Genomic DNA, 60533 nt, shown 5'->3' on the forward strand with positions numbered 1-60533 from the left:
ATTTATGTGGGCAATAACACTCACAGTCCTGGGATCACTTTTTTAAGCAAGGCTAATGGGGTGAAACCATCATACTGTGACAGTAGAGATCAAGCTGAGAAAATGATACTGGAGAGAAAAATAAACTATTGCCTAGATTATCCAGGCACTACTCTGGGCTGGGAGTTGGTGTGAGCTCCCTGCTCTTCCAGCATTTATTAAGGCTTTTACTGGGTTTTTTTTTCGTGTTCTTTGTGAACAGAATTTACTGGGCATGGAAGGATATAAACATTTGATTCTAACAGACAGGACACTGAAAGCTCTGGTCTGGCATTCAGGTGAAGTTCTGTCTGTAGTGTGGCCATGTGTAGCTGTTCTGCCATGCAAGGCCCTAGGGGAGACAGCCTCCCCATCCCTGTCTCCAGGGGTTCACATGCTGACTCAGACCCATTCCTGAGGGACTGATCCCTCTGAGGAAAGGGGTTTCTGCTTTTTTCTGCCCATTGCATTGTTTTTTGCCTGCACAGCTGTGGTGTTGAGGCACCTCTGGTCCCAGCTCTGTGCCTGGAAGGGTAGAGGCGAAGTGTTCAGGGCTGTGGCAGGGAGGGGGAGAAGGGGCCACTCTGTCCTGAAGGAGTGTTTCCATGCAGATTCTCTTATGGGACTGTTTGCTGTGGCAGCATCAGCGAGGACTGCTTGGTGGGCCTTTGAGTGCTGGGCCAGCACTAACCTGGGTGATGGATTTGGCACAAACTTGCAGTGTTTATCTCCTCCAGCAGCAGGGAGGTTGAGTTGTGAGTGCAAGAAGCATTTGGGGTGGGAGGAATGCAAGAGAGCTGTGCTAGTTTCTTCTGAATCTAACAAGTGAGCCCTTGGGGAACAATGGTTTCACCAGCTCCCCCTGGGATGTGGCAGCCTGCAGGAGTTCTCAGCCTTGGCATCCAGACTATGCATGGCTTTGTGGTATCTGCAAGTTAATGAGCAACTTTTGACAAAAATTGCCTGCTTTTCCTGAGGAAGTGAAATAGCACTTCCAGTGCTGAGCTGTGGTTCTGGAAGTTGTGGTTTGTGTTGCTTTGCACTGGGTCTGACTCCTGGAACACGACTGCAGTGCTGTGCATCACTAGAAGCTAGTAGTGTTGATGTGATTAACAGAGTGAAGCAAATTATTCCAAATAAATAATGCATCTGTCACTAATGATTGAGTGCAAAAAATATGGCCTATTGCTGTTGTCTGCAGGTTGCCTACAAGAGGTCATAATCTTTTAGTCTGTTATAGGCTGGAGAAAGCCTTTATCTGAACGGTGTGCTATGAGGATTGCTTGCTTAGAGGCCTAGCCCATCTATTCCAGCATGCAGGTCCCTGGCCCAGCAAGAGGGTCAAATTTCTCCTGGCTGTGCTTTGTAAGGGAGAAGTAGGCTTTGCTTTGAATGAGTCTCTACCAGGGTGACCATCCAGAGACCCTCTTTGGGTCTGTGAAGCTCTGGCACTGTTTTTCAAGAACACTTGCTCATTACTGGCCTGTTTCTGCTCGAAGTGGAGCCTTAGGGACCCAAGAAGGGACCAGGCCAGGCCTGAGGCAGCCCTGAAGGGTGTGAGGTGGCTCTGTTTTTGCTGTGTCCCTCTTAGAGACACAGACTTTCAAATAGACTTGACCAAAATATGCAACCTGTGTAGGAGACTCAGCTACCAGGGATTGCTGCCAACTGCGGTTGATTTTTCTGAGCAATGCTGTGTCTTGGCAAAACATGTTTGCCTCCTGTTTGAGACATGAGGCTGTGCAACATTCAGCTTCAGGTTCCTGAATTTCTGTGGTACAACAACTGCTTCCTATCTCCCCAATGTGTTTGCTCAGGAATTTCTGGAGCGTGGGAAGGTTTGAAACCTCTACTTCCACATGCCAAAAAAGCCTGTCTAGGCAAAATGGCATTGCTCAATTGGTGATAGTTGATGGTAGTGTCAGTGCACTTGTGAGTGATGTGTGCTGGCATGATGCTCTGGCTGCCACACAGATGCTACAGGGTCAAGTCTGGTAGCCTGGTGGCTGGGGAGTGCAGATGCAGAGCATCTTTGGATGGACTTTGGCAGGATATTGTTGCTGAAATAATTTTCTTTTCCATTATCCTATCTTGTTTCTGATTCTTATTTAATGAGCTCCTCTGAAAATAAGAAAATCGTTGTAGCAGTTTTCTTAAGTGTGAAAGATCAGACTGAAATTGGCATTAAAGACTAATTACTCTCATTCTTCCTGACAGCTGTTTATTGCTGCAGACTTTGTCCTGAGATGCTGAGGAAGCCACTTGCCTCTTCAGGCTGCTTTCAGCCTAAGGTACTTGCAACAGAAAGTTGGTGCCTAATTTTAATGAGCTGTACACAGCTTGATTGCCCTGTTAAACTGTAAGGAAGTACTCCTGAAGCTGCAGATGTGAGATTGTGGTGCAGCTCCCCCAGGCCTTTTAGGGATTTTCACTGCTCCCTTGTCCTCTCTTATGACCTCTCCACAATGGGAGTGATCATGTGCTGACTTGGTTTTAGTCTTAAAATGACAGCGTGCTGCCACAGGAAGAGACTTACTTGGTCTTATGTATTCTGTAAAGAGGGGTCACGTCTCCTTTTGTGAGACCTGGGAGGTTTCCAGAGACAAAATTGCCGAGAGGATTAAAATGCATAGGGAAGAAGAGTGAGCAGCAGTGAGACCTTCCTGAAAGTGACATGTGCCATAGTATTTATTTAACCAGATGACTGAATCTGTGTCTAACCTGTAACCCTGAGTAGCAAATTCAAAGAAGTTTCTTTGAACTCTTCTGACTCACTGTGATACCCACTTGTTATTCTCTCTAGGAATTTGGGGAGACTTTCATGAGAAGTGGAAATTTGCAGACAAGAAAATAGTGAACAGCTTCAGTTTCCATTAATCACACAATATTGAAGGATAAATAATTTGTGTGCCAGACTTTTGCTTAAAAGCACCCAATTCCCTCCACATTTGTGAAAGTGTAAGAGTTTTATTTTGTGGGTTTTGTTTGGTTGGTTGGTTTTTTTTTTTAGTTTTATTCTGTCCTTTAACTGCTATTCAGATGCCCACTTGTCTGGACTGTCAGCTTTGATTCCACTTGCCCGGGTTTGGACAGTCCGGTGCTCATGCCTTTCCTTTCCTGTCACTTCTGCAAGCCTCTGGGGTTCAAAGAAGTGGCAGCAGGAGGCAAGAAGGGAAGTGATGGTGGTTCCTGTGTGCCCGTGGACTGTGGCATGGGGATCTGCTTTGGTGATGGAGGCTTGTGGGGGTTCTCTGCCCTCAGGAGATCTCAGGAGCATTTCTGGCTTCACATGAAGTAGTGGGGCATAAAAGATGTGGGGCAGTTGGGAATGCAACTTCTGAGATTGTACAGGATGTTTGTAAGGGGAGGACTTTAGATATGGGTATCTATCCAGATCCTAAAATTAAAGACTCTGAGCTCTGGAGCTCTCTCCCCACAGCAGGAGGAACTCTGTCCACCCCATCAGTTGTCACAGATGCTCTGATGGCTACAGACATCTTCCCTCTAACCAACACCACTCAGCCTTGGCCTGTGGCAGCAAAAGATCTCTGATGCTCTCTCTGCTGATGGTGCAAAGCCTCTGGCAAGGATGTGAAGCAGGATGGTGGCTGTCCTGTCCTGCAGACAGTGGTCAGGCAGGCACTGGAGGAGCAGCAAAGTCTCCTTGTCTTCCTGCCAAGCTAGAGATAGGGTCTCCTTTATGATCTCTCTTTCAGCTTCACCTGGGTGTTAATGCTAATTAGGCACTGACTTTCAGTTCCTGTTTGGCCAGTCCTGTCTCAATCCAGTTCTTCCTATGTTTCTTGCAACAGCCTTAAGGTAATCTCCTCACTTACAGATTTTGTTTCCTATGTCATTTTCTGCCACGTTGTAACAGAACTCATGGCTTAGTTTTGTCCCTCTCAGATTTTATATCAGATCTGGGCTTGTGACAATGGGGCTTCTCTTTTTTGTTTGGTTGAGGGTTTTTTGTCTCCTCTCAGCTGTTGAGAACTCTGATTCTCCTGCCTTTGTTAATGATTCTATTCACAAGCCTTTGAGAAGCCAGACTGATATGTCACGTTTCCTTTCTCTGCTGAAGCAATTGGTGAGTCCTAACAGCACACAGCTTTCCTATGCAAAGGAAGACTGCCCATGCCCTGTCAGATCTGAGTGCTCAGGTGCTTTGTTTGGACTGGGTCTTTGTGAGGGTAGGGAGACCTCCCCTCTGGGAAGCAGAAGGTAAACACCTTCTGCCACTGCTTCTTTGAGGCAGTGCTGAGTGTTGCATACAAAACTGCAGCAAGCAGAATCTCGAGGGTAGCAACAAGAATGTCCAAGGAGCAGAAGGGACCAGCGTGAGGCTAGCAGAGCTGATGTGCAATGAGTGAGCCATGCAGTCCAGATGCTGAATGACAGCAAGGGACCTGGAGTGGTCAAGGGCTTGGAGGGCAAAATTCAGAAAGGGGAAACCACAAATAGCGTAGCAGAGCAGCGGTTGCTGTCTCTGGGGTCAAGCAGTTCCTGGGCTCTGGACGTGGACAGCAATCCTCCCTGGGGCTGTGGTTTCTCCCAGCTTTCTATTTGCCTCCTTGTCACTCAGAGCTTTTGCATGCTCAGCTAGGAAAGCCGTCTGTTCTGGAGGCCGATTGCTCTGCCTGGCTAGTCAGAGCCTCCTGAGACCTGTGGTCACCTGGCTCCTCGTCTGGGGATCTTTGCAGATGTGCTGGCTTTGCTGGTGCAGCTTCTCTGTCTGATGAGGCTGCTGTGCTCCTGCCTGCAGATGTGGTGGGCACAGAGCAACTCCAAGCTTTCTTGTCCTTGTGGTCTTGGAGGTGCTTTCCCCAGGCCTGGGCAAAGGGAATCATGTATGTATTCAGTGCCATAGGAAGATGCCTTTGCTTCCACCTCCTCTCTGAGATTGTTTTTAAAGGCAAATTAAAAGTATTATATTCACATAGACAAGGCATGAAAATTCCATATTTGGAGAAGAATTACTGCAGAGCGAGACCGTTATGGCTGTAAAACCCTCTTCCCTAAGGCAGACTTTGAGATCTTCTTTGCAATTAAAATTTCTTTGAAACTTGGACCAAAGAAGATTTGGAGGAAAAAAATCTTCTGAACTTTGAAAATACTTTTTTCCCCAAACAATGCTTGTGTGAGAGCTTTAACAAATACTGTTCCTCCCAGTGTGTCTGATAGCAGAAAGTGACTGAACATAACAAGTCAAAAGGTTATGAATAGCTCCTGCTCTGACAGTTGCTGCACTCTTCTATTAAAATTTCTCAAGGCAGCATCAAAGGGGACAGTAATTAAACTGAAAACAACTTAAAAAGAGAGGAGAAAATGGATGTTTAGTCATACAGTCCTGAGCATTGTGTAGGTAGAAATTCCTCTGGAAAAACAAAATTACCTGGGCTGTGTGCAAGTTTATCTGAGAAGAAAAGCAGAGGAAGAAGTTCCCTGCTGGGATAGTAATTCCAAGGAAACAGAAAGAGGAAACACAGAGATTTACTTCAACTTTTACCAAGTAACGGACTTTCTGCCCTCTTGTCAAAGCTGAGGGTAGAGTGACATTAGTGAGAAAACTTGATTTTATCATTATCTGTCTGACTTCTGTGCTCTGTATCAGAACTGAAGACTTGCTGAAAGGCAGATTGCTATAAAACATTGCTTTGCACAGTCTGGACCTGCACTTGTGATATGTTCATCCAGTAACTGTGGTTACACGAGCCTTTCACTGCATAAGTAAAAATAAAAGTAATTAAAATATCCTCTTTCAAAAGCCTGTACAGCTGTGTATCCCTTGGCCACTTATCTCCAGCATTTGTACACGCTGGGGTGCTATGATGTGCCATCCAGATCACTGTCTCCAGCCATCTCTCACTTGATTGACAAAGTGTGTTGAGATTCTAGAAGGGGCATGGAATTGAGTATGCCTTCAGCTGAGGGATGCTGAAATTTGGTTTCCAGACCTAGCAGTGGCAAAGACTTGTATAGCTTGCAGGGGCTCTGATGGGATTTGCAATGGAATGGTAGCTTGCAGTGCTGTGGCTGTGATCAAAAACTGGTTTCCTATGAGTGGCCATCTCACCAGTGGTGATGTCCTTTGCAGAGTTAACCGTGTTCCATGGAAAAACAAGTGTTTATGGTGGCCGTGGGTACTGCAATGATGCAGAGGGAATGGGAGGAGGAGACAGATCGTGGTGTTGGTCCCTAGTATTTTAAATCTGCAGAGCACTCCCTGTATGGCTGAGGACTGGATGTCCTGACTATCCTGTTGTCCAGCCCAAAGGGGTAATTACACAATGCCTCTCGGATGCTTGGAAGGAGCTGTGGGAATTTACAGGGATATAAGTAGGTGCTTGGCTGTGGTGCAGGGGTTCAGGGATGATGTGGTGCTGAGGTGCACTGTCAGTCAGCCTGTGGGATGTTGGATGCCTGCATGTGGTACTGTGATACACTTGCCATGTGGCCTAGTCTGGAATTGATGGTACCTTATGTCTGGTGCGATTGTAACTTCCCTTGTCTCTAGATTTTGAGGAGAAGTTCATAATTTTTTTTTTTTTTAAAGTAAAAAAGTAGCTTTTCCTCCTCTTGTCTGACAATATCCATCAGAGAAAGTGAGCTCCAGAGAGCCTGAATTCATGTCTTAGCCCTAGGCCTGGAGATTATGAACCATCTTAAAGCTTTGCAGCAGCCTTGCCGTGCTTGTATTACCTCCATACAGCAGATATTGGAAGCACGCTCTAGCCAGCCCCCTCCTTTTCCCAGGAAGGGGAGCATTAAGTGTATTTGAGTTCTGTTTAACAGGAGGAGATGTGGTTACATGCCGTGTGCTACACTGTAGGCAGTACTAGAAAAGAATTGCTGTTGAAGTAATTGCTGGCTTTTTGCTGCCCTGTCTCCCAGCAAGGTCTGTCTGAGGCTGGACTGTCATGTTGCCCACACTCCTGGGTGTGAGGCAGGTGGGCTGCATGTGGATGCGGACTCTGAGCTGCTGCTAGTGTGGTCCTCAGAGCTGCTGCTGTGCTTGCATGTGGCTTCAGCTGTTGCCTTATGGCTGACACAGCTGGCACGTGTGGATGGTGCTGGACACAGTGCTCACCCTTTGAGCTTTTGGGTAAAGGCAGAAGGTAGGGTAGGGTTCTGTGTGGTGCTGGAAGTCTACTGTGATATTTGTGGAGGGTATCCAGATAAACTTCTGAAGGCATGTCTGGGGAATGAGCTGGTGTGAAGCTGTGCTCTTCTTGCTGCTCTAACAGCAAGGTACGTCTGTCTGCTTGATAGGGAGCCTAGCAGGAGCTTTTGTCATGTGACTGCTGTCCTTGGTCATCTCCAAATGTGCAGTGCTCCTGCCTGTTGGAAGCAGCACTGCAAACCACTGACAGTCCTGATGTTCATGCTGGCAGTTCATGCAACTCTGCTGTAAGGTGATAAGAAGCCAAGGCAGTGCATCCAGGCCTGCATTAGGTCAGGCACCAAGCTGGGGTCAAGGAGGGACGACTCTCCTTCCGCTCTCTTGCAACTTTTGTAGCTGATGGGGAGCTCTGCATTTTCTGCTGATTATAAGGGCTCACTTCAGAGGAACAGTACTGGTGTGTCAGTCCTTGCAATAGAGCTACAGGCAGAGGAAGCACTGCATGAGCTCCCAGGATTTCCACCAGGCTCTGACTGGGATCACACCTCTCTGAGCTCCTGAGGCATTAACTGCCCTGACTAGGGGACTGCAGCCATGATGAGCATCAGTGCAGTTTGGAGGTGCAGGACTGTGGTGCCTTGGGCAGTGCTGTGTTACTGTGCTGTTGCCTGCCTGTGTCTTCCCCCTCCCCCTGCCTGCTTTCCCCTGCATCAGCCTGCATTTGTAAAATGAAATAAATATTGACACGGACGGGATGCTATTCAATTTGTCCTGATCACTGGACTGTGGTGAGTTCTGACAGAGCACAGTGTAAAACATAAGCTCGGGATGTAATTTCTACTGTCAACATGATGTACAGTGTGTCTGTGCCAAATACATACCGACAAACTGCACAAGCTCTTGTGGGGAGGGGGGCAGAATTATGCTGATAACTAGGAAGTGGAGGATGACAGAACAGCAGGAGAGAGGGCATCAGCCTGGCCCAGGGCAGTGTGAGAGTCTGGTGCTTCATGGTATGCATGAAAGCCTGCCTGGCACAGAGTGCCTGGGCACACTTCTTTGTGAGTGTATGTGAGTGTATGCTGTGCACCTGCATGCTGCTGCCTTCTTTGGGATGCTGTGAGCAGGCTGGTTCTGGTTGCAACAGCAGCAGCTTCCACTGGTTATTTATGGCTCCAATGCTCAGATGTAGCAGGGAGAAGTGGCACTTCCAGCTGTTAGTGAAAGGTCTTCAATAACACTGAGAAATAAATGTGCTAGTCTTGGTTCCTGTGCACAGGACCTTCTGTGGTGCTTCACATCCCTCGCTACTTCAAATCCTGCTCCAGTATGTGCAGGCTGCTGCAAGGGCACAAGCAGGACTTGGGATTCTTGGGTCCACTGCCTCTGGAAGAGGTCTATGACATGACAGTCCGAAAGAAAGGTCTGGATGCTGAGAAGAGACATGACACTGACCCTGGCTGTGGCCTGGAGCTGTGACAGAAGAGAAACAGGCAGAGAATTTGTGGGTGCAGTTTGGCAATGAGCCTTGATGCAGATGTGGCTCTGGGTCAGTGTTTCTAGGTGGCTTTGCGTATTAAGGGCTGCAGCTTGTAATAAGTTGCGTGGATGGGCTTTCCAGTCTGGGACCTGAGTGTCTTAGAGGTGCATGAAGGCAAATTGGATGACACCACCTCCGTTGCTGCCTGTAGGAAAAGCATGTAAACAACTTAGCAGAGTGTGGCTGAACTTTGGACGTGTGAGACAGCCACAAGCAAACCACATTAGTTTAGCGGTAGCAGTAAGATGAGCTCTGTTAAATGTAAAAAGCAACGTAATGGCAGAGACTTCAAACACAAGGTTGTGGTTCCCACAGCAACGGCAGCCCAGCCCAAGCGTGCTCAGCGGGACTCTCCTCTCAGTGCTGGCAGCAGCTCTCTGGAGTGCTCCGATGCAACAGGGCTGAGCAAGTTGCCGTGGGAACTGCGGGCCGGCGGGTCCGCAGCCGGGAGCGGCTCTGCTGGAGCTGTGCTCGCCCGCTGCGGCATCTTTTGCCCTCGTTTCGTCTTCCCCTTCTTGCTTTAGTGTGTGCATTTAAATAGTTTTTACTGGTTTATTGATACTGTGTAGGATTTAGCTGCTTCCATTCTTATTCTGTAGCTCTGGCAAAGCTGAAAGAGAAGGCACTGTGCCTGTTTTGGAATGAGCAGCAGTGCCATCCTCTGTGTGTGCAGGGATGGCTCCCACATGCAGGTCCTTGTAGTCAGGTCATGGAGGAAATGGGCAGCTTGCAGCTGCCACTCAGGTGTGAAACAATGCGATGTGGGAAAGGGGGATGGCTCCTCCTGCCCTCATGGAGCCAGTTCTGATGCTGTCTGCCAGCCCTGTGCCATGCTGGAGCAGCCTGGGCAATGTGCTGCAATGTCCTGCCAGCTGGGTCAGCACCCTTGGATGCTGCTGTTACTTGTAATGCCTGGATTTGCACCATTGAGCTGGCTTTTCATTCCGCCTCTGTGCGTGTTCAGGAGCTCTTCTGTGGTTGCAGAACTGCTCTATGGCAGTGGCATTGCTGCTTTGTCAGGCTTCTGGCAGGGCTTTGTAAACCAGTGTGGAGTAGCCTGGATGGCAAGGAGAGGGTGTCAGGGCAGGCGGTGGAAGACTTCAGCAGCTGTTGAGTGCCTCTCCTCAAGGCTCTGCTTATGCGGTAGGCCTTGAGAACATGTGCAATTGGACCATTTGTTCTCTTTCTGGCAGTTGCTTTTACCAGGCACAACCCATTTGTACTTGGACTTTGGACACATCTGGAGACATTGCCTGTAAAAGTTGCTGTTTGTGTCAGTGGTGCACTGTATCTTGTTATTTGTATCTTCTATATATCCATGTAAGCCTGAGAAAACAGGTTTGTACGTGTCCTGTTATTGGCATTGTGTCTTGCTCTGAAGTCTGCTGTAGGTGAGGCAGCCTCAGCTCCATTGCTCCATAGCAGGGACCTTTATCTGTGTTTGATGGTCAAAGGCTGCCATTGCTCTGCCCTGTGAGACTGTGAAGGCAGCAGCAGCTGCAGTGCCGTACCAGGGGTGCCGTGTACATGTCTCCCACTGGTGTGGGCAGCAATGACCACCTCTGGCAGCAGACCTCAGCCCCTTCAGCAACCAGGGCAGCCTGGCAAGGAGAGACCCTCAGCAGTGACACTCCTTAGTCCCCATAGCTCTGCAGCTTGCTGCTCTGCCGTCTGGAGTACCTGCTGTCACAGGACCTCTGGATCTGGGCCCTGCTGTGGGACACCTGGGGCAGGGCAGGGTGGGAGATACTGGCAGAGGCTGTAGGGGTAGCACTGGGGGGCGGTCATGGAGCACTCACATCAGCACTGACACCTTGGCCTTTTGCAGGCTCCTGGGGATGCTGCCAGCTGCCCTGCACCTCCCTGTGTGAGCCAGCAGAGGATGGAAGTGACCGGCATCAGCTGGGAAAAGGACTATTTGCCAGGTACTGGGGTGTCATCCCCCTGAAGATGGGAGTTACAAATAGACTTGTGAACTGCACAAGTGGCACAGGCGCCTGTGCTGACAGACCTCTTGCACAGTAGTCTAGGATCACAACACGACAGGCAGGTGTTGGCTGCAGCAGCTCATCCTGTTGACTCCTGTGGATAAGCTTCCCTTCGCTTCCTGTGGATGAGGGTTGCAGGTCCTTGTGCCCTGCGCACAGCTGTGGAGCTCCCCTCCTGCTCTCAAGGCACACAGCAGGCTGAGCGTGACCCTGCTCCTCAGCAAGATCAGCAGCAGCCAGGCATGGAGCCGTGCAGCTCTGTCACCAGGGACAAATGCCAACTGCCAGACTCTTCTCTGGAGATCCAAGAGCCACCTGCGATGCACCAGCACTGACTGCTCCCACCAGTGGCCCGAAACGCTTGTTGTCACAGGGGTGACTGCAGCCTGCTGGGGCACGAGTTCTCCATCTCCAGGACATGGCATGCAGCAAGAAGAGGGATGCTCTGTGTTGACCACTGAGCCCCATGCTGCTAGTGGGGACTCTCCTCCTCTTCTTCAATAAAGGATCCTAGTTGCCTGTCTAAAAGTTACTTCTCATGCAGCCTCCTAGAGTGCAATGGGGAAGGGTCTGCAGGTCTTCTTGTGGAGCATGCTGCTGCTGCTCTGCATCATCCAGGAGCTGGGGGCCTGGGCCATGCACACTGCAGTGGAGGACCCTGGCCTAGGTCAGCCAGGGGATCCTGCATTGCTGGCCAGCGGGCGAGTGAAGCGTGGCTGGGTCTGGAATCAGTTCTTTGTGGTGGAGGAGTACACAGGCACGGAGCCGCTGTATGTGGGGAAGGTAAGGAAACCCTACACCTCCATGGGGCTTACCAAGCCAGTGGCAGAGCAGGGCATGCCAGCAGCATGGTCAAGCAGGACTGGGGGTGGTAAGGTTAATGTGCTCTGAGACTGTAGGGCAGAAGGCACCAAAGTTCACATCTTTGTTCTTCCAGTCATGAGGTGCGTTCCCATGGTGTTCGGGGTGAGTGAAAGAAGAGTTGCAGCTCTAGGTGTTGTGGGGGCAGTGAGGAGGGCTCAGCCCCATCTGTGGGAGCTATGGAGAAGCTGGCCTCTGGCTCTCACGTGTCTGCAGGGTGTATTATTTGTATACTGATGAAGGCAGTGCTAGCTGTTGGGACCAGTCAGAGGAGTGTACTGCAAGCCAGGTAGAGCTGCCCCTGTGGGGACATGGGCTCTCCTCAAAGGAGAATGCCCAAGAGCTCATGCAGCAGGGCTGTCTGATGGCCTCAGCAGCCTGGCCATGAGTCTGGAGGAGGCTTGAAAATGGGCTTCTTGGCTAGAGGCCAGCTGGGATTTCAGTGGTGATTTGTGTCCATTTCAGCAGACACTCAAGAGCCGCACTCCTCCGCCACCACGCTCAGTGCAGTTACAGCTAATTCACAGCTCCCCTGGGAAGCGACTCGAAGCATCAGGCCCTGTCAAACTCCAGAGGTAGCCTAGCAACCGCCTCATCTCCAAAACGAACCCGGGAACCTACAACTAACCCATTTTACAGCCCCTTTCCACATCATTCACTGCATCACCCACCCTGGTCAGAATAAACAGCCTGCACTGAAATCTATTCCCTGTGGATATTGTTCCTGAGGGCTGAAAGCAACCTAGGACTGGGCTTTTCCCTGGGGCTGGGAGAAGATGGGGAGCCTGCCCAGTGTGGCCAGGGCTGGGGCAGCCCGTGGTGTCCCAGGGGAGCCTGCCAGCACTCCTCACAGGGCCCGTGGGTCTGGGAGCCTTCCTGCATGGGAGACCTGCGAGTCCCTGCACTGCAGCCGGGGCTTGCCCTCCGTGGATGCCTCTTGCACACCTATGTGTGCTTCTTGAAGGGCCGATACCATTTCCATAAAATCTGGGTTTTCTAGCTAATCCTCCTTCTGCACTGTAATTTCCCCTGAGGCTGCTGTCAGTTTGATGTGGATTTCTTTGGGTTTTTTTAAATAGAATTATGGGGTCAGCACTTGTTACAAACTTCTGCATGTGGACAGATCTATTTTAGATAGAGGAGAGGATTAAAGGGAAAAAGCAGATTTAATTAAGTTGCTAATATTTAAAGAAAATTGATGAACTTGGGCTTTATGAGTTGGAGCAAACAGAGTGAGCCTTTATTATGGGATAGTTTTTATTTGATTTTCTTTCTTTTCCAGCCCCAGAGTCATTTTTATTTGTGTATTTGTGCTTTCTGTTGAATCACTTTTAATAAGGAATGTGCACCTCTGTCCACATTTAATTTTGATTTAACTATTAGTAAGTAATTAATAGTTTCGTAAAACTCCTGCTTGTAGCGTTTTAGGACAAGGAAATTATCTTCCTGATTAACAAACTGAGCAGACCAGATCAAGCTTTTGTGCAGTGCCTGGACAGCCCTGGCTGCTGCAGGCACTGCTGTCCATGGCTGGAGGAGCTGGGCCCCAGGCCGGGGTGTTCGCCCTGCTCCAAGGGACAGAGAGGGCTGTGAGTAAGGGGCTGCGTGGCCCTGGGCCTGGCACGGGTCTGCACTTTGCCAGGGCTGCCCAGCTTTGCTTGCCTGTCATGCTCAGTGGCCATGGAGTTCCCCAAGCCGCTGTGACAGCGAGGTAGGGCGGGAGAGAGCATCTCTGGGATGTGGTCTGTGCCTGTGGCATCTCCCCTTGGAGGTCTGCAGTCTGTTATCCAGCCCTCCCCCATTAGTTGTTGTTTAGCCAAGCAGCACAGATTTAGCTCTTTTAATCTTCCCTTGTAAATCAATCTCTACAGCCCCTAGAGCCCAGGCTCCATTTTTCTTCCTAGCGTTCCAGTTTGCAGGGATGCTGGTGGCTGCTCCAAGTAGTCAGAAATGAGCAAATATGTAAAGAGGATGTGCTGAGAGCTCAGTGTGGTTCTGGGAAGAGATGCTGGGTGGTTTGTCTCTGGTCTAATTATTAATTGTGAGCCTAGTGTTCAGCAGAAGAATGGAGGTTTGTTACCTGCGCTGTACAGACCAGGTGCACCTTTTCTGTTCTGAAAAGCTTGATCTCTAGCAGAGTACTAGTGAATGATAGGGAGGGGATTATAAAGTGGAGAGGGCAGCAGACCCTCCATCAGCCAGCAGGAAGGGCTGGGGCAGGATCGCCAGGAGAGGATGCTCCTGCAGACCAGGGCAGGCCAGCCCTGCAGGCACTTTCCAAGAGGCCGCAGCAGGTCAGTGGCCAAGCCCCTACAGTGGTTGCAGAGCACTGCTGGGCTCACAGCCCTGTGTGCTAGCTGAGGGAAGGTCTCCTGCCTAGGCAGGCCTCGGGAGATGTTGCAACATGGGTGGTAATATGTGAATGTGGTGTAAAATGCACAGAGTTGTCTAATGCGTGGGCCCCTCACTCATGAAATAAATATATAAACTGTATCTAACAAGACAAATATAATGAAGGCATCATAAAAAAGAGGCAGCTCTGGTATAAATTCTGCTGGTAGAGCTGTGTGTCTGAAAGGTGGATTATAGAACTGCAGTTTGGAAGATTGAATGGCCCATAAACATTTTCATATTTCATTAGCCGATTAATGGACAATTTTTTCCTGTTTTTTTGGGGAGGGGGACACGACTTTGCTGATTCTAAGCAGAAATCGTAGGAAGCAAATGAAAGCAGCTGTTTAAACCTTTCCGGGGGCCTGTCCCATTATAGATTGTCTCAATTAATGCCCATGCTGTTCTCTGTCAAGACGTATTCTGCCTGTCCAGTTACTGTTAATAGATTTCTCATAAGTGGCTGGATTGTAAAAATCTCATAACTCAGTTTAATGCCACCAATAAAATTATCTCTGGACGTCTGGCCTGGATTCCAGTCAGCTTCTGGTCCATGGAGATCTGCTGTTTACCCTTTCTTTTCCTAATTTCAAACATCATCTTAGAAAATGAAGTGGAGATTGGCTACAAAAGCATCTTCCCCGGGGTCTGTTTTTCATCCTAAACGTGGGGCTGTTTTGTCACATTATTCTGCAGGCTTTGCTCAGGCAGGGGCTCTGGGTGGTGTTTGTCATGGGCTGACCCCCTGTTGCCTTGCCACATAAACCCAATACAGATGTGCAGCAAGTGCTTGAGCTCTCAGGCAGGGAGACTTGTCAGCACCGACTGCCCAGAAAGCACAGGGTGGCTGTGGTTGGGGCAGAGCAGGCAGATGAGGATGGGCTTTGGGAAACTGGCTGGGTAGATGGGGACAGATGCTGGTGGTGAGCTGCCTTTACACCCTACACAGTCTTCTGTGTAGCTTGGGAGAAGTGATCCCACACTGCCAGAGTCCTGGGTCTTTGCCCACAGGGGTACTGGCAGAATTTGTGATCTGCCAAGTGTATGGTGGCATAGGCAGGACTGAAGTTCCAGTTTATTAGGCCTTCCTCCATGCAGAGGCATCATTTGATGGGGCTCTGTGCTGCCCTCCAGCCCAGCAGTACCAGGGGAGTAACTGGGCATCACCCAGGGACCACGGGCACCTTGTGCAGGGGCTCTGCACCCGTGCAGTCTCAACTGCAGGGCACAAGCATGGCCACAGCCTGCTCCCACCCTCTCCCTCTTTCCCTGGCAGATCCACTCGGACTCGGATGAGGGGGACGGCTCCATCAAGTACACCATCTCCGGGGAGGGTGCAGGGACTATCTTCCTCATCGATGAGATCACAGGTGACATCCACGCCACCGAGCGCCTGGACCGGGAGCAGAAAACCTTCTACACTCTGCGGGCCCAGGCCCGTGACCGGCAGACGGACCAGCTGCTGGAGCCCGAGTCAGAGTTCATCATCAAGGTGCAGGACATCAATGACAGCGAGCCGCGCTTCTTGGAGGGGCCTTACATCGGCAGTGTGGCTGAGCTGTCCCCCATCGGTAGGTCTCCTGGGTGGGAGGCCGTGGGTAGGGAAACCTGGGCCTCTCTCCTGTGAAACTTTGAGCCTGCTGTACCTCACAAAGCCACCTGCAAATCCCATGGATTCGAGCTGAGACCAGAGCTACAGAGTCAAAAGGGAAAAATAAATAAGGTGGCTTAAGGAAAACAAGTGAATAAATCCTCTGAGCTGATTGCCAGCCTGTGGCTGAGCACTCAGTCTCAGCCCTAAGCTGTGCCCTGGAGACGGGTTGTGGCAGTGCCAGCTGCCTGCTGTGCATTCACCCTGGGTTTGCACAGCCCCTTCTCCTGAAGGCTACAGGGAGAGATACTGAGTCCTGGCATGCTATGGGGCTCATAGCTGCCTGTGGTTCAGATTAGCCAGAGTGGTGTTTCTCCCTCTCTGCCTGTGCCCCCACCCCTCCTCAGGCTTCTGTGTGCTGCTTTACTGCTCTTCAGAGCCCCGTGGCTGCCCAGCCATCCTCTTGTGCATCCCCATGCAGCACTGCTAAGCTCCTCTCACCTGGCTTATGGCCCTTCTCTGAGAGGCCAGGCATTGCTGGCTGAGCTTGGCAAATTCACATTCCCTGTGGCAGAAGTGTAGTTCCCCTGTGTTACCATTTGCCTGCCCATCCCCTTGCCACTATGATCAGCCTCACTGAAATGACAGGACCCAAATGGGCATGTGCTGTGCAGCTGTGTGCGTGTCCTGGGATGGCAGAGTGGGGCAGTGAGCTTTGTGCTCCCTGAGTGTCAGGAGGAGGGCAGGGAGGGGACGCCTGAGGTACAGAGCTATCCTGCTCCCTGTGCTCGCCAGATGGTGGGTTCCCCTGCTGCATAAGCACAGCTTGAGCCCAGGGAGCATGTCTAGTTTGCTGCACTGCCCAGAATGTCATGCCATTCCCCATCCGTGCTGGGGTATCTGTTATTCCCCTATGGATTAGCCAGAGCATGTAGCAGACTGCATGTGACAGTATGGGCTTCAGGCAGGAGCTATAAATCAGCTGTTCTCCAAAGGCTTTATTGAGATAGAAGGCAGAAAGACTGCAAAAGACTGACTGGCATCAAAGATAAGGCAGGTTCCCAACACTGTCAGCAAGGGGGAAAGTGACAGTGCCAGGAAGGCAGCAAGTTCTGTGAGAGCGAGAGCACCTGGAGAGGCCAGGGAAGGGAGGAGCAGGACTGAGCTGCATGAGGAGCTTGGCAGGCCAGGCCAAGCACTGGGTCCTGCTGTGCTTATGCAGGAAGATCTGGCTGAGGAGACATCCTGGAAGCAGAGTGCAGGGGATGATGCTCAGGTCTGTGTTGCCTCAGGACAGAGCTCTGGCTCCCTAGAGTTAATGTGCAGCACATGGAGAGACTGATGCGTAACCTCCAGCAGGTAGAGCTGTGCAGGAATTGCCCACACCAGAGTTGCTGCTGACTGAATTTCTTTTAATGGAACAAGCTCCTTTGAGGCATCCCAAGATCTTCTTTAACTTCCATTTACCTGCACAAATCCTTTCCTGAGTCAGAGTGACCCCATGAACTACAGCCATGTGCTCCTGGAGAAATGAAAGACAGCATGTGGGCAACAAAGCAGGAGGCATCCCGTTCCCAAAGGGAAGAAGGAAATTAAAATAATCTATTTTGCTTGAACAGCATTTAAAAAGGGAGGAATTCTCAACTCTGAATATTAGACAAGGATCCCAGTTCTTTGAAAATCACTGACAATTATGGAGCTGCCTGATCAGACTGATGTGAACAAGACATATCAAAGGAGACAGTTTCTATGCGAAATTGGAGATCAGAGGGAGAAAGAAACAGTTTCACAACATGAAAGGAGGCAATTCCTGCAAATTAAAATACTCAGAAGTTAAAAGTAAAGAGAAGTGCTATGAACGGCGTGGACTGTGCTTCCAAGCTGCATGCTCAGAGAGGAAAGCTGGAGCCAAGAACCTGTTCTACTTACCATGCTGATGTCTGTCTGCCTGTGACAATCTTGGAGCTTTCTGTAGCCTGGCCATCCCACAGAGCATAAGGGCTCCTCTGTAGCAACCTATCCCTGGAGATGGCCCAGCTAACAGAGCAGGGAGAGTTTCACACAGCGTCTTCAAGTAGTGCTGCTGCATGGTCACCTGCAATGTGAATGCAGAGCTGGAAGAGTACCCACATGCTGCTGCTGCAAGTCCTCAACTCCCTCATGGTTCTTCCTTATCTTGTCATTGCTTTGCCCAGGAACAGGTAGCACAAAGGAGAGATAGAACACATCCTGTGAAAGCATAAATAACATGAGAAGCAGCTTTCTCTTCAAGCCCCTGGGGTTCAGCAGCTGCCCTGCTCCTCTACGCTGGCCCTGGTATGGACATAGGAGATGAGGCTGGTCATTGACCTTGTGTATGAAGTTCATCTCTCTGCAGGAAGGACTGAGGATGCAGGACATAGGAGGTGCTGCTTGGAATAGGGAGGTGAAGTTCAGGACTTTCTTACGGGAAACAGCCTGCTAGGCCCTGTTTGTGTGGGAGCATCCTTTTGTGCTATCAGGGCCAGGTGCAGCTGGGATCATGGCTTTTTTTGTGGTTGGTATTGGTAGTGATGTTTGGTGTCTGATAATCTCCCCTAGACCTGAGGGGTGTTTTCTTAAGAGTGAATGGAGAAAATGCTGTCTGCTGGGAAAGGGGCTGGGATGGGCCACCCCAGGGAGCTGGGCCACTCTCCAGCTTGGAGCTTGTTTGCAGGGAGCTGCTCATTCCCTGTCGTCACTGCTTTCAGAGGTGGATACCTTCCTAGGCCATAAAGAGGATAAACCAAATACGGTCATATCCACTCTGTGATAGCAGAAACAGATCAAAGGACATTATTTGCATAATGAATGAGTACTAACTGGGAGGCCAAATAATTTGATTTCCTACTGTCTAAGAGGAAATAACAAATGTGAGAATGGCACAAGCTCTCAGAGTAGCTGGAGGTGCTTTGCAACACACCTGCCCCTTGTTCTGTGCTGGAGTCAAGGCAGCACATTTTAGTAGTGACTGCATACATGCTGCTTGAAAGTATAAGTAAGTTGGAATAAAGGCCTTTTTGTTCCAGGATCTTGCCTAGAGCACAGGGCTGAGGCTGGCATTGAGCTCCTGCACTTGGAGGAAGCACATCTGAAATGGAACCCAACAGTTTGGCCTGGGCTGCCTTGGCATGGCAGGACCAGCTGCAAAAGTAGGCTTCAAATGACTTATCTCTTAAAACCTCATCTGTTCTGGGACTGCTGGGGCAACAGGAGAATTGGTGTGGCTACTGGGGAGCATTCTGGAGCCAGGAGGGCACAGAGCCATCGAGTGCTGCTGTCAGGGTGCAGAGGCAGCAGGACTGGCCCAGTGCTGTGACAGGCTGGCAGGGAGGCAGCGGAGCTGAAACAGGGCAGAGGGCTCCAGCAGGGCCTTGTCCTGCCTCAGGGCTGCCAGCAGCTGCTGGAGATGGTGTGCAAGGTCCCCCTGGGCTGTGGAGGGCAGGGACTGGTGGCACTGCCTGGAGCATTTTTGCTCACTCCCCCCCACCCCATGCTTGCTGCCAGGTGGGGATAGCCAGCTGTCGTGCATGTGCATGGGCTAGCCCCAGAGCAGTCTGTCTGCAGGGTGGGGACTGAGCTGTAAAGTCTGTCGCAGCCTCACTGCTGTCCTGTTACCTCAAGAAGAAGCTGTGAGCCATGAGCATGCAGGCTGCTCTGTGCTGGCACCTGAGGCTCAGCCTCTACGTGGATACCCCAGTGCAGATCACTCTTAAATGCCTGAGTTGATCAGAGTCTAGTACCAAAGGAAGAGACTGCAACTGCAGATGGTAGGATGGCACCCAGCCATCTGCCTGGGAACTGCAGGAGCTTCACCTTGTCACAGGAGATGCTAAAATTAGCTGTATTTTGGGCTCCCTTCCTGAGCTCCCTGAGGTCTACTTCACAGCTGTCTGCTGCCCACAGGCATGAGCCAAAATGCAGCACACGGTGCTTCCTGCAAGATAGCTCTGTTGGTTGCACACAGAGGGTGTTGTAGCCCAGAGCTCACTTCTAGGCTGTTTGGGCAGGATACAGACCCTGGAGTAAGAGACATGCTAGGAAATGTGCATCCTTTTATCAGAACATCACTCCTCCCTTGGTGCTTTTTCCTCTCCTTATTTCTCTGTGTAGCACCAAGTCCAGATTAGGGATGATTTGGCTGTACAGACAGAAACCTGAGGTCAAGCACTGACTCTAGCACAAAGCTGGCTGAATGCAGAAGTGATTATTGTGAAGAGAAATTGTTTAATCTCCATGGTGGAAGCAGAGAAAAGTACTTTGCTTAACATGCAACCAGAACACTTGCAGTCAGAACGATCTGCTTTGGTTTTTTTCCCCTTGATAGAAAGTGCTCTGGTGTGCATCTGGGAGCTGGGTCTTGCCCTGCCTGTTGGTCCTCCAGTGAGACTACCCCTTCCCTTTCTGCCCTGCAGTCTTGGTCATGGTGCAAGCTCTCCAGCTCTCTGCTCTGCATATCTGAGCACCTGCTACACCCTCTCATCCAGTCTGCATGTAGTAAGCCCCTCAAGGAACCTGTGCCCCCTTAAGCAATGCTTTTAGTTTGCTTCCCAAGACACCACACTTGCTTGGTGGCAGGGGCTGGGGTGCCTTGTTCAATGGATTTCTCTGGCCAGACAACCCAAAGTATGTTTCCATAGTTACATGTTTGAGCAATTCCACAGCCAGGTTAGCTCCCTTGGGCTTGTGATGCAGGGCATGAAGGCTCTGTGGTGAATCTCCTCTGGGTCAGATTTTACTATCTACCATGTCAGGATGCTTCTGAGATTGCAAGAAACTCACTTCTGCTACACTAATTTTTAACCTCCTCTAGATTTTCTTCCCTTAATCTCTTCCAGTTTGCTTGTTTCTGGGGTGTGTCAGCCATTGCATGTGCTGGGGCAAGATGAATGCTGTAAATTGCATTGTTTATAAAATCTCGACTACCCCTTGGTCCCTGAGATGAGAGTGCTGCACTCTGGCATCAGTCATATAGCTTTGCATGACAAAGCACTCCTATGGGGGTGGGGTGGGGGGGTGTTCCTTTAGGGCAGGGCTGAAATGACCATGTGCTGTCCTGCAGCTAGCCAGATCTGCATAGAATGGTGCTCAGAGGATGAGCAGAGAATTGTCCTTCGGGCTGCCTGAGCTGGAGGTGTATGCTATGCCTTCAGAGTGCTGGCAGCCCCTCTCTGTCCTGCTGATCCCAGCTCCCTAATGGGAGCAGCAAACATGGGATTAATCTGCCTGGCCTCTGGAGTCAAGGGCTGGCTTGACATCCCTGGCAGGTCTCCAGGATAGCTTAGGGTGCAGAATGGGGACAGCCCAGGCAGGGCTCATGGGTCTGAAGATGTCTGGCACCAAGGTCTGTATCCCCTCCCAGCCCCGTTGGTGCTAGGTCAGCTGGGTATTCTGTAGCCCCAGCATGGGCTATTGGGCTGTTGTTCCTCTCTTCCCCTGGGGGAAAATGCAGTTTGTTTGATCTGCTGTGCCAGATTGCATCTTGGCAGCAGGAGAGTACTTGTACTCTGACTCATTAATTTTTATGTAAAATTGTTGGTTTCCTCTGGTTCTGTGGGATGAGCTGGCTAGGGCAGGAATGAAGGTCTTCACCCTGTTAACTCTCTGGATATGAATTCAGGCTTCCTGGTTATGGAAGGTGGGTGGGTTGTACAGTACGTGATTGATGTTCAGATTTTTATTTGTTTCTTTTATGGCTAAGGCACATGACAGAAAACTAAATAAAAGTTGTACATGCTGTACTTGCTGTGGGTAGTGCTATGCTTCAAGAGCAGGCGTGGATGCCAGGCTTCCTAGGCTTGTCTCTGAAGGAAGGAGGAGATCAGCTTAAACTGCAATTCAGGACCTTTGCTCTTCACATTGAAAGAGGGGGAAAGGGAGTGGTGAAAAGGGGATAAGTAGGGGTTAAGAGAGGATGCTGGACTCTTGGGTTTCTGATATCCTATAGGTGACCTTGAGCAGGCTGCATTGTGTCTTCACAGACTAGAAATCAAGGCATAAAGTGGGGTGAGCTGTTAACAAAATGCTACGAGAGCTAGTGGGGAAGGGCAGAGCTGTTGTGAGCTTCAGCTGAAAGGCAGTGTGCCATGATCTGCTGCCTGTGAGCTCAAGGTGCCTTGGTGCAATGCTCTTCATGCTGCTTGGTATCCCTTCTCATTAGAGTGGAAAGCGCTGGTCCCAAACATGGGGCTCACACCTGGGACCTGTTGACCTGGATCTGCTGCCTCACAGCCCTGTTGCTGCAGCACTTGGGAGCACTCAGCAGCTCGAGGCAGCCCCATGGGCCAGGAGCCTTCTGTGCTGGCACTGGAAAACAGAGAATAGCAACCCACTTGGCTTGTCCAGGACGTGACTTAAAACTGAAACAAAACCTGCCTCTGAGAGGCCACGGATCCTGTCTCCCCACTGGGCTCATTCAGGCACTGATGCACTTTTGCAATGTTCAGGTAAATCCTCAGAGCACAAGGAGTGGAGCTGTTTGCCTGATATGGATGGATTAGTAGGTGGAATTGCACAATTGACTGAGTGCATCTGGGGAGAAGCAGCATGAGATGTGAAGCCTGATACTAACTTTTAGTGACTAATCCTCTTTAATGATCACTGGACTGGCACCTGATGGCTGGGATAGAGGCTTGTGGAACAGTCCTTGGGACACTTGCTCTATCTGCATGCAGGCATTCCTGACACAAGCTATACTGTATACAGGGTAAGTGCAGGCAAATAACTCTGATGAGCTTGTGTACGTGTAGATGAGTCTTGGATCTCCTAACACTTTGCCTCTGAGATGTCTAGGGAAGAGCAAGTGGTTCTTGGAGTGTGAGATGTTTGTGTAAGGTGGGCAGGTTCTGCCTGTGCTGATGATGGGTGAAGGTGTGGGTGCTGCTGTGGACCTTGGCATGGACTCCCAGCTGGTTACTGTCAGGCTGGGCACAGAAAGAGCCCTTTCTGTTACCAGAGACAGGTGCTGCTTTTTGTGACTCTCAGACTTGGGCATGGCCAGCATCTCTAGTAAGGCTTCTCTGCTGCAGCTGAGAGGGAGGTTCTTGAAGACCCTGGTGCCATGTACTTTCCCATCTCTGATCCTTTGTTTCACAGCTTTCTTATCAGAAGCTTCCCAAGGGAACAAGCCAGATTGCCCAAGGGCATGTGCAGTGCAGGTGCTGGTGTGGGGATGATCTGCCCTGGCTCATACCTAGTGAAAGAGTTGTATGATGGCAGGCAGAGGGAGGAGGAGGCAGGCAGACCCTTTCAAGGAAATGCAGCAACAGTATTTCTTAAACAGTTGTTTGCAAGGCAGGGAACTTGTGTTGCTGTGGTATAATCTGGATGTGCCTGGCAGGGATGCATCATAACTTCACTGGAGACAGCAAAGCATAAATAAGTTGACTGGAACTAGCTTGTTGCTTAAGACTGATGAGGGGAATTCTTGTGTTATCAGCAGAGCTGCAACTCTGAGAAGACAGCCAGGGAGAATGAAGAGCAACCATGGTAACTGCTCATTTTCTTCAGTGAACACCCTTTCCAGGAGATCAGAAGTGAACTGGACTGGGGGCAGCATGTGTATTCTAGCTGCTCACAGCAGCATTGCTGCCTCCACTGTCTCGACTCTTGTCCAGTCCAGGCTGGTCTGGTGCAGAAGCTTCCTGGCTGCCTGGCATGCCTGCAAGCTGTGGGCTTGTGCTCCTCTCCTGACAGGGGAAGAAGGCAGCATCAGAGACTGTAGCTCCTCATCCTCCATCTGAATAGTTCGAGCTCTATTTCTGCCCAGTATGATATGGGAACAAAGGCTGCTTCTGACTTCATGTGCACCTCTGGTGTTTGGGAATGTAATTGCCGTAGACTCAGATGTTGACAACTAGTAGTAAGCCTGGCTCTGGGTTATTCATTATGTGGGTCTAACCAAGACCAGCCTGTGAGGTTGTCTTTGCAATATATGTATGGATGCACTGCAGAATAGAAGCGCTTCTGGACCAGTGTGGTACCTCTGGTCCTCAGCTAGTGGCACAGCAGCTATAAGAGGTCCATGAGGCAGAGCAGCGTGGCTGGATGAAGCTGTGTAAGCTGTGAAATGGTTTCTTCTGACCAGTTTAGGCTGGTCTTTTGTCCTGGAGAGAAAACAACTGCAAACAACTACCTACAACTACAAACATTGCTGGGGCATCTTATCCATTATAAATTACCAGTTTCTCTGTCAGCCTTGTCAGCTCTTGGCCCTGGTAGTATCTTGGAGCAGGCAGTTTCCCAGTTGGTTTGATCTTTCCTCTGAGCAGCTCAGAGCTCTTTTCCCCATCCTGCAGCTCATACCACCAGAGAGGTGACTTTTGCCAGCACTTGACCTGCAGGGCAGGGATGCTCTGAGTCTCATTCTAGAGGAACTGAGTAGCCTGTCCTCACAGGTCCTCAGTCACACCTTCTTTGAGGTGTCTGTAGGCAGGATTAGGCTTTTCCTTCTTCCTCCCTTCTGTTACCTCTGTAGATCTTAGCCCCTTTGCTCCTGGCCCCATTCTCGTGTCCCGGGTCCTGCTTTTGTCAAATTGAACATGATGTCAAATTAAAGCCATCACAGGGACAGTTGGAGTGAAGCACCCAGTTTAATGAGGCAGCGTTGAAAATCAATAACTTAATTGCAGACATTTGATGGACTTTTATCCAATTTATAGTCCTCCTGCCCTGCTACGTGTAGAGCATGAGGACATGGTACTGTGTCTGGCTCTGGGCAAGTGAAAGCCTTTCCTCTCCCATGGCAGCTCTCCCTTTGCAGGTCTGTCTGCTGCAGAGATGTGGTGCTGCAGTGTAGGTCAGGCCCTGTCTGAGAGGTTCCTCTGTGGACTGGAGGTGCCAGTGTTGCTCAGTGCTGACAGGGAAGGGGTAGCTGTGGTCATAACAGCTCATCCCCACTCCTTCTCAAATGGCCCATCAGAATTCTGCTGGGAGAAGAGCTCCCAGCCCTTGAGACCAGTGATCTCCTGGAGAGCAGATCCTGCCCAGAGAGCAACCCCGAGGTTGCCCAAGGTCCAATTCCTCCAGCCACTTGCAGGACAAAAGAGGCATCTGCAATGGTGCCTGGAGTCCTGGCTTTCAGGCTTCTGAGGGGAGGCAATGCTGCATTTGTGCCCAGTTGTTCTAGTTTCCATCAGCACGTGTAAGTGATCAGTGTTGGCCCCTGCTCTCCTGTTCTGACAGTCCTTGGCCCTGAAGTTTGCTTTGCCTTTCTCACCTCCTTGCTGACTGTTTTTCTTCTCGTCCCTGCTGCAGGCACCTCTGTGATGCAGGTGATGGCATCTGATGCTGATGACCCCACATACGGGAGCAGTGCCCGGGTGGTGTACAGTGTACTGGAGGGTGAGCAGCACTTCACTGTGGACAGTAAAACAGGTGAGTGGTGCAGGGATGGGCTGGGGCAGTCTCGGGACGTTGGGACACCACAGGCAGCTGTGTGTCCGCAGGCCTGCATCTCCACAGTGGCACTGGTGCTGAGTACCCGTGCTGCTGGCAACATTGGGTGCTGGGGAGGAAGCTAGGCAGCCCTGCAGGCTGCTGCCTGGCTCTGCACAGCATTCCTGCACTGCCACCAAACGCTGTGTGCTTTCTGCCCAGAGCAGGAGTGCACCCACAGGCATGTAAAATCTCAGTGTGAAATGTTTAAGTACTACCAGAGGGGCCTTACCACAAGGCTGCATTGTTATCACCAGGGCTTTGATTAAAGGTAACACTTTAAATTAAGGATCGGTTTATAAATGTTCTATTAATATTTAATGAGAGAACAGTAGAAGCTGCTCCATTCCTTAATAACTTATAATAGAGCCTGTTGTAAAATGCCTCTAATAAATCCCTAGCAGATGATGCTCTGACATACTGGTTAGAGTAGACCATAACCAGGAGATGTTGGGGTATATATTCTCCTTGCCTCCCAGGAGTGTGACTCTCATTACCCTTAATGGGAGCTTTGCAAGCTTTCTAAGGAGGGAAGACACTCAAAGTCTAATAAGAGGTATTTAAGGCACAAAGCATGCAGTAAAGTACCCACAGTGTAATGAAAAATTGTCAAAGGAGAAGCACGATGGGTAGCTGCTGCTCTTCTTGGAAAGCTGGACAGCAAAGTCCATTCCCCCTGCTATTGCTGAACCACAGTGACACAGACTGAGATCAGCCCCTGGAACAAAGTGCCAGTTCTCTGTTAGGCTGAACTCATTATGTGCTAATAGATATATTTGAAGGCTGGTTTTTGTGTTAGTTGGAGTGAAATTTGTTTGGAGGCTCTGGTGTAAGGAAGGTGTGCGTGCCCAAACCTCGGCATCTTCGTGAAACCATGCACCTCCTGGAAATAGGTCTGGTGCACACGGGCATGCCAGTCACAGCCCTGTCTATGCCACCAGCCCTGGCTGCTGTTGGAGGAAAGATCCTGAGCACCCCTGACAGCAGAACTGGGGTGTGCAGTAGAAACTGCCCTTGGCTGGACAGAGGTCGGTGTGATGGGGAGAGTGCAGAAAGTGGAGCTGGGGGCTGTACCCACGCCTGGACCAGAAGCTGCTGCACCTGGGCTTTCTTGTCTCCCAGATTTGCTTTGTTTTTTGGGGGGGGCAGGGTGGGAATGGATGAACAATGGGCTAAAAACTGAAAAATCAGGTGCATGTGAGATCCTGTTAATCTGAGACAGCTTTGTGTGAGTGGATGCCTGGCTGCTAGAATGAAGAGGGACCACTGGGAGCAAAATGCACAAGCTAGGACGTGCAGAGGCTCAGCTTCCTACAACAACATTAATGCTCTGTATTAAGGCATAAACTAAAATGTGCCTTGTGGGACTGTGGTGAGAATTAATGTCACTCTGGGAATCCAAGCTTCTTGATTCCTTAACTTCTTGTGTCTTAATTCTCAAACTGGCTGTTTCATATGCTGGGGGAGTTGATTTACTGTTCTACTTGCTTGTGATTCATAAAAGCAAAACTGCTGACAGTCTGCAGAACAGTCCTGGACCCCTCTTGAGCATCTCTGTTTCCAGAATATCTGACCACTAAAGCAGGTAGTGGGGATGACTCTTCGATGATGTCTGAGGTGCAAATAGCTTTTTGTAACCGCCTCACATGGGCTCCAGGAATGCAGCTCTGCTAGGTGTGGCTGCAGTCTGTTCTGCACCATCACAGGCTTGTGCCTGCGTGAGCTGTGTGTGCTGCTGCTGTGGGCGGCAGGTGCAGTGCTGGCGGTCCCGAGGGTGCAGGTTGTTCTATTTCATCTCTTTGGTACTGGCCAGGAGCTAGCACATCCACCCAAGCAAATCTCATCCCACTCCCACTCTGCACCTGAATAAGTTTTTAGTGCTCCCCATGGGAATGCTGCTCTGCCTGCCCTGGGTGGCTCAGCTTCTGCCCTGAGCATAAGATTTAATTACCCATAGCGGCAGCATAACTCTGAGCCACCTTGTTATTAATGGTCATAAAAAGAACCATAAAAACCTGGCATGTTACATTTCCTATAATATATGTCAATGAGGAAGAACTTGTTTTCCCTTTTTGGTTTTGGCCTCCTTCTCTGCCTTTCCTCGCAGGCCATACAATCTCATGTTCCCTTGCACACTGCCTAAGGCTGTGACTGCTTCGAGCGTGGGTTCTCCCTTCCTTGCCTTTACAGGCAACACTTTTTGCACTCTCCTTCATAGTATAGGTGTTCAAGTACAAGTGTGGTTAGCATGTTTGAGTACAGGATATGGAGCATGTGTAGGCTGCTTAGTTTGTCTCCTGTTCTTGCGTGTCACTAGCTGTAGTGCTTGGCTGGGATCTCGGGTTCGATGGGCCTTTTAAAGGCAGACCCAAACTGTCTGGATGCCATGCTGTGCGTAGTCCTACCACTCAACAACCCCTGAATTCCCACAGTGTCTCAGACATCTTTTTAGAGGGAGATGAGCAACTAAATGGCCCCACTGAAATAATGGGAGCTGCAGCATGGCATTGCTGGTGTCTAAGAAGTGTTGGAGAATGATTCTAGTCTCTGCAGTATTGAATGATGGAGAAGAAATAGAACAGCTGATGCATATGAGCTGTTCTTTGTTTCATACACACCAGCCACTATCTCTCATGCTTTGAGAACTGAGTTGCAGACACTGAAACTGGTATGGGTTTGCTCCCTGCAATCCCTGTCCAAAGCCTCAGAAGGAAACCTGAAAATACTCAGCACCCAGAAGGGAGGCACAGCCTGGTGCCCTTGGTTACCGCAGTCACCGTCCTCCTTTTGCAGGTATATTGACTGCTGCAGAGCAATCACACAAGAAAATGTTGTGGGCCTCATGATATTTGGTGCTTTCATTAAAAGCCCAGCTCATCCGTTTCGGAGAGTGCACGGGAATCTTGCTTTTCACTGAAAGGAAGAGGTGGTTCTGAAAGTCTGACATTGTGCTGTATGCAGGGAAATGGCAAGAGGACTCAGAAGGCTCATTGAAATGCAGTCTGGCATTCATGATTATTTAAAACAGCTCCTGAGTTCTAGAGCCTGTCTCCTGATTTGGAGACCTAGCCAGTGAGGCCTTAGAGGTGGTACCTTCAGGGACAGCCGGACAACTAACGCTGGCCTGCAGGGACGAAGTTGATGGTTTTCTGTGTGTGGTCATTAGTTGTTTCATCCTTACCTGTCAGCCTTGCCCTGTTTGCAGACTGACCATAGCACTAGTCCCAGGGTAGTATGAGTAGACTGTGAGAACAGTTGTTGCTGGGAGCACATTGAATTGGGCTAATGAACTGTTGGATTTGTGTGATGTGGTGGTGGGAGGCTGAAACTGGTTTTTTGCTGCTCTTGCCACTTTGTTAAAAATGCTCCTCAGTGCCTGGAAACAGACGTTATGTGTGTGTTTGTGTGTGCTCTTGGGCTTATGCAGGTCTGTGCCCCATTGCAGAAGCTTAGTCACCAGAACTGTGCATTTCTATGTCCCTGCAGGTGTGGGCACAGGTGGGGAATCAGTAATCTCTTTGCCAGGTGCCTTACCACCTCTGGGCTGAGGCAGAAATCTGTTTGCTTTTCACTCCTCTCAGTAGCCTGGTCAGTTAATCTGTTGTATCCAGCTATACAGGAGATAGAGAAGAGACAGATCCAGACTCTTCTCAAGCATGCAAAGTAAAAAGAATACTTCATACAAATATAAATAGCAAGAAGTGAAAACTTTTCACCACGAGGGTGGCATTTCCATCCTTGGAGACAAAACCTGACTGTATGTGGCTCTGAGTAATTTCGTCTGCCTGCTTTGAGCTGTAGTTGGACCAGGGACCTCCTGAGGATACATTCATGCACCTTACTCCATGACTTTCTGGCTTTGCACTTTGTGGCAGGGAGCATGTTGCTCTTGGCTGCCATCAGATGGAAGGTGCCTTGTCCAGAGAATCTCCAAGGGTGTGGACATCTGAGCTAAAAGTATCTGAGAGCAGAGCAAAGCCCATCATGATGGGATTCCCAAAAGGTAGTTACCTGCTGAGTGCTTTGTCTTCCTCTGTTTTTATTGCCCAAAGAATGTCTGCTGTTTGAACAGATCTGATGGTATTTATGTGATGCTGTAAGTGTCCCCTTGGCTGGTAATTATACTGATTAATCTGGATCATGCTGGAAAGCCACGTGTGCTTTGTACCAGAGGGCATGCCACCATACATCTGTATTATTCAGCTATAACAGATGCTGACAAGAACTAGGGAGATGAGTCTGAGCTGGAGGTTGTTCTTGCTTTGTTAGCAGTGTATGGGAAGGACAAAATTTGGCAGTTTTTCTGGCTGGAAAGAATAGGAGTCTTGGGAGATGATATTGAGGACTTGTACATACAGCAGTGGAGGTCCCTGCCTCTTCTGTTTCTGTGCCCTGGGGGTCAGGTTTTGGGAGCAGAGGCTATCCTGCCTGTAGGAGATTGGACCATGCAAGTTTGCTGCTGATGAGTGTTTGTGGCAGCATTGTGACATACTCAAGGAATCGGTGTGGAGTATGTTTTGGAGACTCTAATTTGTCAGGCATATGGTAGCACAGTCTAAAAGACCAAGCCAGCCTGACACTTAGGGCAGTAGCCTGAAGGGGCCCGTGCAGCTTTATGGGGAACTGCTTTCTCAGTGCCAATCCTGCTGGGGCTCCTGTAGGCATGGGACTGTTGGCATCAGACTCGTGCTTTTCAAGGACAACAGCATCTTGACAGGAGGTGGCTTCTGCTCCCAAGCTGCACTCCTGCCAGAGACAAGGATTTTATCTGCCTCGTGCCACTAGAAGAACCAGAGGCAGCTGGGGCCGTTGGTCTGACCTGCTGTGTATGTGCCAAGTGGCTGGACTTGCCCTCTGCTGGGACAAGTGACCTTGGAGGTGTTCTGGGAAGCGCCTGAGCACTTTCCTCCCATCTTGCATAGCATATTATGAGCTATATTATTACGAGCAGCTCAGTTAAGTCATTACAGCCTTGGTGAATGCAGGAGCTTTTTCCTTCTCATCCCAATTCATCACTATTGTGCTGACATGAATCATTTTCATTATAAAATGCTTCAGACCCCGTTAATTAACAGAATTGCTTAAATTTCAATGAGAGAGTGCTTGCCCGGAAATAATGGTTTTGTATTCATAGTGGAGTGGCAGGAGAGGCCTATAAGCAGGACCAGCTGAGGCCAGTCCTGTGCAGCCCTGGGTGCTTGTGCAAGGCCAGTCCTGCCTGCCCTCAGATGGGAGACTGCATTTCTTGCTGGGCCATGTGCTTGGAGGCACATCCATTGCCCCCTTGTAGGTGGTTCCTGTTGGATGAGGTGGGGATGGGACTCCTAGTCAAATGGCTGCTTCTGAACAGACCTAGGATGCAGGAGGGAGCCAGCACAGATGCTGGACCCCATCAGAGGGTGAACACCCACTCTCTGGCTGTGGAGGGGTTGGGATGCCCCAGGGCAGAAATCTGGCAGAGCTCTGAGCTACATCTCACTGGCTGGGAGTGTGGACCTTGGAGATCAGGCGATGGAAGGGTGAGAGTTACCTGAGCGGGTAAACAGACAAGCGCTAGAAGTGCTGGAGAGATGGTGGGTGAGACAGAGCCTGCTCTCAGTTCATGGGGCTGAAGACAGTGGGAGTCCAGGTACTTGCAGAACTGCAATGACTGAGGGACAAGGGAAGTTGGGTGAAATTGTGCCCTGTCTATGAGAGCTGGGGAACTGAAAGCATCTGAAATAGTGGTTATGTCTTTGTAATAAATTGTCACAATGATAATCACTGGAGTAATTGCTAGTTTCAGAAAGCAAGGAGAGATAAATGTTTCCAGAATAGTGTTGCCAGCTCCTGCTGTACCTGTAATGTCATGCAAAGGTGGAGGGGAATTTCATCCTCCCAGCTCATTGTCATTTCTGACTGCCTTTGGGTCTCAGCACCAGTGTGTCCTTGATGTGCCCCATCCACCCCCAGCCTTTGTCAGGAAGTGCACAAGGTCACAGCAGACATGTGAGCAGGGAAACCGTGGCAACCCGATGGCTGTGGGGGGACTGGTTCTTGGGAAGCTTGGGGCATGTCCCTAAAGCCACTTTTCTTATTTGCAGGCTGCTGGCAGCCACCTTTCCTTTGCACTGTGCTCAGGTTATGCAGAAGGCTTCCCAGAAGTGTCTGCCTTGAGCCAAGAGGCTTGGTTGGCTGCAATGCTCTGCTGTTGCTTGCCCTGTTATTGCTTGCTCTGTTGCATGTCTGCAAATGTTTTGAAAGTTGCTGAGAGCAACTGAATGATTCTCTGCTGTTTACTTGGCAAGGAAGTAGCTCCTTCTCCCCTCCAGGTGAGACCAGCTGTCTGGAGACCCACACCACACAGCCAGGCAACCCCCCTCCAGCATCTTCCCTAACACCAGGCAGGATTAGCAGTGCAACAAAGCAAAGATGGATTTTGCAGTTCACAGTAGGAGGAGGTAAAGCTAATAGTTAAACAGAAAAGCCTGGAAGAGAGGAGCAATTACAAAAACATAAAACAATGTCTAAATCTGTGGGAATGCTAAGAAACTGAGCTGGAGGGGATTTTAAGATGATTCCTTGCTGTTCTGGGTGTTTCTGGTATAGTGGGACTGGGAATGTGCAGCTAATGACCTTGTATCCATGCATGCACTCATGTCTGCCCCTGGTGCCACCTCAGGGCAGAGTCATTTCTTTCATTCTCAAAATATTTCTTCTCTACTTTCTCTCCATGTAAATGAAACACTCCTGGGTGACATAGGAAGTCATAACTGCTGTCGTTCCCAATGTGTTCTGGGTTTTACTACTCTTTGTTTCTTGTTATACATTCCTTTATTTTAGTCCTGGTCATTACCCTCAAGCCCAGATGGCTACTGAAGACCTATAAACACTTTTCTTTAAGAAACTTCATTTCATAAAATATACTAACATGCCATACATTTTGTTAAGCTTTATAGTCTCTAGTGCGTTTGCAGCCCCTGACACGGAGCACGTGTATGGTTTCTGACCTCCTTAACTTAGACACTTGAAAATGAGGGGGTTTGTGCAGACAGACTTGTGGAAATACACTGCCCCTGCTTCAAAGCAAAAAGGGGGTCCTGCAGGCATGCCTGGGCCAGGAGGCACCTGTGAGAGGGAGCATGGGCTTGGAGCACTGGTGCCCTGTTGGGGAGGCTGCGATGAGCCTGGCTCCTGCTTGGGCAGATGAGGCTTTGTGGACTGTTGCAGATTTGTGCCAAAGGGGGTTTGGTGACTGAGCCTGGGCTTTTACACAGCTTTTCTGTGCAGACCTTGAGGTTGGTCTCAGTGCAGCTCCTGCATCTGAGGAGTCCTTTAGCTCCTGTGTCTCTGGCCCCCACCAATCCTTTACTCAGCTCCTGGTCTCCCAGGAGAGAAGTACAAACCTCCTCTGAGCTGGAGTTTAACCCTGTCTCACAGCTACTGGCAGCCTGCAGCAGAAGCAGCAGTTTGGAGCCTTTCATGCAACACACCTGCAAATTGCCTACAGAGACTGGCTGATGTCAGGTTGGGTGGGCATGTGGCCATTCCTGGGCTCTGCAGACTTCTGCAAGATATTTCTGCCTGGCTGACAGCTCACTGGGCTTGCTCTTCTCCCCAGAGCCCTTTTCTTTCAGTCAGCTTTTGCTTATGTGATCTCTGTGAATGCTGCAGAAGGGTTTGCTCCTATTGGCACCAGGGCCCAGCAGATGTTTGTTGTTGCCCCCACATGCTCCTTATGCAAAGGTGGCCAGCAGCACCTAGGGCTGCATTAGGAAGAGCAGTAACATCAGTTGAGGGAGATGACCTGTCCTTTCTGCTCAGCACTGGTGAGATGACATGAGTGCTGTGCCTGATTCTGGGCTGCCAAATATGAGGGACACATGGGCATATGGGATTGAGCCCAGGGAAGGGCCATGGAGACTAAGATGTTGGAGCTGTATGTGGACGGAGAGGCTGGGAGATCCAGCTGATCCTGTTTAGAGCTGAGGCTTGGATGAGGTAATCTCCAGCAGCCCCTGTGACCTGCCTGTGCTCCCATTGTCCTGATGTTTGCAGGGGTGATCCGGACAGCTGTGTCAGACCTGGACCGTGAGACACAGGACCGGTATGAGGTGGTGATCCGTGCAACAGACATGGCAGGACAGTTGGGTGGCCTGTCTGGATCCACCACAGTCACCATCGTAGTCACTGATGTCAATGACAACCCGCCACGCTTCCCTCAAAGTAAGTAACCGACAGAGGTGGGGGGTGAGCACTCGCCCGGGTCCTAGTCCTGGCCATTTGTGGGTGGTGGAACAGAAGCTCAGCTCCCAGCCCAGCCTGGCACACGTCTGCAGAGTAGGACAGCCTGGCTACACCTGCTGATTGCAGGGTGGCAGCACCAAGGTACCGTGGTGCACACAGCTCCTGACCTGGATCTGAATGTGTCCCTGCCCTGGCAGTGTTGTGGGGGGCAGCTGCCTTGGCTGAGCCTGTCCAGGGTTCCAGACAAGACTCCTGCTTCCAGTGCTAGTGCTGGGAGTGAGCAGAGCTAGGGGGTTGAGGAGAGCAGAGCTGGTCCTTTCTTGACACCTCTCTGAGCAGTGCTGGGGGAGAAAGGGAGCCTGGTCTGTCATGCTGCTGTCTTCTGGGAGCTTGGGCAGGGACTTGGCTGCTGGCCTGGCCCCTCCAGGCTGCTGTGTCAGAGCTTGGCACACTGTGCCCCAACATGAGGCATGGTAACGCTGCCCAGCAACCTTATTACAGGACAGCTCTGTTTTCCAGCTCCCTGCTAGTAGCCTGTGACTCAAGCCTGTGTCTAATTTGGGACACTCTCCAAACAAAGAGTGGGCTGTGCAGCCTCTGCAGTGCACACCAGCTGCAGAGACTGGCAGTGCATGGCTGGCAGACCTGAAAAGCTGCTGCAGCTGCAGGAGACTCAGCTCTTTAGCTGCATCTCCTGGAAATTAGAAATGGTAAAGTTTGCAAGAAGTCAGAGGATGTTGATTGCAAGGCAGTGTCCACACAGAAAATCAGTCCCAGCTTCGCCTGGCACCTTGAGACATCAGTGCTCCCCAGTTATCTTCCCTCAGCCCTCGGTTTTGGCTAAGTTATGGGTTTCTACTGGTAGGGCATTCTGGACACTGGTAGTGTTTGGGAAACCCTCATAATCCAAGGGTGCCTCCAGGAAGGTGTGTGAAGGTCTCTGTCAGGCTGGAGGGAGTTCAAAGGAAGAAGCAGTGACCCTAGTATCTTTTTCTGCTCCAGAGATGTATCAGTTCAGCATTGTTGAAACTGCCCCTGTGGGCACTGCCATCGGGAGGGTGAAAGCAGATGACTCTGACGTCGGGGAGAACACGGACATGATGTATCAAGTGAAGGATGAGGAAGGGGTGGAGATGTTCAAAGTCACCACTGACAGCAATACCCAGGAGGCTGTCATCACTGTACAGAAGGTGAGAGTTGAAGAAAGCTGGCTGGGTAGGGAGGGCACGGATCTCTAGTAGGGCCCTTTCCTTCATGGACTACTCCTGCTGCATTTGAGTTGAAGTAAATGCTCCTCTGAGGTTGCACTTTTGTGCCTGCAGGTGCAGGGAGAGACCTGCCTCTGTTCTGCCTGGATGGCAAAATGCAAACCTGTGTCTGGGATGAACAGCTGAAAAGGCACAATGGGTGCTGGAGCCTGCACTGGGTGGCTCACTGTGTGGCAGTGAAGCAGTCCATGCATAGCACTGGGCTACAGAGATGAGAGCTTACATTGAGACTTATTGATAACACCTGTTAAAGTTCAAATATGCCCACCTAATTCCTATATCTGACCCACAGCACTTTGACCGTATCTGCTTTTGGTGGCAAAAACAATCAAGCAAACACTTGATGCAGGCAAGAAAGAATGATTGTTCACCAAGGCCACTGTATTCAGCTCACCTCCTCTGTAGAAATAATAGCAGGGTGATTAATGATCAAAACCTGCATGCCTGCAGCACAGTGTGATGTCTTCCCAGTGAATCCTGGCTGCCTGCACTCTCTACAGCCTGGATGTCATGTTGGGGACCCAGGGAGGAGTGGGCTGGAGCCTTCCTCTTCATCCTGGCTCCCTCAGTGTGGGCACTGCTGTAAGGGACAAAGCAGAGGCACTGCCCAGGGGGCAGGAGGCTGTAGTGCAGCCCTGATGTGTCTGGGGAAGGAAGGGCAGCAGGGGGGCTGCTGGGGCTCGGTATGGCTAATCCTCTCCTCTTGTTCCAGCCTCTTGACTATGAGTCGAAGAAAGTGCACACTGTTGTGGTGGAGGCCCTCAACAAGTTTGTGGACCCACGGTTCATGGACCTGGGCACCTTCCGGGACCAGACCATTGTGCGAGTCTCCGTGCTGGATGTCGATGAGCCTCCTGAGTTCCGGCCCCCCTCTGACCTGATGGAGGTCCAGGAGGATGCACACGTTGGCTCTGTTGTGGGGGTGGTCACTGCCCGTGACCCAGACACAGCAAACCATCCTGTCCGGTAAAGCGCCTCAAAGCCTCGTGTCACCTTCCCCTCAGCACTGGGCCCGGGGTCACCTGCAGGGGACATATGTGGCCTGGGTGGGCTTGTGGCCATGGCTGGGGCAGAGCAGAGGCAATGGCAGAGGAGAAGGGGCAGTGCAAGTTAAGGTGACGTGTGGCCAAGCATGTGAGTGTGTGTCCTATGGGACAGGCAGCTGGCAGGTGAGCGTCAGCGTGTGCACAAGTGACAGGCCGGCAAGAGCAGCTATCTCACAGGTGACAGAGGGGTCACTGACAAGGGATGTGTATGAGTGGCACAGGAGTGTCGGGGAAGGTGACTGGGTGATGCTTGTGTGTGTCCTTTCTGCTCACAGTGAGCTGTCTGCCATGGTGCCTGACACAGGCCAGACCAGTGGCCAGAAATGACAAGAGGGCAGTGATGAAGGATGACAAAAGAGGTGAGGAGCCAGAGCTTGGCTGTATGTGTGTACGTGCATGTATGCACAGGGATCAGACATCAGAGGAGTTTATATTTGGGCAGGGGACATAATCCAGGCAGCAGCTTATCTGCACAGGACATTTCCCATTTCCATTTAATTTGTGGCTAAAGAGATTGTTACCTTGTTAAATTGTTATTACCTAAGGCACAAAGCAGCCTTCTGGCTCTGCCAACTGGCCTGAGTCACGAGCAGTTGGATTGGAAAGCTGGTGTGCAGAAAACATCCTCAATGTGTGGAAAATTTCCTTGAAATGTGTGTTGTGGAGCCAGGTGACAGCAGGGCCACAGGGTCCGTGTGCGCAGCCGCTCGCTGCAGGAGCACGAGCTCTGCACAGAGCCCGTCCCAGGCAGCCACGAGGGACAGGGCACAGCAGGGACAGAGGTGTGGGGTTGAGGAGTACGTGTCCAGAGAGGGCTCAGTGCTGGTCCCACGTGATGCTGTCCCCACATGGCTGTGTGGGGTGCTGAGCTCCCATGCTGTGCAGCCATGGGGAATGTGTTGGTTCAAGGTGGGGTGAGGGGTATCTCCTGGTCTTCATGGAAATGAAGACTGAGATGTTAGGAAGCTCAGAAGAGAGTTTACCCATGGAAAGCTGCCATCTACAGATAGATGCCTGGCAGCTAGCAGACAGTACCTCTGCTCACCTTGTCTTGTGGCAACCCTTTCCATTAAGGCTACACATCTCTTTCTTTGTGCCCCCCACCCACCCCCCCAGCATGTGGCTGTTAATTTGTGCTCTTCAGATGTGTGCAGGGTTTCCACACACCTGTGTGTGCATACATGTGTGTGCACGTGCTTTTTCACTTGGGTGTTTCTAGGAGTGCTACAGAACACAGATCTTATTTTCTGACCTGTAATTGTAGGAAAGAGGCCTTGGGGACAGAACTATTGTTATTCTCAGCTTTTCTTGTTCTTTGTGCTGCTTCCCTGTGGAGCTTGTTGCATTGTTTGCAGACAGAACAAAAGAAAGCAGTGGAGAGAGGCTTTCTACTGCTGTGCAGAAGGTGCTGGGGACTTGGAGCAGAGAGAAGCAGAGTACTTTGCAGGAGCAAGGAGGTTAGAGCCCAAACTTTGCTATGCAGATGTGTCTCTTAGCAAGCTTAGTGCCAGACATGGCAATGCCTCGTGAGGGCCCAGCCAAGAGGATTCCCAGGCACCTGCTGCAGCTTGGGAATTGCAGTGTGTTTTCTCTTGCCAGGCTTGATGCATTCAAATGTGTCTTCCCTCTAGCTATCCCCAGGCAGGCAGCTCATTCTGCATCCCCCATGCCTCCCCTGTAGCATTTGGTCTCTCTCTGTCCATCTTCTTGCTCTCCTCTGTTTTTGCAATGCCTGCTGTTATAAGCAATGGCAGCTCTGCACCTTTGAGGTAGAGCACTTGGTGCTTGCCTGGGGAGTAGGGGGTGGGCGAAGTGAGCCTTCTCTGTCATTTTAACATGTACCAAGTGGAGGTGCAGGTTTGTACTGGTCACACCGTGGCACCAATGCAGGAGGGAGCTGCTGATGGATCTCTCCTGCTTGCTCTGGCTAGATAGGTAATTTAATAAAATACTTTGCTACATGAGCAGCTGTTCACAGCTTCAAATGGTGCACAAACATTAATGCAAGCATCCTGCAGCACCCTGCCAGGATGTGACACTCACCCTTCAGCAGGAGTCGGTAGTAAGTCACCTCACATTTCAAGTGTGCTACTCCTAAGTACAGTTACAAGAAGCTGGCACTTGTACTTCACCTCTGATACATTATAGAGCAAATGGTCCTGACAGCATGACCAGTATTTGATCCTCAGCTCCTTGAAGTTGGTATGAACCCTTTCAAGTCACTGCAGTTCAGTGGATCCCTTTAACTTTCCGATCCTCTTGAGCTAGAGGTGGAAGCAAAGACATGGCTATTTCTGCAGTTGGTACCGTCTCCTGGAGCTGTGCTGGGCAGAGCCAACAGGAGAGGGACACAACCTTCTGTGGTGGCAAGGTGCACTCTCCCCTTGAGGCAGGAAAGAACAAGGATTGCCAAAGACGGCAGAGCAAAAATCACCTCTGTCAGCATTTCCTGGTCTTGCTGACACCAGGCTGCCAATAATGAGGTTTGGGATGTATTTTTAGCCAAATGGGAAGGAGATGCCCTTGGCTCTTTGTTTTCACCCCCAAGCCAGCACAAACAGGGCTGTGCGGCTCCTGCTGCACCATTCAGCCTGAAGCTGCTGCTGGAGACACATTTCAGCATGGTGGTCTGTCCTCCTGGTCTCCTGATGATCCACTTGTCCCACAAGGATGTGGCCACTTGATGTGAGAACAAACCCCTCCCGGAAGAGCTGGGCTGGGTTGCAAAGTGACCTGTTCTGAAGACATGAGTGTTGAAGGGGTGTCCCTGAGACACTGCTTGCTGCCCCTCTCCCAGCTGCATATGGATGTAGAGAGCCCCGGCAGCCACTTGCCCAGGTGGGAGGAAGGCTGGGGCTTAGGGTGCCCAAAGAGCACCTCATCTCTCCAGGTGAGCAGCCCCAGCTTGTTGCTGCTCAGAGGGGGCACCCTCCCTCCCGTGCCAGTGCTGCAGAGCAGGGGTGAAGCTCAGCATGGGAGAGGGACTGTGCACAGCCCTGGGGGAATGCAAAAACACACTGTGGTACAGACAGGAAATTATTTTCTAAAGGAGCAGTGCTTTTATTTTATTCCATCCTTGTTTGTTGCCTCACAAAAGCCAGAACCATTCTTTTTCAGAAAAAATTCTGTTTCCAGTTGGCTTTTTGGCTCTAGCTGTGCGTTTCCTGGGCGTAGTGCGATTTTTCTCAACTGAGCCATTGTATGAGGTAATACAGTGATGGACTGTCTGTGTATGTGAGGCTGTTTGTATGGGAGCCTTTTGTTTTTCTCTCTGCACTGGGAGTCTGTGCATTGATTGTGTGCATTCTAGGCTTTATCAGCACTGGGAAGATGTTGCTTGGGATTTAAGGTTCTCAGAGATATTCTTGTTTGGCATTCACCAAATCCAGAGACACGTGTTGGACATGGGCATTTTACAGACTCCAACAGCACAGCAAGAACTACAACCTGCTTCAACATAAAAGGGAGAGGAGGAAGAAACAAACACAACAAAAAGCTTTTCACATAGTGTTTGAAAAGCTCCCTATTAACAAAGCACATGGCATAAAATGTGCTCCTTGTTGCATTCAGGGGAACAAGTGAAACAAACTGCTTGAGAAATGCATTCACGAGAGATGTGCACCAAGAAAGCTGTCTAAATTAAATAGTTACTTGCAACATCCAAACGAACAGGCAGTGCCAGCAGGAAGAGAGGAAAATGGATTACAAGGTCCGCATCCCAATCAGAGCTGGAAACTGCAGTTGCAGACATGGAGCACAAGCCAGCTTTAGGAGGAACAAGCACCCGGAGAATCCAGGGATTAATTGCTGTCTCTTCCAAGTGAGAAGCACTGTTTGACTTCACTGGGACAGATGGATATGAAACTGAACTACTAGAGATAGAGTGGCGTGTGATGGTCAGCACAGACTCTGGTTTGTAAAGGATGTTAACAGAGAACAGCAGAGCTTCTCGTTATGGCTGCTCTAGCATGAGGTTCACCATAAGCTCTTGTAAGGGGAAGTCTAAGGGTTGATCTTCAGCTCTGAGTGGGTATGGCTGTGGCTTTGGAGGGGCCGATGGAGCTCCCTGAGCCCCCTCAGACCATAGCTGCGATGTCAGGTGCTCCAGAGCCTCCACAGCACTTTGTTTAGAGAGCTACAGACCCACCTGGACTGGCCACCTGCAAAATCAGTGTGCAGAAGCAGGCTCAGCCCTGCTTTCATGGCAAATGCAGGCAATCCTCAGAGCTCTCCTTCCCCTGGTGCAGTGATGAGAGGTGGTAGCAAAGGGATTTTGCCCTGCCATGGGATATGGGCAATCAGTCCTCAGCAGACAATGTGGAAGTGACAGAGGACAACCTTAGCAGCACAACAATTAGAAACTTAAGAAAAGGTTACCAGTGGCATGACACTGAGTGCTGCTCTACCAGCCTTCTGCCCTCTGGCCATGCAAGCAGCTAGTGTCACATGTCTCCCATCACTAACAGGGTTTTTCTATGTAGCTATTTTTTGCAGACATCTCTGTTTATGCAGCAGTGACATGAGTGTGAACAAAACAGCCGTGTGCTTACCAGAGACACGGGGAAGGCATTTGTGGCGTGAAGTACTATCTTGAACTCTTAACAGTACTAAAAAGTGGAAGGACGTGCTTGAGGTCAGGTGATGTGGGAGAACAATGTAAACAGTTATGCAAATGGATCCGTTATGCTATTGCAAAGATGTTAGGTGGTGTCATCTTGGTTTCTGTTCCTCCTTCCAGCAGTGTGTTGGACTGATGTGTACAAGTCAGAGTGGCCAAACCTCTCCATTCCCTTTGCAGTGGGCAAGCCCAGAGTGGGTGAGAGGCTGCAGTACATGCCAAGACAGGATCACTGTCCCTTCTGGAGCTGGCTACATGCCTGTAGAGGCTCTGTTTCCAGCTGGGAGTTATGGCAGAACATGCAGGATGACTAGGAAGTCCCAGGTAGTAGGTTCAGAGATGTTTAGTCTTGTACCTGGCTTTGCGTATCCAATCCCCATTGCCTCTAGATACAGGGAGGAGGGAGGAAGCCAGCCAGATAGATGCAGAGCATGTGAGATTGTACATGTGAGCAGATGCCGTTTAGACGGGGGTTTTTTTAACATTCTTCTCTTAATGACAAGCAAGTGTTGTTGCATTTTCTCTCTTATCCTCTGTCTGAAAGGAAGAGAGCTAAGGAATGTTATCAGATACTGTATAACACTTTAACCAGCATGGAAATGCCTTTGTATGTGCCTCCATCAGACGGGTAGATAGGTGCTTGTGTAGGTAGGTGCCCCTCTCAAGGTACTTTCATCTGCAGCTGGTTTCTCTCCCAGGGCATGGGCCTCTGTGCACAGTGGTTGTTTTTGAATGCAGAAGGTGAGCTGGTGTTCTTCAGCCATGAGCCATGTAAATGATGGACCCACAGACCACAGCTGAACTGTGCAGGGCAAGACATGAGCATTTGGGAAAGCCACCCTGCAGTGTGCAGAGTGCCTCCATCCTGAACATGCTTCTAGCTTAGAGTCTGTCCTGCTCTGCTCCTCGTGTCTGATGTGGCCTCTCTGTGCAGTCCTGTCTCGTCGGCTTTCCAGCTTGCTTTGTCCCTACATTTATCTTCCTTCTGTTGTTGAACATGTGACTGAAGGTTTTAATTTATTCACAGCTTTGCTTTTGGTAGTTTATCCTTTGTATTCTTTGCTGTCTTGTATTATTTAATTCTGTAAAGCACTCGGGGATGCAATGTGTATGAAATGCTGTACACAAGAACATTATGCTGTATTGTTTGTGGTTTGCAGGCCTTCTGGATTTCTAATACTGATTGCAGTGGTGGCATTTGTTATTTGTGTTATGGCTGTGCTCAAGGGGCTCAGCTGGGTTAGGCTCTCCTTCCAGTCCTTTCCCCAAGGATCACGCATCTAATTGTGCCCTGATTTATTGGCTTGCTTTACTCCATGTGTAATGTTTGGAAAGGCAGGACATGCCACGGGGGCTTATTGCGTGGGCTTGTGGTGTCATGGTTAAGGCACAGGGCTAAACCTGTGTCTGACTCTTCTTGTGAGCTGTGGGTTTGCCTTTCAGGAAGAGCTGGGGGTTGTGCTCTGAGGCAGCACAGGGAGTGATAGGCTGTTGATGAGGTGCCCAGGGAAAGGGCTTTGAGGCAGAACTGGGGCAGCTGAAGAAAGAGCTGCTTGTGAAGGGTCTCTGCTGAGCAGCTGGAGCCAGCCAGAGCTGCAGGAGTTCTTCAGCCTTCTCCTGTGAAACTGGGGAGCCCAAACTGGGGCAAATCTAAGGGCTGCTGGGGATGATGTGCTGTGTTGGCTGTGGGGATACTGGGCATTTCCCACTCCTCTGCTGCCAGAGTTCTTGTTTCAGCTGCACAGGTTCAGTCTGGATTCAGAGGAGACATTGCCATTCGTAACTGCTGTGGCTGCAGTTGAGGTTATCCTAGGGGTCTGTCTCAAAACCTGCCTGTGTGCTGCTGGGCTGTCCTCCAGCTCTCTTTTGGGAGTGTGCTGTCTCAGGATCAGTAAACAGGATGGTAGATGAGGTGGGCTCCTGGAGGAGGAGTGCCCTCCTTCAGTTTGGATTAGTGTTCAGAAGCTTCCCAGAGTCACAAGCGAAGTTACAGCCTGTGATTTCTATATCGCTCTGTCTGTCCTGAGCATAAGGTTCCCATCAGAGCAGGTTTGTTCCCTTTGTCCACAGTCTGTGCTTAGTTCCACTTCATGCACCAAAAGCCACACTTTAATTTTACTTGAGGGCTCTGGGCTTGCAGCCTGGCAGAAGCGTGGCCTTTGTGTACCATGCTGCATCAGAGGAAATGTGAGAGCAGAGATACAGAGCCTGTTGTGTTAGATCCCTGCTCTCCTGGGGCTGATGGTGAGGGGGTGCTTAGCACATCCAGCCATTCACAGTTTCCCCTTTTGCCCAGGTACGCCATCGACCGCAGCACGGATGTCGACAGGATCTTTGACATCGATGCCAACACAGGTGCCATTGTGACAGGGAAGGTCCTGGACCGGGAGACAGCAGGGTGGCACAACATCACTGTCTTGGCAATGGAAGCAGGTGAGATAGGGGAGTGCTGCATGGAGCAGACAGTCTGTGCTGGACTGGGGCAGAGGGGGAAACACCAGTGCATTTGCTGCAGAGGTGACCAAGGTGCAAGTGTTAATGAACACAGGAGTAAAAAAAACCCCAAGCAGCAGCATGGAGTCTGATATCTCCCCAGACAACCTAAAAATACTCCTCCTAACTCAAGCATTAATAAGGGAGCATGGTCGAATAGTATATTTGATGAACACTAATCAAATTTGTGTTAGCTCTGCGCCAGCTCTGCCAGTCATCCCCCTGCAGCTCTCTGCACATTCACACCTGCAGAGCGGCTCTGGGGGATGTCTGTGCTCACATCACCTGCATCCTCCCCTTCAGCCATGTGCTGTGGGTGGATGCCTCATCAGCTAGAGCCTTGTGGCACAGATGGCTGCTGGCACTCGCGTCTGCTGGGGGCTCATGATGTTTAGGATTTTCAGGCTGTACCTGCACACTGAGTTTGTGGCTCTGGTTGCCTCCTGTGCCTTTCGTCCCTGGTCTCTTTGCCTTTGCTGTGGCTGCAAGGCTCATCAAGGCACAGCAAGAAGTGGATGGGAGGCCCTGGCACTGCAGCAGTGGGAAGGGGGTGTGGAGGCAGCGTCCCTTAGCCTGTGTGCTGGGAATGGAGAGCAGTGGCACTGCCAGGGTAGGCATTGACAGGCTGCTTCACCTCTGGCTGCAGTGCTTGGCCTCACCCTGCAGCCCACTGGCAAAAGTCTTGGGCAGAGGAGAAGGTGAAGCTCTCTTGTACTCTTCTGAAATTAGCTCCTTTCTGACCCTCCTGTGAGAGCCCTGGTGGTGGTCTCTTCCTTCCCTTATGGCTATGCTATCATTCAGCCTATATTTACAGTAACTGCCAAATCTGCTCATGCTCAGCTGGGAGGGAGCAGCTTAGTGGCTCTGTGGGTTTTGTTAGTTTATCTTCCCTCTGTGTGATGGGGGCGGCAGAGCCTGGTGTGGATGCTTCCAGCAGAACTTCTGTTTGTCTTTTCTTCTCCAGTTAAGAAAGAAAAGAACAAATCTGGGTCCTGCTGCTTAAAGGAGCTCTGAATAAACTCCTCTTAAGGAATGAAAAGAATATAATAGCAGCAAAGGGCAGGCATTGCTTCCCTGCAAGTGTTCCACTGCAGGTAGGAAGCTGCCCTGGGCATCCTGCTGCCCTCTATCATGTTTTCACAGCGCTGTGGCTTATGGGCTCTGCATTCACCCATGCACCATGGTGAATCTGGCCCAATGGGGCCCAGGGAGTGCTCTGTGTTCCTTGGGTTTTTTGAGCCTGAATATAGAGAAAGGACTTCAATGCCAGGCAGGTACCATGCTGAGAAGAAAAGCATTGCCGTACTCTTCAAAGATTTCTGCATTTTGGATGTGCAAGTTGCCAGGGCTGCCTGGGACCTGCTGCGCTCTGCTGCCCCACAGCAGCTGGTACTGGGGAGTTGCTTGGGCTGCAAAGCATCTTCTGACATCTCAGACGTTGTGCCAAGACCTGTCTGTGGGCAAGAGCCTTCCCCAGGCTTCACTCCCGAAGACCCCTCAGGAGTTCTGGGTTTTATTTCCTTGCTTGTTCTTGAGCAGGAATTTGCCCTTCACGTTCCAAGAGTCAGGCTAGGACTTGACTTGGGGCCTGGAGATCAGTTCCTGATGCTGGGCCACCCCATTGCAGTGGCAGCCAAACACTCTGGCAAGGCCAGGACACCATGACCCAGGCCTCACTGCCCCAGGAGAGGGTCAGAGGAGCAGTGGCTTTGACCAGACCTGCACTGCTGCCCTGGGGAGGGAGACCCTAGCTCTATTGCATGTCCCAAGCCGCTTTCTGCACTGATTCTTTGTACCTCCTAGCCTGGAGTGACCATCACATCATCAGCTGCAGTGCTGCTGTGAGCCCTGCCTGGCATCAGGCCGTGATGAGCAGGCGTGCTAGGGCTGTGTGGCTGTGCTGGAGGGACGATGGCCTGCTGCAGAGCTGTGGCACACCCCAGGGCTGCATGGCCATGCTGGAGGGAGAGTGGCCTGCCGCAGAGCCATGGCACACCCTGGAGTTCCACGGGCAGGCTCTGCCAGCAGTGGCAGGGAAGGAGAGGGTCATGGCATTGCAGCACAACTCAGCATCCAGAGGAAACATGAGGTGACAAGAATCAGAAGGACAATATTTACACACAGTGGTTAGGATTTCAGAACAAGTCAGTAAATGCTGCGACTCCCCTCCAGCAGGGAAGCCTGTCAGGCTGGATTGCTTCAAAAGCTGAGGAGACTCTTCAGTGCTCTGACTTCTCCCATCGGTAGCTCTGACTCATCCGTTTTAACTGCCCAGACATTCCTCCCAGTGACATTATCCTTAACGTTTTGTAATCATGAAATATTAATGACTGATATTGAATTTAAAGTACAATTTATGTCTGAATCCTCTGGTGAAAAGGGCAGTTGTAAAGGTACAGCTTTCCAAGTGATGGAAGGGTCTCAGAGCAGGGCTGTGGTAGCTGTCAGGCTGTGCTGGAGGTCAGCTGCAGCAGTGTGAGCGCAGGGCAATGAGGAGCCTTTGCACTGGTGCCGGTGCAGTTGCTGGCATGTGGCAGTTGCTGGCACACAGGTGTCTGTGCCCAGGAGGAGCTGGCAGGGCCCGTCTGGGTTTGCTGCAGCCATACAGGTTGCAGCTGACTGCCGCAGGGTCTGCTACACGTCCAGGCAGGATGTTGTCAGCTCTGGCAGATGCAACTGGTTAAACATTCTTCCTCTTTCCCCAGTGAGTTGTAAACTTTGCAGAAGGACTGGAGTGAGCCCAGCAGACATGCTACTGCCTGGGTTTGTGCCCAGGCTCAGCCCACAGGGGCTGGTGGGAAGCTGCACCCGCACAAGCACACAGCCTGGAGTGTGTTGCACCAGGGTTTTGCTGCCCTGCAGCCTCCTCCAGCTGCTCTCCCTGCCTGCTGTCAGGACAGTCCTGAGAAGGGTTTGCTATGGCAGCTATGGAAAGCTTGCCCGCTGGCAGCACTTGTTCCCAAAGACAGTCTGTTTGTTAGGTTTGAGCAGCTCAACGTGAGAGCTGTCCCCGCCAACCTTGAGAGCCCCATCCCTGGGACCTGGTGCTGCTGCTGCAGCAACTGTGTCCAGGAGTGCATGCCTCATAACCAAAAAGAGTATATTTGCATCTGAGGAGCAGTAGGAAAAGCCACAGAAGGCGCCTGGCTGCCTCTATGAGGATGGGCAAGGTGCCTGCTGTGGGTAGGAGGGAAGGAAGACAGGTCTCAACTCCCAGCATGAGCTGTCTCAGCCAGCTGGTGACCAGCAGAATATTTGGCCTTGCAACGTGGCAGTCAGCAGGAAGCATGGGGGCCATTCAACAAATCTGGCCTGGGACCAGGCCAAGCGTTTCCAGAGATAAATCTTCATCTCACTTGCAAGCTGTTTACGTTCCTTGGGCTAATATTAGTGATTCTCTTCCTGTTTTCCTCTTTGCTCATGTAAAATGATGAGGCTTTGACTGCTGTGTCCACTGCTGGTAATTGAGATGATAAATCTTCCTGCTGGAGACTGGCTTTAATCAGAGCATTGTGTTTGGATGCGATTTAATGACTCTCATGCTGCTGAGTTCGGGCAGGGCTCAGGAGAGGTGAGAGCCATTTATATGTTTCTTGGCTTAACTGCTGCTTCCGCTTTGCTTCCTCTCAGCTGGGAGCCACGTTTTCAGATCCAGCTTCTGATGTAGCTGCCGGTGTCCAACGAGCCCTACTCCTGGCATCTGCTGCTTGGTCCTTGCCATCAAGGCTCTGCTCTGCAGTCAGGCAGCTGCACTGGCAGCTACAAAACCACCCTGTGCTTCACAGCCATGGTGTGAGTGCTGGAAAGCAGAGTGGCCCATCCCAGTCTTCTAATCTGCATCTTGTTCTCCCCCTTTGCTGAGATAGCAAGGAATAGATTCCACCTCTGCCTCTTCTCCCTTCCTTACTAACATTACATTTTTTAATTCAGAATTGTGTGAATTTGCCCTTAACACGGGAATGTGGGTTGTACACTGCCCAGCAGTATCCATGAGCTGTGTTTCCCCAAGTGCTGCAGCCACAAACAACAGCTCATGGTCCCCTGGGCTTTCCTCAACCAGCTTCAGAGCCTGGGAAAGCTGCAGACCACCTTTCTGCATGTGGCATCACTACATGGCTCTCACTGGAGCAGGAGTGCAAATGGTATGCATGCTTCTGCAATGGCTGGATTTGCAGCTTTTCAGATGTAAACATGCACAGTGCTTGGTTTTGCACTTGTGTGTGGTTCTGGCAGGGTAAGGACTGGATCCCAGTGTACCAGTAACATGGATCCCTTCCCTTCCTGCTGTGGCAGGGATGGCTGAGCAACTTGGCAACGCTTTCCCATCCTGTGAGCTTCTGCTGCCAGGCTTCCTGGAGAGCATTTGCCCTCAGTGTGTCGTCCAGGCAGTCACCTGTCCAGCACCCAGGCAGGGGTAAGTTGTTGCCATTTTGCATCTGACAAGACAAGAATATTGTCCTGTTCCAATTAGTTGCATAGTTAATTAAGAGAAAACATTTGGGAATGTGGCTGAAGATTCAGCCATAGCATTTGAGGCTTGGTCTCAGTGTCACCATGCCACAGGACAGTAGCTTTCTCCTGCTACATGACAACTTGGCACGGGGGCCAGGCCCACCCTGGGCTGTTTGTAGGCAAGTGCAGATGCTGCTGCATGGAAGCAGGGGGCAGAACTCTACTCCCCACCCCCAGCAGGCTCCAGCAGCCCTGCGATAATGCAGCCCGTGTTGGCAAAGGCAGCTGTCAGTCAGCATCCCGGAGCTCCTGCGCTGCACTGCTGTGTTTCTGGCATCTCCTCCTTGTTCTCTGCATTTTCCATGTCTCTTTCTTCAGTCTTTTCAGATTAATAGCATTCCAGCTCCTGAAGGAAATGCAGAAAAACGGCATGTTTAATTTTAATTTAGGAAAGCATTTAGGTAGCAGCCTAGTTTCCTCACTGCTGTCAATCAGGTTTTCTCAAGGCTGACATCAATTAGTTTAAAAATATTGAATGTAATTTTGCCTGACACAACATATTGCAGCCACTGCAAAATATAATTTATTTTAGAAGAAGAAATAATTAAACTAATTTGCATGTCAGTCAGCTGAGCTGGAATACTGAGGAGAGATGCTGCAATCGAAGATGACTTTTTTTCCTATCCAGTTGCCCTCAGCCTGGCACATGCAACCCTCAACCCCATCTGCTGCCCAGGTGCTGTTTGGCAGAGCCTGTCCAGGGCACATTTCTGTGCCTTCCCGCAGGCCTCATCCACTCAGGCTGCTGCAGTGGCACGTGCCTTCTGTGTGCTGGAGCATGTGTAGGGGTGCATGCAGACATTTCTGTGCGCAGGTGAGAACATTGGGCCTTGCAGATGCAAAGTTTGCATTAGGCACATCATGCCTTTCATCACAGATGTACTCCAACAATCTTAATTGCACTTCTGACCATAAGAAATTCAGTTTATGCAACACAGTTACAGAAAGCATATTTCAGGGATGTTTTGGAGATAACTCTTTTTTAAATACATCCAACTGTTTTTCATATTTTCCACCCATAAATCCAGGTTCTGGCTCAAGGGAAGAGGGAGGTTGATAAAGAGAGCATAGATCACAATACAGGCAAAATGTAAAGAAGCCCATGTGCTCCTCACTGGAAGAACAGACAACAAAGCAATGGTTGCATTTCTAACCTTGGTGTTCCTGGCGATCTCAACTTTTAACACTGTCTCTGAGTCAGGAGTAAGCTGAGCCTCAGGCTTCAGCTGCTTCAGGAGGGGCCAAAGGAGAGCTGCTTCATGACAGAGTGCATTTAGAAAGGACAGCAGTGCTTTGAGCTGTGCTCAGGGGAGGGGGATGTTAGCTTGGCTCTGGCAGGGGGGTCAGCAAGGTCCTTGGTGCTGTGCTGTGGTGTGTGGGTGACCCCACTCACATGCACAGCATAAAACACTCCTGGCAGCTGCTGGCTGAGGCTGCTCCGCAGGACAGACCTAGGGCTGTGCCCAGCTCGAAATATGCTGATCACGTCCCTCCTGATGAGACTGTGAGAGGTGATCTCAGAGGGAAGCTGCTGTGCTCGGGCTCATCCGCGTGTCCCAGCCTGGCCCTGCAGAGCCTCTGTGGCACGTGCTGTGCTGAGAGCTCCTGGGGAGAGTTCAGCAGCGCTGGGATCGGCTCCTGCTCACAGCCAGTTTGGGCACCATGGGGCAGCAGGGGAGAAACTGCTCCTCTGGGTCATAGTAGGAAGGGGAAGAGATGGGGCCCTGGGCTGCTCCTCCTCCTGGGCTCTTTTCCTCTCCTCTCGTTCTGCCTTTTGGCAGTGCCTCCATGGCTCAGAGCTGAGCAGCAGGGACCTTTAGCCATCTTCCTGTGAGCTGAGGAGGGGGCGATGAGAGGCTGTTGTCCTTGCAGAAACTGAACCCTTTTTTCCTCCAGCTTGTTGGTGGCCCCGGTGGGCATCAGGCACAACCCTCTGCCTCCCCCAGGCTCCCTTCCCACCCTGCTGCCTCCCCCTTCCTCTCTTCCTGAAAGCAACTGCAGTTTATTTCACTGCATTAACACGCCTTTTAAAATAACACATAGTTCCAGGCTTTTAGTCACGACTTCTGCCTCCCTCCCCCTAAACCAACCATCTAATCACCAGAGCAGCTGGTCTGGGTGAGAGGGAGTGATAACAAGAGAACAGGGTGAAGGCAGCTCTGGGGAGGGGGCTTAGGTTCCTGGCTAATTATGGAGCAGCGCTAAATCTCCGCTCCCCTGGGTCCTCCCCCACCTGATCCGTGGGGGCCAGCATTAATTTTATAGACAAACAGGCAGCAAAGCTCCTGCCTGAGTGAGGAGAGAGGCATCAGGTCTGTCACAGCTGCAACCTATGGGTAAAACAAAGGAGATGGAGTATGAGGGAGCTCTCATGGCTGGAAGCACATGAGGTGCTTCAGCAAATATTAGGCCCTCCAGAGTGATTTATAATCTTATAGTGAGGGCTTAATGTACCTTTGCAGTGCATGGGGTAGGGCAGTGCTGCAGTGAATGGAGCTGTGACTGCTATCCCCTCAGGGGCATGGCCCTGAGTGGCTCCATGTGTGCAGACCTGGCCCCAAGGGAGGGGAGAGCTTCCTAGGGCTGCTGCTGGCACAGGGCATGGCAGGCGAGCATAGGGGTAAAGGGGATGCCCTAGATCTTACCTTGTATTCCCCTGTGCCAGCTGCCAGATAGTACTAGGTTCAAGTTCAAGCTGCTGATGGCAACAGAGAAGCTGGTGTCTGTGTGCAATGCCCAGGTTCCAGGGCAGAAGCCTCGTGCCTTGACAGGACACGTTCACCCCTGGATCACCTGGGTGCAGTGCAAGTGCACATGATGGATTTCATCACCACCCTGTTCTCTTGATGTGAGCTCTGCTCACTTGCCTCACAGCCGTTGCTGCTAGTCCCTGGGCTGTAAGGGTCAGGATCCAGCAGATGTGATGTTCTTGCACCTGAATTTGCGTGTGCCCTCCTGGTGCTGGCTGGCTGCTGCACAGATGCTCATCAGTGGGGACTGACCCTTATCATGAGGACTTGTTCAGGGCTTCTCAGCTTTTCCAGGATCTGTGCCGTGGGCAGGGTCGTGGGGCTGTGTGACCAATCTGCAGCAGCGGCTGTGTGGCCATGACGGCCTCTGGATGGGCAGAGGCGAGGAGGGTTTGCTCCCTGCTAGCAGCAGATGGCACCTCCTGCCGAAGCTCTGCTTCTTTATTCTGTTTCAGATAATCACTCACAGGTGTCAAGAGCCTCTCTCCGTATCCGTATTCTGGACGTGAATGACAATCCGCCCGAGCTTGCCACCCCCTACGAAGCGGCTGTGTGTGAGGATGCCAAGCCAGGCCAGGTAGCAGGTGTTCCCCAGCCCTTCTCCTGGGTCTCTATCAGCGCCTGCAGCAGTCTCGTGCTGTGAGCAACGCTCTGGACTAGTGCCAGCCTGCTCATCCTTCCCCTTCTGACTGAACCTCTTCCCATGCAGCTGCTGTCATGCTGAGAACCAGTTTGCTACTGTCCTACAGCTAACCCTGCCTACAGAGGCAAAGGCTTGTCCTTCTCTGTGGCAGAAGCTGTGATGCTCTGCTGGGCTGGACCCTGTGGGAGGAGCTGTGGGAGGCTGCAATGATTCTCACCTCTGCTTTCTCCCCACAGCTGATACAGACAATAAGCGTTGTAGATCGTGATGAGCCTCAGAGCGGTCATCATTTCTACTTCACACTGGCACCTGAAGCCACCAACAACCACCATTTTTCTCTGCTGGATATTAAGGGTAAGCCCTTCTGCAGCCTTCCCCATCCTGCAGCCTCCAGGCACAGCTGGCTGTGGGGAGGGAGATGGGGCGGTGGGTCACTCTGTGCCGGATGGAGCTCAGGATGCTTTGGGCACTGTGCAAGGCTCCTTGCCACCTCAAAATGATGGGACTGGTCAGTTAGCAGTTGGGAGTTCCTCAAAGAGGCTATGCCAGCTTTCTTCTCTGCTGCAGCCAGCTTGAAAGCTCCTCTTGTGCTGTCTGGTTAGTCTTCAGTGTTTTCAGGACTCTCAGTCCCTTTCTTGATGCAAAATCTACATCCTGCCTGCAGGCAAGGAGATGACATGGATTTACAGATGAACACACTCCTGTTTTGAACATTTCGATTTATCCCTGTCCAAGGTAAATCCTGGAGTGTGGGTGATCCTGGGGCTGCCATGTGGGTGGGCAGTCCTTGTGCCACTGCAAGCAGGAGCAGCTCAGGAGCTATGGGAGGCAGCGGGGCTGTGCAGCAGCTGCCCTCAGCCACTGCAGGTTATCTGGGATGTGGCTGGCAGAGACACATTTCAGAAGCACAGTTTCTCCACATTTCCTGAGGCTCTCCTTTGGGCAACACAGCTGGAGAGGGCCTTGTCTTTCCCTCTGGGAATCTCTGGGGTCCTTTGTGCCTCTGAGCTGGGACTGAGCCCCAACTGCTCTTGGCTTTGTGAGCTAGAAGGTCAGGCTGCATTGGTGTGGATGGTAGCAACCCAGAAAGAGAGTTATTAGGCTGCTTCCTAAATTTGACTGATGCTTTGGGTGACTGTAGGTGCTGACTGCAGCAGTAATTACAGCAGGGACCCTTGCAGATACTGGGATCTTCTCCAGCCAGACATGCACTTGCTTTGTCAAAGGAGCCAGCCTAGAAGGAGGCCAGCAGACCACATTGAAATGCTTCTCTGGTTTTGGTTAGATTTTTCTAAAACCATTTTCTCCTGGTTTTGCAACTTCATCTGTTAAAAGTCTAATTTAGTTTGTTCTGAGCTTATCAGAGGGGCCTTCTGCTGACATGAGATCCTGCTTGCTCAGTCGGGTTTAACATTACTAGGGATAGTCCAAATGGAACTTGGCAAAAAGCTTCAGACGTAATTGTGAAAGGACTGTTATTGCTTTGTGTCCTAAAAAGTGCATCTGTCTCTGACCCGAGACCCTCCCCCCTGCATGCACAGGGCAGCTGTTCACAAGACCTTTGCTTCTTATCATGTAAGCAAACTTTAATCCTCTGCAAGATTTTGCCCCACACCCAGTGATTAACTTCCTTCATTTTCCCTGACAGACCTTATGAGAGTGTGTTTGAGTGCACTGAGTTACACCCTGCTGTCCATCTCTGCCTGAACCCCTTCAGGAGCTCCCCTGGCCCAGGGCTGCTGCTCTCATGTCAGCAGTCCCAGGGCCACTGCCGCTGCTCTGCCTGTCTGGCCAGAGGGACCTGCCCAGCAGGGCTGGAGCTCGGGGGGGCTGCTTCCCTGCCTAGTGACTGCCCCTTGTTTGGGCAGTCAGGGTTCACCAGCAGCAGCCCCAGAGCTGGCACTGAAGAGGGTGCAGGACATAGGCTTGTGTGCTGCCGTCTCCCCAGAGCTGCTGCTCTCTTGAGTGGGATGAGGCTCTATTACTGCACAGGGTAATCCTTTGTGCTAAACGATCCCACAAACTTTGTGTGTGGTGCAACACTGCATAAAATGAGTAAAAGCTGGCATCACCTCCAGCCTTCTGCTCTCAGGAAAACAAATGCTGTTGCTGCAGGGTTATTCCCAGGGTGTTTGGAGGCCCTCCCGATTGCCAAGTGATTGCTGTCTTCCCAAGCAAGAGGAGGCGGCTGCCTGTGCAGATGGAGAACCCCTCATTTCTAATGTGTGCCTGTCAGTGTCATCTCCCTTTGATTTCTCCCCCTGCCCATTTCTCCAGTCCTGGGTGCACTCACCTTCACCACCTGATCTTGTGGGTTCCCTTGCTGCATCCTCCTTCGTTCCCACCCTTGCCTCCCTCTCATGCGTTCACCCCTCTTGCACTTGTCTCTACTCCTCCGTATAAATATCAGTGGTGACAAACTGCTACCACTAGCCCATCTGTTTCTTTGTACAAATTTGTAGCCAGTTTTGAAACGTGATTTATAAATATTGCTTTTGCAGCCAAGGAGTGACACTGATGGATGTCAGCACAGATGGATTCGTTAAGCTCTTGCTTAAATCCTTCTCTCTTTTGCGTTGCACCTACTTCCCTCAGCTCCTGCAAGGCAGCAGAAAGCTTCCTTGGGGGGGCTACTTGTCCTCAGCATGGCAGGGACGAGCATCTGCTTGGGAGCACTCCTGCGATGGTTGGTTCATCAAGCAGGGTTAGAGCACCTGCCCACAGCAGGGCTGGGAGGTGGGCAGCCTGGCTGCCCATGGCCAGCACTGAGTGAGCTGCCAGAGAGGTGTCCAAGGCTCTGAGCTATGCAGCGTGTAGGGCGAGCGCAGGGGCAGCTGCTCAGGCAGGCACCTTGCTGGCAAAACTGACCACAGGGGAGGCTGGGGAAGCAGAAAGAGTAAATTTACTATTGAAGTGCAGAGCCAGGCTGGGGAGAACAGGAGGGAAGGAGAGGGCAAGAACGCTGCCAAGGCTCTTCTAGGGCTCCTTATGGGCAGCAAGGAGGAAGCCTGCAAGGGTTTCAGGGAAAGCCCGGGGTGATTGCAGCCTGTGCAGTACCTGGGCATATGGCAGTAGTCATGGGGCCTGTCTGCTGCAGCCTGATACCACCTCGGTACAGTCACAACACTGCCACTTGCCCAAACCTTTCAAGCCAAAGCTGCACTGACTGGGGATGGCCCTTGCAGAGTGCCTGCAGTTAACACCTGCAGCCCTGCTCATCAACATCCTGTGTCACACAGAGCTGCCTTGGCTCTGATGCTCTGGGTCAGAGACAGGACAGCAAAAGCTGACCCTGCAGGAGATTGCATTAGCTGGATTACAGCTGGTTTGCAGGAGTTGGGCTTTTAGAAACTGTGCTATTTCCTCCTGGTATCTCTCTTGCCTTGCTTTTGCTCCGTCCAAAGGAGTGCTCAAGCACTTCCTGATTCATCAGACAAAGAACAAGTGTCATGTGTGATAACAGCAGCCCAGATCCTCAAGTAAGATGCTCAGCAAATGAAGTGCCTAAAGGAAGAGATATAATTGGAAAAGCTTGACCTCACACAGGTCCAATTTGGGCCATTCCAAAGGTGTTCTCCATCATTTGCCCCCAAACTTACCTTTTGCTGGGCTTCTCTGTCCTGAGAAAATTGACTAGAAAAGGATCAAAGACAATAAAAATCTGAAATAATGTTTTCCAAGAAATGCTAATTGTGTTGGAAGGGATGGTAGAAAGCATCCAAGCCCAGCAACCTGGAAGGGGTGCTAGTTAATAAGGAGTGACACATGGAGCTACTGACTCCAGAGCTTGAGGGCTAGGCAAGCAGATGTCTAAACTCTCTGCAGGTCTCATTAGGAGCATGTAATGGGTGATAGAAGATCTGAGAATCCTAACAACCAAAAGCAAAATGTTAGGATTTGAAGCTTGCCTCAGGATAAGAGGAAGCCTCCTCCAGCCCCACAGGGATGCTGTTCTCAGCACAGGCAGCACAGATGCTGATCTGATGGGGAGTGAAAAACAGCATCAAACCTCCATGGAGGCTGAGCAAAAGAAGAATGAACAACAATGGTGCCATGGCCTGGCACCCAGAGAGCTTAGGAGAAAGAGGAGGCAAAAGAGAAAAATCAGATTCTTCTCCTACCAGAGACACCCTCCTGGGGTGAAGGGGAGGGCTGCTCCTCCCGGGCAGCTCCAGCAGCAGTGTGGCCACGGGTCCCTCCCAGGGTTGCCATGCCCAGGCACAACAGCTGCTGGAGAAGGGGAAGGCAGATGCTTGTGGGGCCCCAGGAGTCTGGGAGAGGGCAGGGAGACTCCAAATCCAAACTGGAGGTAGCTTGCTCCCTTCTGCTCGCTTAGTGCTGTTCCAGATTGAGTTATGAGAAGGATTTATTAGTTCTGTCTTTGAAGCTGCCAAGAGTCTCTTTGGAGGACTCTGAGAGACTTAATTATTATTCCTAGTGATATTATGCTACCACTAGAGTATATTGCATTCCTAGACTTTCCTCTTAGAGCAGTATTGATGGGTCCCTGCACACTTGATGTCTGCTGTGTCTGGTGATTTGCCCCTCAGGCAGGCGGAGGTTCCGTCTCCTGTCTGTTGCACAATGCAACACAGCGTGGTCAGGGAGAGGCTGGCATAGGAAACCTACAGAGAAGATGTCAGTTTCTGTAGCAAAATGGCAATGGTAGTAAATACTTTGGCTTGGAGCTTTAAAAGAACACCTGGCACAACCTTTAGAGTGGTGTGATCATGGCACAAAGTGCAGCCTCGTGTAGACTGGAGAGGAAAACGTGTGGAGATCCAAACTTGTGTGTGCAGGAGAGCCGTGGATTAACATCTGCTCAGACTTCTGTACCACCTCCTGGGAAACATTTTTCCTCAACCTTGTGACCCCAGAGATATACTTTGGCTCCTACAGAGAAGAGATACAAGAGGCTACAGGGCCAGGCCTGCCTAGCTTTTCCTTGCAGTGATTTAGGCTGTGATGATAGGAACAAATCTGTGCCAAGACACACATCTTGAGCCATCTGCCTTGGGTCAGCTGCATGTAAAGAAACAACTGTACCAAGAGAAATCACATTATTTTGTGGGAGGTCGCTTTGGATGCATTTTCCAGGACACATTCCCCAGACTTAGCTTATATCATCATTTAGGTTACATTGCATGGCAGGAGCACTGCTTTTCCTGGAGCATCTCAGAAGGGAACACAGGAGTTTGCAAGTAACATGGGTGTAAATACTCAACAGAGGAAACAGTTGCCCACCGTTGCTGGGATGCTGTGGGCACAGTGAGGGGCCAGTGGGGAGGTAGCTGCAGCCACCTCAGTGCCTGGAGGGGCTGGTCTCTGCAAGACTGGGGTCTGGCTGCACAGCCTGGGTGAGCAATGCCCAAGGTGCAGATGTGGTATTTCTGTGGATCCCTCTCCTGTAGGAAGTGCTCAGCAAGAGAGAAGATGTAGTTTCATTATGTTTGCAACAGTAGGTGTGAGTTTTGTCCCTCTCCCTAGCACTGAGTTTTGAGTGACAGAGCAAGACCTCAGCCCATCTCTGAGCAGAGCTGTCTTGTCATGCCACTGGTATATTTAAGTACTGACTGCTTTATTTTGACTTTGTGGGTTCAGCAGTGAAAATATTTCTCCCTGCTGTGCCTGGAGGTGAGGGGGCTCAGCGGTGCAAGGCACTGCCTGAGCAGCCTCAGCTGAGCTGAGGTTAGTGGCTGCAGCTCACACGTGTATTTCTCCTTGGTTTCTAGAGATTGTTTCTAAAAATACAGTGTGCCTTGTGGCAGGTCCCTAACGGGAGCTGGCTGTAAACAGAAAGGAAGTCACCAGCCTTCTGCTGCATTTCCAGAGAGGTGAGGAGCTGATGCTGCACCAGCATTCACACAGCACTGGGAGGGTGCTGGCCCAGGCGCTGGGAGAGCTCCTGCAGACAAGTAGCATAACTTTTCTTTAGCTGGCTCAGCCTTGATAGGAATCCACAAGATCCCGACCAAGGGCCAGAATTAGAATAGATGTCTTTTCTGATTGGAGAGCTGATTGATACAAAAAGGGACCAGTCCAACATAAATCAGGTCCAGTGAGGAGGAGGTCTGTACACAGCAGCACCTTGCTGTGAGCAGGCCAATTAGATAAAGACTGCAGACAGTCGGCAGCGACTTCTGACATCTGGCCACAATTGTTCAGCCACTATGCAATTCTTTCCTGACTGCTCTGCTTCTGGCTGGCAGTGAGGAGCACACATGAGCAGGGAGCTGAGCTGATTTTCAGTCCTTGTTCCTACCCTTCCTGCTCTAGGTTGTCTGGGTGCAGCTGCTACTTGGGTTTCTGTCTGGCACCGGGACCCTGGAGGGTCCTGTGAAGTGGCCATGTTAATGGGATCATAATGGTTTATGCTGTGCTGGCTGAGCCCCTGAAACAGCAGATGGGGAGGAGGATGGCTGGCTTGGCTGGGAGGAGCTCTGCCTGCCCCTTGGGAAGTTATAAAAGATCCTAGGGGTACTTGGCCCTCTGATGGAGGCAGGACCCTTCACCCACAGCTCTTGGGTTTGGAGTAACTGCTCTTGCAGGTTCAGTGCCACCTGCAGACCCCTGTCTGCTCTGGTCTCCACGTTGGCAACTGATTTTTATCCTAATTCCTCAATGCAATTCTCAGAGGGTCTTCTGGAAGGTTTCTTTCCCCTCTCTCTGCTCTGACTGTGTTGTTTGCCAGCACAGCTCAGACACCCACCTGCTGTTGCTCCTGTCTCAGGTTTGCTGTGCCCTGGGTGTGCTGGCTGGTAAGACACCGAGGCTGGTCCTGAGCTGCCTGGCAAAGTGGCACGTACTGGCGTGGAGATGACCAGCTCTGGGTTGTCAGGCTTCTGAGAGGCTGTGGGACACGGGAGCAATCAGCTATGTCCCTGCTCCTCTGTGATGGAGGGAAGGGAGGTCCCATTCCCTTTTGGGCAGCTGCTGGCATTGGTGCACAAACAACAGCGGTTGTTACAAGCAAAGGAGTGTGGAGGAGCTCCCAGAAAGTCCCACTGACCGTGCTGGGGAAGTGACTTTGCTGTGGCTTTCCTTGTTCCCTGCAGACAACACAGCTGCGGTGCACACTCAGAGAGTGGGCTTCAATCGCCAGGAGCAGGATGTGTACTTGCTGCCCATTTTGGTGGTGGACAGCGGCCCCCCGGCCCTCAGCAGCACAGGGACTCTGACCATCCGCGTCTGCGGCTGCGACAGCAGTGGGGCCATCCAGTCCTGCAACAGCACGGCCTTCGTCGTGTCAGCCACGCTGAGCCCCGGCGCCCTCATCGCCCTGCTGGTCTGCATCCTCATCCTGGTTGGTGAGTGCCTGCCTGTCCCAGCCTCCTCCTGGGCTGCCCCGTCCCCTCTCCCTGCAGTCACACAAACGAGCACAGGACAATGGGGTGAGCACAGTGCAGGCTCCTCTGCCACCCCTGCCCTCACTGGTAGCTGCAGCCTGGCCTGGGCCAGTGGGGGACCACCGGGGAAGCTCCCACCTTTGCCCCAGCTCCCGTGGGCTGGGCTCAGCGAGGCAGCCAGGGCAGGGCTCTGTGCCAGGCAGGAACCAGCCCGGGCTGCTGCCCAGCACAGGCTGGAGAGCTGCTGGCTTGCTCACCACCTCCATGAGCAGGAGCCAGGAGCTGCTTGCTGGCTGCTGTGCTGTCCCCACAGCGGGCCTCTCACAGATGGGGCACATATGCACCCCAGCGTGGTGGCCAAGGGAGGCAGGTGTGGAGCAGGCAGTCGTGCTCTTGCCCTGGAGCACTGGGAGGGCTGGTGTCAGCGTGTGAGTGGGTGTGGGGGCAGGACATGGGGCTGCGGTGTGCACAAACCAGAGCATTGCCCAGGTTGGAACCTGCACTCTGGGACTGCTGCTGGCTGCCACAAGCTCGTGCTGGGCCACCACAGCATGGCATGAAGGTGCAGCAGAAGTGTGAGCTTGTGTTCATGTGGAAGGGGCTCTGAGGGAGGGGTGTTGCAGATCCCTCAGGTTTAGCGTAGGGCAGCTGATGGACGCTGGAGCTGTGACAGCCTCCTGGCATCAGTGCTGATGCTCAACTGTCTCCTGAGGGCTGTGGGACATTTGTGGAAGCCAGTGCTTTGTTCAGTGAAGTCTCCTCTTCTTGGCACGTCTCTGCTCCCCGTCTCCTGCTGTGTGCTCGTTCAGAAAACCGTTTCCCACAGGGTGCACTTTACACTGGTTTCATTTTCCAACGCAGTGCAAACAAATTTCTGCCTAATTGCCCAAACGAATAAAGTGCACGTTGGTGCTTTAAAGGTGATGGGATGAATGGATGATGATCCCGGACACAGCTGCGGCTCATTGCTCAGGCTCTGTACCATCTGCTTCACGTTCACCCTCCCAACATTTGCCTGCTGTTGTGATTCATGCACCCCGCTTTCCTGCTCATCTTCTGCAGAATCCATCCGTGTGTCTGTCCAACTGTGCATTCATCCATCCATCCCTCCTGTCTCAGCAGTCGTGTTGCATGGGAAGGGAAACTCCTGGGCTGAACCGGAGCCTGGGCAAACCTCTCTTGGAGCCACTGACACAGCACAGCTGCTGCTTGATGAGCCTGGCTGCTGGGAACCATCTGGCACGCCAGCGGGTCTCGGCTGCAGAGCCAGGGGTGCTGTGCCTCCGCTTCCTGCAGCCAAGCACGGGCTGCCCTTGCCTCACAGCAGCCCCTCAGCCCCACTCACCGTCTCTTCCTTTCCCAGTGCTGGTCCTTCTGATCCTCACACTGAAGCGACACCACAAAAGCCACCTGACATCTGAGGATGACGAGGACATGAGGGACAATGTCATCAAATACAACGATGAAGGGGGTGGTGAGCAGGACACAGAGGCCTACGACATGTCAGCCCTGCGCAGTCTCTACGACTTCAGTGAGATCAAAGGTGGTGACGGAGGTGGGGGACCAGGAGAAGGGGTCTTGAGCAGAAACACAGCCTCTGAGCTCCGGGCCCTTCCGCAGTGGGTGCAGAGCCCTGACCTGGACTTCTCTGTGTTCAGAGACTATATCTGCAGGAAAGTGGAGCAGGCAGATGAGGACCTCTCTGTGCCGCCTTACGACTCCTTCCAGACCTACGCCTTCGAAGGCTTGGACTCCCCCATGCCCTCCCTGAGCTCCATCAACACCTGGTCCAGCGGCTCGGAGCAGGACTTCTCCTACCTGGGGGGCTGGGGGCCCCGTTTCCGGCAGCTGGCAGCACTGTACGCGGGGCGCAGGGCGGAGGAGGACGGCGAGGAGTCGTAACCGTGCCGCCAGCCTCAGCCCCAGCTCTGCTCCGAGGGGCTGCCCCGGGCCGTGCGTGTCCCAACTGGGCTGAGCTGTGGGGCGGGCGGGCCAGCGGGCCATGAGCTCCTCATTAGCTGCCTCCTCCTCGGGGCACCTCTGCACCCGCACAGTGAGGCCAGAGTGCCCAAAGGGGCTGCTGTGGCCATCTTCATCTCCTTAATACCAGTACCAGTCTCCATTAAAGCACTACACATTAATTTAAGAAAGAGAAAATCTAATTCAAGAGAGTTTGGAGGGGGTTTCTCCCCCACAAATTATCATTTAAATAGATCTGTTCAGTGAGCTCAGTTCAGAAGAGGAAGAGCAAACTGGGAGCCTTTTGTTGTCTAAATTGTTTTTGTCACTTGAGTCAGAGCATTTGAAGTGCTTTGATTTCTTTAAGAGCCTTCCTTGCAGAGGGAAACAGGCTTTTAACTTCTGTTCAGCTTTTTCCCCTTATGTGCATTCGTTTCTTTGAGTCCTCCTCCTCTCTGCACATGGGCTCCTGGGCTGCTGGCACGGTGTTGGGTTAGTGTGCCAGGCTAGGGATGCATGTGCTGGATGTGGGCTCTGAGGTCAAGTCTCTCACAGAGCGACCACCACATTGGAGTTCACTTCAAAACACAGTTCTCCTCTCAAGCTGCAACTGCTCCACCTCTCAGTTCTTAGACCTTTCTTGTAGTTTTCAGATGCTTGTGACTTGAAGGGGCTCCCTTCCCTTCTGCGCAGATGTTGTCTGCAAGGTC

The 60533-nt window shown here is 51.3% G+C and overlaps 1 protein-coding gene across 1 annotated transcript; it reads left to right on the forward strand.

The window, feature by feature from the left end:
* Positions 1-11224: 11224 nt before the first annotated feature.
* On the forward strand, positions 11225-60027 carry CDH22 (cadherin 22). The gene is made up of 11 exons (XM_010201939.2): positions 11225-11449; positions 15195-15489; positions 24783-24902; positions 33000-33167; positions 34191-34378; positions 35169-35422; positions 42417-42553; positions 50331-50452; positions 50755-50872; positions 57574-57825; positions 59228-60027. Exons 1-11 carry the CDS (start codon positions 11225-11227, stop codon positions 59764-59766), a joined length of 2418 nt encoding a protein of 805 aa, XP_010200241.2. The 3' UTR covers positions 59767-60027.
* Positions 60028-60533: the final 506 nt, after the last annotated feature.

Source organism: Colius striatus, chromosome 16, assembly GCF_028858725.1.
Source record: "Colius striatus isolate bColStr4 chromosome 16, bColStr4.1.hap1, whole genome shotgun sequence".
NCBI classification, from domain to species: Eukaryota; Metazoa; Chordata; class Aves; order Coliiformes; family Coliidae; genus Colius; species Colius striatus.

Bases quoted from the DNA above. Each gene is read 5' to 3' on its own strand.
- CDH22 (XM_010201939.2), top strand. From the start codon at position 11,225: ATGGGGAAGGGTCTGCAGGTCTTCTTGTGGAGCATGCTGCTGCTGCTC. The intron at 33,168-34,190 runs GTAAGTAACCGA...TTTCTGCTCCAG, and splicing joins CCCGCCACGCTTCCCTCAAA to AGATGTATCAGTTCAGCATT. The intron at 50,873-57,573 runs GTAAGCCCTTCT...TGTTCCCTGCAG, and splicing joins TTCTCTGCTGGATATTAAGG to ACAACACAGCTGCGGTGCAC.